At 41.6% G+C, this 60,948-nt stretch overlaps 4 protein-coding genes across 7 annotated transcripts; 3 read left to right on the forward strand and 1 right to left on the reverse strand.

Annotated features, from left to right (window-relative positions):
* Positions 1–4,684: 4,684 nt before the first annotated feature.
* Positions 4,685–20,894, forward strand: LOC115785090 (prostasin-like). Its single transcript, XM_030736549.1, has 6 exons — positions 4,685–4,733; positions 9,464–9,484; positions 10,118–10,280; positions 10,366–10,634; positions 11,409–11,557; positions 20,523–20,894. Exons 1-6 carry the CDS (start codon positions 4,685–4,687, stop codon positions 20,784–20,786), a joined length of 915 nt encoding a protein of 304 aa, XP_030592409.1. The 3' UTR covers positions 20,787–20,894.
* A 15,547-nt stretch (positions 20,895–36,441) lies between these two features.
* Positions 36,442–46,382, forward strand: LOC115784251 (tryptase-like). Its single transcript, XM_030735409.1, has 6 exons — positions 36,442–36,490; positions 41,657–41,677; positions 42,311–42,473; positions 42,559–42,827; positions 43,227–43,369; positions 46,110–46,382. Exons 1-6 carry the CDS (start codon positions 36,442–36,444, stop codon positions 46,380–46,382), a joined length of 918 nt encoding a protein of 305 aa, XP_030591269.1.
* Positions 46,383–49,969: 3,587 nt separating this feature from the next.
* On the forward strand, positions 49,970–55,357 carry jmjd8 (jumonji domain containing 8). Its single transcript, XM_030736542.1, has 10 exons — positions 49,970–49,995; positions 50,922–51,123; positions 52,315–52,410; positions 52,570–52,618; positions 52,716–52,812; positions 52,894–52,962; positions 53,622–53,741; positions 53,867–53,934; positions 54,263–54,397; positions 54,635–55,357. The coding sequence occupies exons 2-10, from the start codon at positions 51,023–51,025 to the stop codon at positions 54,713–54,715; spliced, it is 816 nt and encodes a 271-aa protein (XP_030592402.1). The 5' UTR covers positions 49,970–49,995; positions 50,922–51,022; the 3' UTR covers positions 54,716–55,357.
* A 78-nt stretch (positions 55,358–55,435) lies between these two features.
* LOC115785088 (STIP1 homology and U box-containing protein 1-like) lies at positions 55,436–60,410 on the reverse strand. Of its 4 annotated transcripts, none has more exons than XM_030736547.1 (9): positions 60,225–60,410; positions 59,777–59,814; positions 59,483–59,693; positions 58,566–58,764; positions 57,610–57,775; positions 57,418–57,505; positions 57,256–57,312; positions 57,035–57,151; positions 55,436–56,795 (listed from the first exon to the last, which is right to left on the reverse strand). In XM_030736547.1, exons 3-9 carry the CDS (start codon positions 59,600–59,602, stop codon positions 56,670–56,672), a joined length of 873 nt encoding a protein of 290 aa, XP_030592407.1. In that variant the 5' UTR covers positions 59,603–59,693; positions 59,777–59,814; positions 60,225–60,410; the 3' UTR covers positions 55,436–56,669. The 4 variants fall into 4 exon arrangements, with proteins under 4 accessions (XP_030592407.1, XP_030592406.1, XP_030592404.1 ...); XM_030736546.1 differs by having other exon boundaries at positions 59,477–59,693; XM_030736544.1 differs by having other exon boundaries at positions 60,270–60,395.
* Between the last annotated feature and the right edge of the window lie 538 nt (positions 60,411–60,948).

Genomic DNA, 60,948 nt, shown 5'->3' on the forward strand with positions numbered 1-60,948 from the left:
TAACATTGCGCAGATTTAGGTTCCAGGGGAGTGTGAGCTCTTTTCTCTTTGAAAAGAAAATCATACATGACAAAAATGGCTTAAAGTCGGGCATACAAGTCTTTTCAGAATCTCACTTTACCATACAGGTTAAATATTCTGCTCCTCCAATCATTTCATTCATACTGTGACCAATCAGAAATTAATTGTAAATACTCTTTTTCAATTGGTTGAGATCTGACACAACATAGCATGCCATTACTTTAGCAAGTCACTTGTATGTGTGGTGGATGTGCTACCTGCTAAAGTGAGTGAGTATAAGACACAGGAAGACGGAACACAGGGAAATCAGATGAACCTATAATTAACAAAAAAACCCAAAAACAACATTACAACAAACTGAGAAACTAGACTGTAAGAAAAACTAAGAAACACAGCCAGAAGATTCAACAAAACATCACTAAAAGAACTCAAAACGCAGGGCCACAGACCCAGTATCATGACAATAATATTCAGAAAGGTAGCTGAAGAAATTTAAATAACATGAATGTGTGCTGCTTAAGCCTTTAGGTTTCTGCGTGTTCGTTTATCAAACAGGGACGACACAAACAATGGAATAAGGAGTCCAATTATTAAATTTAATAAAGCCATTTTCATACAGTTTACAGATTAATCTGGTTCAGAACCGCACACCATTCCCAGTGTGTTACTGGATATGACATGAAGTACTGGCCCATTCTTTTTCAGCTTACAGTTTCATATAGTCACAGCTTATCTGGTTACACCATTATACAAAACAATATGTGGAAAACAGAGAACTTCAACAGGTGGGTATTCAGATGACCTCGAAGTCTCCATTTCTATCACTGTGTAGTCTCCACCAGGGGCTGCTGAGACAGAGTACTTGCGTCTGTTATGGATCATCTGATAGAGACATGCCCTGAACAAACTGTTCTTGGCTGAAACCAAACATTATTAGCTTGTATATTTTTATCAGTTATGTTTATTTTCCAGTCTAAGACAAATTTCTCAGGCAAGTAAATGTACATAAGGTATACATGTGGCATATATCACTCCTTCATAGCCTAGTGGTTGAGTATGTGCACCATATGAAAAGTCTACGGTCATTGATGCAGCTGTATGGGGTTCTGTTCCCTTTTCCTGCATGCCATCTCCTTCAGTTTCACCTGTTCTTCGTGCTCATTGACTTATGAAAAAAGACCAGTAGTGCACCAAAGACATTTTTCAAAAGAAATCTGTCCACTGGTCACAACAAAGATAGGTAGAAACAGGTGAGGTGAAGCAGGGTCTGAAATAATGAAATATGTTAGCGTAAACCCTTTGTAACATTTATTAGAAAGTAAATATTTGTATTTTTAGAAAACAGTTTTTAACATTACATTTTTGGATGTAATGCAGGCTTCCATAAATGCACTGGAAAACACAAGAGCACTAACGAGGGATGAGGCACTGGAACAAATTGAACATGGCCAAGTGGAGGAGAGGTAAGAGAATTAAAGTGACTGAAGCAATCCAAAAATAATCATGTATTTAAAAAAAAACAGAAAAAAAACTCAAGTAATTCATAACTTAATGCCTTTTTTGCAGTGAGAGAGAGGAGCTTCTCACACAACTATGAGCAGAAATAGAGACGTTCAAATCTCTAAAATCAAAGAAAAGCTGTGAAATAAAAGTGTTTACAAGTTTGAAGTTTGGCATTTTTATGGTTTTAACTTGTCAAACCATCACACACTTGCCTATTTTGACTTTTCATTATGCTCTAATTATTTAGCCAGTACGTTAGAAAAATCCCATCCAGTTTTGAAGTGTGTAGGTGTTGTAGTTTTGGAGCTGGATCAGTTCTAGTGTGGTCCAGATATATAAAAAGTGCTGAAATGGCCCTTTATTGAAGTTTCACAAATCAGATAAAGGTTTCACAAATCACAAACTTGGTTTCAGAATTAGGTCAGAATAATATAGTCCAGGTTTGAAGTGTCTGGATGTTGTAGTTTTTTAACTAGAGTACATTAAAGATGCTGAAGGTAGCAAAAAATTAAGTGTTTCCGAACTGGAAACCAACTTCAGCTTCGTGCAAACAACAGCTCAACTCCTTGGCACTCTAAGCAGCTGGCTGTGTGACCTTACCTGGCTGCTGCGACTCATCATGCAGGTCTGATCTAAATCTGGTCTGTTCTTGTTTGGACTCTTCTGCCACTCCTCCCATATCAGGTCTCCTCCAGTTTGCGGCTGCTGAGCTACTTTGACTCTGCTGCACCTACCCACTGCGCCACTGCCAACGGGTTATTTCCTTTGATGTCTTACTCGGTCATTCAAAAACTAAAACATTACGGCTTATTACATTCAGGAACATTAGGAATATTGATGTGGAGATCCTGTCTGTAAATATCACCAGCATTCCTGACCATTCATCCACCCCTGATGTTCTGGCTACTCAGTACAACACTTATTTAACTGACATCCTCAATGCTCTCGCCCCAGTAAAAACACGGTCTGGTTCCTTCACCCATCCTTCCCCCTGGTTTCCCCCTGAACTCCGGTCCAGGAAAGCTAAAGGGCGACAATTGGAGCGTCTCTACGAAAAACTGGTCTCACTATTCACCAAGACTTGTATTTATCTCACGTATTATTATATAAGCACTCAATCACTTATGCCAAATCTGTCTACTATTCTGGCTATTTTTTCCTCAAATGAAGGCAACACTAAGACCCAATTTTCACGATTAAATCGTATTCTTCAACTCCTTGACTTATTACCCTCCCACTTTTATTCAACTGCAACTTATCTTTTACCACCACAGTGTTCACCACCTCATTTTCTTGGTACGCTGCTCCTTGCGCAGGCTCTTGGAACCAGTGGTAATTTCATTGATGAAATAGTTTTCGTCAACAACCCTTTTCTTTCATGATGAAAATGAAACAATAACTAAATAAAAACTACCTAAAAGGATACAAATGATGACGAAATTAATTCACACTTTCGTCAAATGAGAATGAAAATGAGATGAAAATGCTTGGCAGGGACGACATCCAATCAGAACTGATTTTATTTTGTGACAGGGCGGGACAAGTTAAGAAAACATCCAATCAAACACACAGATGCATAAATTTGCTCTAAACCCAGGAAGACCAAACTAGCCTGTGATTGGTCGTTACTTCCGATAGAACTAAGTGATGTAAACAATGTCAGCAGGGAGAAAGAGAAGAGCCGATGTATGGACACATTTGTCCTTTGGTGCTGTGACAAACAAAACGATGTGTAAACCATGTGGGGCGACTATCTCGGGTAAAAACACGACAAATCTTAAACAGCATCTGCAAACCAGTCACCCAGATCTCCATGCAAAGGTCAGCATTTTAATGTCATGCAGGGTAAAGTGTTTTTCCCAGTTTGTGTTTAGAGAAAATCTCCACACCGCGGTGGATTAGCCTTTATAATCTTAGTCCTGAACACTGCCCTGTACCTTTCAGAGCGTCCTGCTGTAAAACGCTCGGATTATCTCAGTAAGGTGGTGTTAATGATCAGGTGTGTGGAAGCAGGTGAAACGCTAATGTTTATATTATTAATAATATTCCATAACTTTGAATAAATGTTTAAGTGTGTTTGTGTGTATAATGACTAATTCAAGGGAACTGAAGAAAAAGCATTTACATTTTACACCCTTTATATTTTAGACTAAATCGACTGTAGATTTAGTCGACTATATTCCTACGATAATTTGTCAACTAAAACTAGACTAAAACTATTCAGATGATTAAATTATGACTAAAACTAAATTATATTTTTGTCAAAAAGACTATGACTAAAACTAAATCAAAATTTGCTGCCAAATTAACGCTGCTTGGAAAGTCAGTACCTGTTGTCCTGCAAGTTCACTGGCGTGACATATCTTTATGGTCCTGTCTAAGGTGAGGTCTGTCTATCTCAGCAGTTTCTCCCAGAGCGTCTTCTCATTAGCCCCATAAACTATTTAATCTCTTATCATGGAATCTCTGAGATCTCCAAAGTTACAAAACTGAGCTTTAATCTTGAGGTCAGTGAGTAAATTATCAAATGCCTCACCCTGGTGCTGCGAGCGTGGGCGAAACACATACCTTTGCACATTTCATTTTTTTTCGATAAGCAGTGATCATCAAATTTCTTCAAGACAGGGGAGACAGGAACAAAGGGAACCAGAAAATTAAAATGTCAATAACAATAACCAATAACAGGAGCAGAAAAATAATGAACAAGGAATATAAACCAAATGTACTGAGTTTACTTCCGTGTCTCGTCCTGTTTAATTGTTCCCAGCTGTGTCCCCACCTGTTCCCAATCCTCTCTTTATCCTCTGTTTGTATTTTAGCCCTGAATTTTCCAGCTCATTGTTGAGTACTCATTTTTGGATCAGTGTCCATGTTCTTGCTCAGGTTCAGTGACTTTAATACTTTGTTCTGCTGGCTCCCATCCACCCTTGTTTGTTCATCATTCCAGCAATAAAGCTGTGATAAACACCTGAGTCCTGCACTGGGTCCACAAACCTTATATGACCCTATGGGACAGATGACTAACAGTCCTCTTATCAAATGATCTGAATAAAGGCTTTCATAAAAAAAATTTTTTTAAATGAGATGGCCACGCCCTCGTGTTTTATAAACTCCTTCCTGATGGTTGGAGTTCAGAGACACTCTGAAGGACAGTGTGAAGATGGAGCTGTTTCCGTGTGGAGTCCTGCTGTTGGCCTTAGCACTTACAGGTGAGTCTCACCTGAGAATTTATTTCATTTATTTCACAATTTAAATGATGATGAAAAGAAATGTGACATCAGACAAATGTTAAAATCTGGGATTAAATCTGTTAATTTCATCTTTTGTCCTCTTTTATCTGCGTGATCATGAAACTCCAGAGCAGCCAGTTAGTCTCAGTGTTTCAGTCAGAGAGCTGAGCTGAGCCCTTCTGCTGCTTTTTCTACCGAACATTTAACAACACAACAAATTTACTCAGTTTACTAAAATCAAATGAAAAGAAGAAAACATCTGTGAGCAGTTTGGTGTAGCTTTTAAAAACATAAATCTTAAATTAATCAGAACATTTTTATACTGCTTCATATTTTTCTTTAAATTCAGAGAGAAATGCTTCAGTTTTACTTCATGAAGAATGAAGGCCTGAGAGCATTTAAGCTGCTCAGAAGTATGAAATTTATCAAATTTGCTCCACTTTGACCAACAAATCCAGAATCCAAAGACACCTGAATAAGTCTGCATTAATAAAACAGCAATTCAGTTTTATTTAATTTATTTAGCACCAAATCACAACAAACAGTCGCCTCAAGGTGCTTTATTATATCCTAATCTCTATTTTGGCTTATTTTTGGAAATTAAGTTTAAAATAAAAGTCTAACAGAATATATGACTGTAGTTCTGCTCATACTTTTATACATTTTAGTTTTCAGTGTTTTTCTGCCCTCTGAGACCCTCCTACACCACAACAAGGTGATTTTTATCAGCTGTTATAATGAACCTTTTAATGATTAGCAGTCGTATGAATGTAAAGTGCCAGTTTTGGTGCTTAAACTCAGGTCAGTGACCACCAGCCTGCACAAGTGAAAGAAAAACACTGAAAATATTACGCCCCGTGATTTTGTTGGTATAAAAAGAATCAAAGAAAGAATATATCTAAAGTAGAAGAAAAGTGTGTAAAAATATAAAAGTGCAGAAATAGGAAAAAAAAAAAAGCAGATTTTGTTGTAAATATTAAAAACAGACTCCCATGTTAAAGGTTTGTGTGACTGTGCATCAGTTCCTAACAGAGCGCTCCACCATCCAAACACTCTCCTGTTAGTTAGTGTTGGTCACTTTATGTCCTTCATTATTTTATATTTTTACCTCTAAATGCAGAGTTTGCAGCCCGTGGGCGCCTCCTGATGCTTGTGTCATTTAGAAGAAGCACGCAGACTGATTGGCTCAAAAAAAGAGTGTGTTGCTCGTGTGACTGCAGCGCTTCAGAAACCCACAGAGAAAACCAACAAACAGACTCCACTCTGCTAAAACACTCACAGATATCATAAACAGGAAACTCCTCAAAGTCCAGTTCTAATCATGTGAGAGCAGTGAGGTCACCTTTCTGTGGTGACATCATCTGTACACTAAAAAAACAACAACATTTTTTGGTTGTATTGAATCCTCTCATGTCAGCAGTTTCCAAAAAACTCAGTTATGTGTAACTGTGTTAATTTACACCAACATGAAGAGATTTCCTGATCCCTCATTCAACTATATTTAGTCAGAAATTAAACTTTCAACTTAAACTTTAATGAACACATCAGCCATCAGCTGAAATCAGATCAAATGGTACACACACACAATCAACAATTTCTATTCACTCCTAAAACAGATTTGAGGAAGCATTTCTCAACATCTGTCAGTTTCAAAATAAAATGTTCTTAATGAAAGAATTCAGTTACATTAGATAACACCCATATGGGAATATTTTCAAATCAGGATGAACAGAATAACCAGGGTGGACACACATTTTACACTACACAGGAATTACTTTCAGATAAATAAGTAAACAAATTCTCTTTTTCCTCCTCACTGATAATTCTACTGAGACAGCCAATCATCTGAAACTAAAACCCTTCCAAAACCTTAACTATAAAACAGCTCAGCCATATGTGAAAATGTTTCTTTTTTGTTTATATATATATATATATATATATAATATATATATATATATATATATATATATATATATATATATATATATATATATATATATATATATATATATATATATATATATATATAGTGTTGACGAGCTTAACACAAGGTTTGTATTAAGATCGTCAACACAGTAATTGTGTAAAATGTTACACAGGTTGTGTGGTCCTTATATTGACACATTAATGTGTTATAAATTGACACCACTTCTGTTGATATTAAAACATCTCTTTTAAGAGTGTAACTCACTGTTCTTAGCTTTGCACAGCATGATGGAACCACCACAAATGTTACTGTGGGTACCAAGTGTTTGTCTTGGAGTGATGTGTTCTTTTCCCACCATGCATACCGCCCCTTGTTATGTCCAAATAACTCCGTTTTAGTTTCATCAGTCCACAGCACCTTATTCCAAAATGAAGCTGGCTTTAGCAGAACTCAGTGACTCTGTTTGTGGCATGTGTGCAGAAAAGGCTTCTCCTGCATTACTCTCCCCCAGCATTACTGCCCTAAACCATGATGTTGAACAATCTTTGTTTTCAGGTCATTTGAGAGTTGTTTTGAGGCTCCCATGTTGCCGCTCTTCAGAGAAGATGCAAAGAGGAGAAACGCTTGCAATTGGCCACCTTAACCCTTTGAGCTTACAAAACAAATTTTGTGTTCCAATAATTAGTGCTAAAGGTATTCAAATCAATAAAATGACAAGGGTGCCCAAACTTATGCACCTGCCTAATTTTGCTTAAATAATTATTGCACATTTTCTGTAAATCCTATAAAGTTCATTTCACTTCTCAAATATTACTGTGTTCATCTGCTATATGATAGATTTAACTGAAATTGCTGATCTGAACAACCAATGATTTATAAAGGACGCACACTGGACCTTGCTGTCTTATGGCCTATGTGTGGATATCAGTGAAGTGTGTCATTCCTGTATTTCTCTGCTTCAACACACCTGAGTCAAATATAGAAGTCATTAGCAGGACTCTGGAGAACTTGACTGCATACTGAGGAGGTCATTCAGCCATTTGATTCAAGTGTGTTGGATCAGGGACACATCTAAAACCTGCAGGACACCGGCTCTCGAGGCCTGGAGTTGAAGAGCCCTGGTTTAAGTCCTATCTGAGTGGCAGAAGTTTCTCTGTGAATATGGGCAAATACTCTTCTTCTGTAGCCCCTCTTTCCTGTGGTGTGCCACAAGGTTCTATTTTGGGCCCATTACTGATCTCTTTATATATTCTACCACTGGGGTCAATTTTTAGGAAGTATAACCTGTCCTTTCATTGTTTTGCTGATGACATTCAGATTTACTTTCCTATGAAATCGAATGCTCCCAATTCACTACAGATTTTCTTAAGCTGCCTTAATGACTTAAAGAATTGGTTAAGCATGAATTTTCTTCATCTTAATGAAAGCAAAACAGAGATTGTTATGTTCAGTTGTACTGAACAGTTCAAGGACTCTGCAGCCTCTCTTGGACATCTCGGGTTATGCATCCATAACTCTGTTAAAAATCTTGGTGTTATCATCGACAACTCTTTTAACTTTGATAGGCAGATTAGTTCTGTAGTGAAAGCTATTTTATTCCAGTTGAGATTGTTGGCTAAAGTGAAGCCTTATCTTTCTTATAATGACCTTGAAAGAGTCATATACACTTTTATCATGTCAAGGCTGGATTACTGTAATTCTTTGTATGTTGGCTTACCACAGTCATCTCTCCATCGGCTTCAACTGGTCCAAAATGCTGCTGCTTGACTTTTAACAGGGACGAGGAAGCGTGAGCACATTACTCCAGTTTTAGCCTCACTTCATGGGCTTCCTGTCAATTTTAGGATCAATTTTAAGATTTTATTGATAGTTTTTAAGATTTTAAACGGGCTGGCCCCTTTGTATTTGTGTGATCTCATTCATGTCCACACTCCTGTCAGATCACTGAGGTCAGCCAATCAGATGATCCTAAAAATTCCCAGGTCTAGACTCAAGAATAGAGGTGATCGAGCCTTTTCAGTCATTGTGCCGAGCCTCTGGAATGCTCTACCATTCCATATTAGAACTGCTTGGACTGTTTCTACATCCAAGTCACTGCTCAAGACCCACTTCTGCTCTCTGGCTTTCAGTTCAAGCTGATCTTGACATCTTGTATCAATTAAGCTATTATATTTTGTTTGGATCTTTGTTTGTTTGTTGTTTGTCTTTTATCTATGGCCTTTTATTATTTGGTTGCCTGTGAAGAACTTTGGTCAACTCAGGTTATTTAAATGTGCTATATAAATAAATTTGACATTGATATTGACATTGACATAAAGGAAAATTACGCAAATTATCAGGGGTGCCCAAACTTTTTCATACCACTGTAGCTTTATTCTTAATTTCACCTGAATTAATTAATATATGTTCAGGCAGGACTGCAGTAGAATTACAACATGATGTTGAGTTTATCTGTTTCCAAAATTTACAAGGGCTACTGAGGTTGTTTGAGGTAGCTCTTAAATAGTATTGTGATTTGGAATTTCTGGTCAAGGTTGTGCATTTATTTTTTAGAGTGCCATAAAAAGCCCAGGAAGCGTTCCTTTCCCTGATCAGATTAGAAAGTTCTACTCTGGACCATGGACGGTCCCTCCCAGAAACAATAACTGTATTTATAGGAGTGTGCTTATCACATATAGATGTAAATGAATTATAAAAAATTCTCCCATGAATACTGACATCATGCTAATAACAACAGGTCTGCTCAGTTCTAACCAATCATGTGTCTCTGTCTCTCCAACAGGAAGTGAAGCACAGCTTGATGGTGAGTGCTGCTGATTCATTCATTCATATAATGCAGCTGATTCAGCATTTTTTCCATGTTAATGATGCTTCTGTTTCTGTCAGAGAGGGTGACTGATACACACTCAGATCTGTTTCATTAATAATGTGCAGCATCATTTAGCTCCCATCAGCTAAGCTGCAGCTTTAACTCAGTACATGTAGTAAGCTGTGTTAGACCAACACTTTTATTATTAACTTTATTTAAACAGGAAGTCTCACTGACATGAAACCTCTTTTATAACGGAGACCTGAACAAGGAGCAGCCGCACAAACTCAAACCAGGAAAAAACAGGAAGTTCTTACTCGAGTCTGCTTTGAACGGTGGCGCCTTTGTCAGCATGTTTTTAGGCTGTTTACAATATGAAGAGCCTACAGACTGCTGTGTTTTTAATTAGATAGATATACAGTGAGGAAATTACCTAAAGGTGTTCCTGAAATTTGGGTTTATGGGAATGGGCAGAAGGATGAGGACAATTCTTGAGCTTGTTTAGTTTATGTTCTGACTGCAGCATCATCTGCTCTGAAGCTGCTGTCCTGCTTTTAATGAAGATAAACAGAAGCTCTGAAGAGCCCAGAGTCATGTTACTGTATGCATGTGTGTGTTTGCCTCCAGTTTGTGGCGTTGCTCCGCTCAACAACAGGATCGTAGGAGGTCAGACGGCTCCTGTAGGGGCGTGGCCCTGGCAGGCCAGTCTGCACTTGCTTAGCTTGCAGTTCTGTGGAGGCTCCCTGATCAACAACCAGTGGGTCCTGACTGCTGCCCAATGTTTCTCCAGGTGAGCTCTCATCCTGTCACGTGACCCTCCCTCTTCACCTCTGTGAACCAAAGCATTAACCATCACTACTTCTTGGTTTTCTCAGCACCAGCACATTAGGATTGACTGTTTACCTCGGACGCCACTCACAGCAAGACTTCAATATTAATGAGGTTTCCAGACCAGTGTCCAAAATAATCATACATCCAAACTATAACTCCAAAACTTTTGACAACGACATAGCACTGCTGCAGCTGTCCTCGACTGTTCAGTTCAACAACTACATCAGACCCGTGTGCCTGGCAGCTCAGGGCAGCAACTTCCCTGCTGGGACGACTGCCTGGCTCACCGGCTGGGGAAATATCCAGTTTGGCGGTGAGAATCAGAGCAGTGAATTATTAACTTCTTTGTTATGATCTGATTATAATTATACTCTGCTGATGATAATTTTAGCTCAATATATTCTGCTTTCCTTTCATTCCTGGCATATCCACCAAATACCAGCAGTGGACGTTCATATTAAACATGACTAAAGTTTCTAATGATGAGGTCTGTGTATGTACAGTAATGATACCTGTGAGCTCAGACTGCTCTAAACACTGTTTACACAGTTTATTCAAACTCTCTGATCTACATGATACAACTGAGAGCTGATATAACTAATATGGTCATCTCAGACCTGTTCCTGCCAAATCTCACTTTAACCTCTGTAGATGGAGCATTATCTTCATATTCTCAGGTGTAGCATCTTCTAGAGTCCAGACCTTTAGCAAACCTCAGCAGGAGTCTAACCAGACATTCTTCTTCATGTGAATTCCAGGCCAGTGAGTAATGATCAGTTTAAATCAGGGCTTCAGATAAAGTGTTTCTAGTTCTCTGACTTTGAGGACACTTTGGTAATTAATACATTCTTAAGAGGAACACTGAAGCAGCTAAAACAGCATCAAAGTGACTGAATCAGTGCACTCAGGCTAAGAGTTAGTTTATGGGTGCTTCAATCTACCAGAGCCTGTCCCACAGTAATAATAAAGATCAATATCCAGTCACACTGGAGAGAAACCCTGTGTGAGGTTTCTGTGGATATGAAGCAGTTTCTTCACAGCTGGTGGGTTCAGACCTAAATGCTGAGATCTCTGTTTTCTTTCCCAGTTACACTTCCATCCCCTAAGAATCTGCAGGAGGTGAGCCTTCCCATCGTGTCCGACAGTGACTGTAGTAAGTCCTACAAGGGCGTCACCACCATCACAAAAAACATGATCTGTGCCGGCCAGACTGAGGGAGGAAAGGGCTTCTGCCAGGTGAGTCTGAGTCCATCAGAGTCTGAAATCCTGATTTCAAACAGCAGACAGTGGAAACTTTGAAGGATCTGAAACATGAAACTTATGCATCTGGATGTGTTTACCCTTCTTCTTCATCATACTGATCCATTTGACTTGACTGAGTTTATGTGTCCAAATGTTTTCACTTCAAAAGTTCCACTCTTGACACTTGACAAAAGGGAAGTGTTCATGAGTGAGGGGAGATGGGGGTGGGAGACTGACAGCTGGAATACTTCTGTGATTTGATGAGAATCTTTTTAACAGTGTGTGGTCACGAGCTTTGGATAGTGACTGAAAGAACAAGGTCACAGATACAAGCGGTGGAAATGAGCTTCCTCCGCTGGGTGGCTGGCCTCTTCATTAGACAGGGTGAGGAGTGCAGTCATTTGGGTCGGGGGGCTCAGAGGAGAGCTGCTGCTCCTCCACATCGAAAGGAGACAGTTGAGGTGGTTCAGGCATCTGACTAGGATGCCTCCTGGGTGAGGTGCTACCGCCAGGAGGTACAGGGCAGACCCAGGACATGCTGGAGAGATAATATCTTTCGGCTTGCCTGGGGACACCTCTGTGTCCCCCCCGGATGAGCTGGAGGTGGTGGCTGGGGAGAGGGAGGTTTGGGCTTCTCTGTTTCGGCTGCTGCCCTCCATCGTGGATAAGTGGAAGAAAATAATGCATTTTTTTTTCCCCATGATTTTTCTGGTGAAACTTCCATGATGACACAATAGGCTAGGCTGCTGGGGAGTTCCCATGATGCACTGAGTAGTCTTTATAATCAGAGGGAGCAAAAGTACTGACATTCTGTACTTAAGTAGAAGTACAAGTACTTGTGTTAAAAATACGCTGGTAAAAGTTGAAGTACTGGTTCAAGTTCTTTACTGCAGTAAAAGTAAAAAAGTATTTGGTCTAAAATGTACTCAAAGTAAGAAAGTAAAAGTAGTTCTTTGGAGGACATTTCTACCTGATATTGTTTTGTAAAGCTAACTGAACCTCAATATATATTATTGTAATAATATAAAATAATACATGCGAACACAAATGTTATTCCAATCTAAATTTTAATGCTTATTAATGTAATCAGCTTGAATCTGTGATGTAGGACACAAACTGTGAAAGTGAATTTAAGCACAGCTCATCTCTGCTGCACTGATGTAACCTGTAACTCTGACCATGAACACAGCCTCTGTGCACCAACACAGAGCTTTACTGTAAATACAGTACAGCAAGCTCACCTGCCTATTACTCACTAAACTGCAGTATTTTCATACAATCTGTGAGTAACACAGCGTCAGCATACTTCAGTTTGTTTTCTGGTCCTTATTTTCAATTCTAACCTCTCTTCTTCCTCTTTCTCCATCTCTGAGTGAACTTCTCTCTCTTTGCTCTCCCTGAAATACAGCAGCTCTTCTTTTAGCTAGCAGCATGCGCGTAATTTCCGGGGGGGATAGGGGGGTTATGACCCCCCCCCCCCCCCCCCCCCCCCCAATAATCTGATCCAATCACCATAACCCCCCCCCCCCCCAATAAAGTCACATCATTTCGATTTTCAAAAAACATCTTACATGAATAACATGTTAATTTTCTTTATTCATTATCAGTTTGGGGTAAAATACTATCATGTTTAATCATTTGATAATGTAACCCCCCCTCTCCCCACGAAAACTTGGTATCACCCAAGCAGCTTTCTCTACCATGCAGCGGTGTTCACCGTTTGCTTGTGGAAGCAGCTGCTGGGGAGGGGGTGTAGTTCGAAAAATGAAAAGAGGACAAAAAGCGGACAACCAACAACTTTTCATTGTTGGTCAACATACTTTGTTACTGTACTTAAGTACATTTTTCACGTATCTGTACTTGAGTATTTATTTTTCTGACTAGTTTTTACTTTTATTCCCTACATTTTTACACAAGTATCTGTACTTTCTACTTCTTACATTTTCAAACAGACTTGTTACTTTAGGTTTAACACGTCTGAGAAAAGGGGGTAAAGGCACGGGGGAGCCGGCAGGCATTAACGACTCTACTTTACATGTGAACAGCAGCGCTGCAAGCCGAAGCAGCGGTAACAGACCCACGTGGCTTCTCTGTCATTGGATGAAAAAAATGCCATCACAATTCAGCACTCACATGTGATTGGCTGGTAGATCTGTCCCCCATTGGCCTTTATAAAGACAGGCCTGGGTAAGCCCCTCCCTAATAAATAATAACCCAGCAATAAAAATTATTTCTAATTATTATTTCTGTGATATACCTTGTATGTTATGTGGTATTGATGCCATGCTAATAACCTCAACTAAAGGGAATTCAATTAAGAGAAACAAACTGTGAGGCACAAGTTTGAATTTCTTTTTTTTTTATTTACAAAGCAATATGCACATTATATATATATAAAGAAAATAAAAACATTATGACATATAATGCTTTGCTACTTCTGGGCCATGTGGTGGTGGCTTTCTCTCAGAGCATGGTCCAGCATACAAACACTTATGGTGCACAGTGTTGTATTTAGGGTGAGCTTCTAGTCTGTCTGCAGTTTGGCTCAGAGGTCACTGAGCTCCTGGCTGGGGAAGCTTGGGGGTCTTAATCCAGCCCGACACGCCCTCTGAGACGCCATCCTCCTCATCCAACATGAGGTCAGTGGTGACACCGTCCCAGAAGGCAACCTCCTTCACTGCCAGGACACTCGCCCTCGCCTCCAGCAGCTGTTGACACAGAGCACACATTAAGTCATTATGAAACTATATGAAATATTGTGAAAAATCTTGAAACTACACTGAAAGTTTGAGTCTCTTGACTTTGAATGCACACATAGCAGATAAGAACCTGAATGCAAAAAAAAAATTAATCAGCCCATCTTTGTCATCAGAAACAATGGTTATGTGACAAAGTACCAACTCCTGCATCCTGTGAATAAAAGACAAATGAACAAGTACTTTGAAAAAATGTAACATTGATAAAAGTACTTCAGTGATTTTGGTCATTAACCCTTGAGGCACCTTTAAACTGATTATACACTTTTTATCTTTAGGTCCCAAAATGTTACAGCTGCTGAAACTATAAACATTCAATGTTAATTATTTTCACCTTCACTGCATCATCTTTTTATAGACATTGTGGGTTGTTCAAAAGAAGCCAGATTTTATATAAAGTTAAAAAAAACAATAAGTAATATTTCCCAAAAATAAAACTGCATTTACAAGCTAACTACACAAATACAGCAGACCAACAATACAATCCAACACGTCTTACCGGCTTCCTTCTTGCACGTCACCGGGCAGGATTTTTAATGGCTGCCGCCTTTTCCTGAACGTGAGGCTGACTGTAGCGGAAGCTGCGGCGGACCGTCTGTAGGTTTAACAAGAAGCTGGAAAACATTCTTTTACATTGTAAATAAAGAGCATAAACACAGTGCATACATAAACATATTCAGGCAAAAACACACAAACAAACAACACCAATAGATACTTACACACAATTATATCACGGTCCACGCATTAGGAACACTCACACTCGCGTTGTGAGGCGAACACAGTCTGTGGAAAATAAAGGTGAAAATAAATAAGAGTAAAAACATTTGAAGTTCTTCTCTCCTCCACACATTGAATACTGCTGCTTTGTTTCTGATTCTTACCTCTGCAGAGGATCATACCGGCTTTTACTGGATTCAGAGTTGTGCAGGAACTGCTTCCTATAAGATGAAACCAAATAAAAATAAGAAACCAAATCACAATACGTCTGTCAGCTTACTGTGACCATTCCTCCACTCTTAGTATTTTTGTTTTAGAAACGACCAAGTCTTACCGCAGTTTTCGGATTGTGCTGCCGTCTTTTCCTCTTGAGTAGGTGAGTCTTTGTTAGAGCATCGAGTCGCTACACAATAGACGCCATCTTGTCTTTCAGCTGTGCTGGTAGAAACTTGAGTAACTGAGGCGATAACCCACTCATTGCAGCCAGCAGTGTCTTCTCGTCTGCAGCGGGGCTGGTTGAAGCTGGCCGGTAGAGAGGCCCGCTTTCACGAGGAGCTTCTGGGGTGTTGAAAATATAGACGATGTCCTCCATTGTACCAGGAAAGCAGCGTAGACAAAGAACGCCATTCAGTTTGAACGGAAGAGAACGACCGCGCTGATTTCCTTTGGTCTTGGAGACCTTCAGCGTGATCCTGCACATGATCTGTATTGTCCAATCACAGGCGAGGAAGCTGCCACACAGAATTTAATTCATTTCATTTCAATTAAATTAAATTTTATTTATAAAGCGCCAAATCACAACAAACAGTCGCCTCAAGGCGCTTTGTATTGTGGGTAAAGACCCTACAATAATACAGAGAAAACCCAACAGTCAAAACGACCCCCTATGAGCTGGAAGACACACATCCACTGTCTTTCTTTTTTTTTTTTTTTTTACATTTTTCTCATGAAGGTTTTACTGATATCTCTTATATACATCCATGTATAGCAAAATAAAAGTTTATATGTTTATATGTTTTCTTATTCCATCTGCCTTGGTAGTCTTTAATGTCATTAATGCATGTGAACATTCACTGAACGTTTATAGCAGCGTTCATGGGATGTTGTCTGAATGTTCAATGCTAGCTGGGAAGCCACTGCACAGGAGAGGATGATGGTGTGACAGACTTTTAGTTACAGTGAATTAGACTGAAAACTGAGTTTGCTTTTCAATGCTTGTAGTGTCACCAACATCAAGATATAGCCTTTGTTTATCTCCCTCAGTCCACTAAAGTTCAGGGTTCACAAAAAACTCCATGACAGAAGCTCACAGACAGAAGCTCACAGACAGAAGCTCACAGCCTTATTGGAAAAAGGGACAAAAGCTGAAAACATCCAAAAGTATATTTCCAACTAGACAATACTAATTTATAAATTAGAATGACTTCTTCTGAGTTTAGTCTTGTTTGAATGTTTCGCTGTATAATTTATGTGTAGTCACATTGAAATGGAAAAAGGCTTAAAAGATGATCATGTAAATTTGATTACATATATCTCAAAATAAAAATATGTTGGTTACAACTGTTGGGAGGGGTAGACCACTGGTGAGTACTGGTGACCACTGGTGAGTACTTGATTTGTATTTGTATGACTCACAGAAACCTCCTTTACATATGAGAGCCTGCCCTAGACCTGAGGAGAGGGGGGGGGGGGGGGGGGGGGGGGGGGGCTGAGGGAGCACTGACACAGAGAGTCCACGGCACTTTCCCTACAGTCTACTGTTCTGGCCAAAGCCTCCTGCTGAGAGTCCTGAAGCTCAAGGCGCGCGGCAATATTACATACAAGAAACTGTCGAAAAAAACACTTTTCATGCAGTGTTAGTACGTAATTAACAGGTCAGCTTGTTGTACTGTATTTACAGTAAAGCTCTGTGTTGGTGCACAGAGGCTGTGTTCATGGTCAGAGTTACAGGTTACATCAGTGCAGCAGAGATGAGTTTGAATCAAAGCTGCTGATGCTGAGATTGATTCACTGAATCCAACATTTCTACAGCCTGTATGCTGTCAGTGTAGGGGATGGAGATCAGCTCAGAGAGCTGTGAAATACTGGGTTACATCTTTGTGAGTTCAGTTCATCCACACAGAGCAGTAAACCTCAGAGCAGCAGCAGCAGGTCAGCTGATCACAGCCTGCACACCAACATCATTTACTGCAGCTACAATAGAAAGCTGTGATTCTTCTCCCCATGCAGAGCCACTACAGCTGATCTTAGGGTTCCTCCACCTTCTGAATCCCACTGTAACCCCTGAGTATCCTCATGTTGGTGTTTGGTAGTGATGGGTCGGTCGCGAACGATCCGGGAAGTGAACGACGGGACCCGGCTCCTGATAGTGAGCCGTTTCTTTTTTCGTTTCGTTCGTTTCCTTTTTTTTTTTTTTTGTGTAAGCCGCACGTGATTGGTTAAGATGATTGGTAGCATATGATCGTCTTACACTGAGCGGGAGGGGAGGGTCCACACTGCGCAGTGAGTAAACAAACACCAGAGAGGGAGGGGCTCCAGCAAAATACGCTCGGAGAAAGTTGCGCGTTACATAGAGGCTACACGCGGGAACAGTGAGGAAAATGAGTGACGGAAAGTGTAGCAAAGACTGGACACATTTTAACCTTATACCTCCAAACATGTCGAACGAGACACCACGTACTTCAAAAGTGCCGGCGTTTGTGGACTTCTGGTCACAAATACCATAATACCACTACATGACTGTGAAGTGTAATTTCTGAGCTTTCAGGAACCGTTTGAATTTTTTCGATAGCACGAATGTCGCAGAGTTAAGGTGAAAAGCCAGCTGATCAAGTTTTGATCAGCTGACTGTGCGGTGAGACTATGTCTTAATCAGCTAGTAAGGTCAGGAAACCCGCGATTCAGCAGCGATCGCCTGGCGTTAAAGGATTATTCTGATAGAGAGAAGATTGCAAATTTAAAATTTAATATTGAGCACGCTGCACAAACAACCTACATAGGTATACTGTATTCAATTCAATTTCAATTCAATTTTATTTATATAGCGCCAAATCACAACAAACTGTCGCCTCAAGGCGCTTTGTATTGTGGGTAAAGACCCTACAATAATACAGAGAAAACCCAACATTCAAAACGACCCCCTATGAGCAGCACTTGGTGACAGTGGGAAGGAAAAACTCCCTTTAACAGGAAGAAACCTCCATCAGAACCAGGCTCAGGGAGGGGGGGTCATCTGCCGCGACCGGTTGGGCTGAGGGGAGAGAAAGACATGCTGTGGAAGAGAGCCAGAGATTAATATCAATTAATGATTAAATGCAGAGTGGAGTATAAACAAAGTAAATAAGGTGAATGAAAAGAAACAGTGCATTATGGGAACCCCCCAGCAGCCTAGGCCTATAGCAGCATAACTAAGGGAGGGTTCAGGGTCACCTGATCCAGCCCTAACTATAAGCTTGATCATAAAGGAAAGTTTTAAGCCTAATCTTAAAAATAGAGAGGGTGTCTGTCTCCTGAATCCAAGCTGGAAGCTGGTTCCACAGAAGAGGGGCCTGAAAACTGAAGGCTCTGCCTCCCATTCTACTCTTAAGTATCCTAGGAACCACAAGTAAGCCAGCAGTCTGAGAGCGAAGTGCTCTGTTGGGGTGATATGGTACTATGAGGTCTTTGAGATAAGATGGGGCCTGATTATTCAGACCTTGTATGTGAGGAGAAGAATTTTAAATTCTATTCTAGATTTAACTGGGAGCCAATGAAGAGAAGCCAATATGGGAGAAATCTGCTCTCTCTTTCTAGTCCCTGTCAGTACTCTAGCTGCAGCATTTTGGATCAGCTGAAGGCTTTTCAGGGAGCTTTTAGGACAGCCTGATAATAATGAATTACAATAGTCCACCCTAGAAGTAATAAATGCATGAATTAACTTTTCAGCATCACTCTGAGAAAGGATGTTTCTAATTTTAGAAATATTGCGCAAATGCAAAAAAGCGGTCCTACATATTTGTTTAATATGTGCATTGAAGGACATATCCTGGTCAAAAATGACTCCAAGATTTCTCACAGTGTTACTGGAGGCCAAAGTAATGCCATCCAGAGTAAGTATCTGGTTAGACACCATGTTTCTAAGATTTGTGGGGCCGAGTACAAGAATTTCAGTTTGATCTGAATTTAGAAGCAGGAAATTAGAGGTCATCCAGGCCTTAATATCTTTAAGACATTCCTGCAGTTTAACTAATTGATGTGTGTCATCTGGCTTCATTGATAGGTAAAGCTGAGTATCATCTGCATAACAATGAAAATTGATGCAGTGCTTTCTAATAATACTGCCTAAGGGAAGCATGTATAATGTAAATAGAATTGGTCCTAGCACAGAACCCTGTGGAACTCCATAATTAACCTTAGTGTGTGAAGAAGACTCCCCACTCGTACTGTATACGAATTGTTCATCCCTCAGTGTAATTAGAAGAACAAAACAGGGCAGGTCATCAGGCAGGAGAAACAGGATCACCTCCTCAAAGGCCCTTGTTTTTCTGATTTCCAATCTTTTGTTTTATAATTTGTATTTGGAGCACTCTATTATATGTTGAGTATATAAAGAAATGTTTGATATAGGCCTAATGTATGTTTTTACATTAGTAATTCATTTGACACTTTAAAAAAAAAATTTAAATCTAAGGAGCCATTTGGGAGCCGAAAGAGCCGGCTCTCTGAAAAGAGCCAGAATTCCCATCACTAGTGTTTAGGTGGAGGCACAGTCACCCTCTACTATGGAGGACACAGAATAGAGCTGTGTTTAAATTCCCTTTCACAGTTTGTGTCCTACATAACAGATTCAAGCTGAGAGCATTCATTAGGATTAAAATTTAGATTGGAATAACGTTTGTATTCTCATGTATTATTTTAAATTACAATAATATATAATGAGGTTCAGTTAGCTTTACACAAAAATAGCAGGTAGAAACGTCCTCCAAAGAGCTACTTTTACTTTCTTACTTTGAGTACATTTCAGAGCCTGTACTTTTTTACTTTTACTTAAGTAAAAATGTTGAATAAGTACTTTGACGTGTGTAATATAATAGATTCTAAAAGTGTAAAAAATGTGTTACTGTTAGAAGAAATGTGAAAAATGTAAGCCTTTTCTTAATTGTTGAAGGTGAAGAGTAAATACAAAGTTAAATAAATTCATAGTAAAAGTATTACAACGTATTTCTAATATGGTTAACCCAAAATCTCCTGAATCCCTTTTAGAAAAGTAAATGACCTACACGTTAAACCTAAAGTAACAAGTCTGTTGGAAAATGTAAGACGTAGGAAGTACAGATACTTGTGTAAAAATGTAGTGAGTAAAAGTAAAAAGTAGTCAGAAAAATAAATACTCAAGTAAAGTACAGATACCTGAAAAATCTACTTAAGTACAGTAACAAAGTATTTGTACTTAATGGATGTCTTTGTGTGTTCATGCTTGCTGTAACCATCATGTCTGATGTGTGCAGGGTGATGGTGGAGGCCCGATGGTGAGTAAAAACAGCTCTATTTGGGTCCAGGCTGGAATATCGATCTTCGGGGTACGCTGCGCTGAGCCCAAATTCCCAGGAGTCAGTACCCGAGTATCTCAGTATCAGTCCTGGATCAACAGCAAAATCAGCACCAACCAGCCGGGCTTCGTCACCTTTGGATCCTCCTCAGACACAAGAGCATCTCTCTTCATCTCCCTCTCAGTTCCTCTGCTGCTCTCCATCCTGCCCGTCCTCTCTTAGGAGATTTAATGAATCCCAGTGTGGTTTAGCTGAATGCGGCAGTTTCAGACTGCATCACTGGGAAAACTATCACACTTATTTTGAGATCAGAAATATAAAAATTCTCCACTTTGCTGTTTTATTAACTTCAGAGAAAACTGTTGAAGAAACTGGAATGTTGGGAATGTTTGGCTTTACTGATGTTTGTAAAGTCACAAAAATAGACATAAAAATGATAATGTTGATTTAATTATTTGAATTATTGCAAATAATTCAAATAATTGAATGAGGCATTGGTGGTGATTAGTCTTGGATATGTCAAAGATTAGCAACAAAATTGTTTTGAGTGGATTATTATTTGTTATGTAGTGCCAGATTTCAAATTTTACACCCTCTGAACACCTTTGTGTCAAAAATGCACACACACAAAATGTACACAAAATCTACAATAAAATCATACATCAATATTTCTTCTGCTCTTTTCATAAATCAATTAATGAACTTCAGCCCTGTTTAAAATTATTAAATATTCAATTGTTTTCAGGATTTTAACCCTTTAAATGCCAGTTTGAGTGTGTAAATTATCAACTACTTAAAAACAAAAACAAAAATTGAATTATTTTCCATATAATAAATAGTAGACTGATGGGGCATTGGTGGTGATTAGAGTCTTGGATATGTAAAAGATTAGTAACAAAACTGATTTGATTGCATCAGTATTTTTTAGGGATGGCACAATACCACTTTTTTATGTCCGATACCGATAGTTTACATTTGGATATCTCCCGATACCAATACAAAACCAAGGAAAAAACAACTGTTTTTAAATGCCTGGATCAATTTTACAAAAGTCAACAGTCTCTCACACAACAAAATCAAAATCTTTTAGTTGTCCCACGTACAAGACTAAGAACCAGGGAGGGGCAGAGCTTTTTCAGGCAGTGGCACCAAAGATCTGGAACTGTTTACTGCTCCAGCTCCATTTAGCTGACTCTGTGGAGTCTTTCAAAAAAACAGCTGAAAACTTTTCTGTTTAACCAGGCTTTCTGCTGACTTTATTTTTATTCTTTTTCTTTTAATATGATAATGTTATTATTTAACATGGTGCTTTATCTGTTTTTTGTTTTTTTTTTTGATATTGTGTTTTAATTATTGTACAGCACTTTGTGACTTGTACAGCACTAAATAAATAAACTTCACTTACTTACAACAATCACTCTATCACCTGAATCCTGTTGCTCCTGTATGTGAGAAGGTGATGCATTGGCTTATGGTATGTTGCAAATTTCATTAGGGCTGCAACTATTGATTATTTTAGCAATCGAGTATTCTATCAATTATTCCATCGAGTTACCCAAGTAACTGGTTGCAAAATAATTTTTTTCACATTAACAGTTCATCTGCATATTTTAACTTCTGTACTGCAGTTTTTCTCTGTGTGAAACAAACAGGGTGGATGGAGCAGCTACAAAGTTCTCTTTTCTTCACTTAGTGATCAGGTGGTTGATGAAGGACCTCCAGCTGTTTCCCAGTAAAGGTTTAATGGAGGTTACAGAGGGAAAAGCTTCCCTTATGAAAATTAACCATGGTTTCACTATGGTTTAACATAGTAAAACCATGGTTTGTCTTGTCTTCTTTGTCTTGTTGTGTCTTTGCTTATTGTTTATCTATTTATTCTTTGCTTGTATATTCCTGACTGTATATTCTTGTATATTTCCAACTGACAATATTTCCAACTATATCTCTGCTTGTGTGACTATAATGTAAAAAGTGCTACTGGAACTTTAATTTCCCTGAGGGAACCCTCCCAAAGGGATTAATAAAGTTTAATGTAATCTAATCCAATCTAATCTAATCTAATCTAATGGTTAATTTTAACCTTACCCCAGGGGCTTGTTTGGGATACGACTAATTCCCGGTACTTACACATTCACAAAACAATCTCTAAATCAGTTTTTACACAGCATATAATGTTAACCAGAACATAGATTAGACTTACAGCCATTGTCTTTGAAGGTGTCAATAAAGATTTAGGACACAGGAGGTAAAGTTTAAACACGGCTTGGCAGGTTTTCTCTATAAAAGGTTTTCCCCTACTAACTTATACTTCTGCTACCCACAATGCATTGCGACCTCAGAATTCACCTTCAAAATAAAATACAGCTAAACCAACACTGACTGTATAGAAGTTTTTAACTAGATTACCATCTTTTTTTAACACGAATTATTACAGATGAATTATGACATTTTTAACCTTTTGCTTTGGGCAGAACATTTACTGTGTTGGATGAAAGCATAGTAGTAACATGGATACGGTAGTGCATCTTTTTTAAACCATAGTAGTCCCATAGTTACTATGATGTGCTATATGTAAATCATAGTAATACCACAGCCACCATGAAGTGCTACGAATAATCGATAGTACTACTATGGGTAGGACCATAGCACTTGTAATCACCATGAGGCACGATGGTAAAACCACGGTTACTGCATAAAAACAATAGGAAACCATAGTGAATTTTCATAAGGGTTCTTTTGGATGCTAGAAAAACATTTCCTTTTGCTCCACCTGAGCTCATGTCTCTATAACGGCTCCGCCTCTTTGTGCTTGTGCAGACAGACTGTACGTAAAACCGCTGACTGCTGTTGTTGTGTTATTAGTGTTTATGTTGAAACACTGGGGGCTGCAAGAGCGTAATGTTGTAATGCTTTGTATTCACATGTCATGGCTGGGAGCTAGTGGACTCAAACAAACAGAGCTCCAAGGTTAGAATTTGACAGTGTTTATTCACACTGCTCAAAAAAATAAAGGGAACACTTGAACAACACAATATAACTCCAAGTAAATCAAACTTCTGTGAAATCAAACTGTCCACTTAGGAAGCAACACTGATGGACAATCAATTTCACATGCTGTTGTGCAAATGGAATAGACAACAGGTGGAAATTATTGGCAATTGGCAAGACACACTCAATAAAGGAGTGGTTCTGCAGGTGGGGACCACAGACCACTTCTCAGTATCTATGCTTTCCGGCTGATGTTTTGGTCACTTTTGAATGTTGGTGGTGCTTTCACACTCGTGGTAGCATGAGACGGACTCTACAACCCACACAAGTGGCTCAGGTAGTGCAGCTCATCCAGGATGGCACATCAATGCGAGCTGTGGCAAGAAGGTTTGCTGTGTCTGTCAGCATAGTGTCCAGAGGCTGGAGGCGCTACCAGGAGACAGGCCAGTACACCAGGAGACGTGGAGGAGGCCGTAGGAGGGCAACAACCCAGCAGCAGGACCGCTACCTCCGCCTTTGTGCAAGGAGGAACAGGAGGAGCACTGCCAGAGCCCTGCAAAATGACCTCCAGCAGGCCACAAATGTGCATGTGTCTGCACAAACGGTTAGAAACCGACTCCATGAGGATGGTGTGAGGGCCCGACGTCCACAGATGGGGGTTGTGCTCACAGCCCAACACCATGCAGGACGCTTGGCATTTGCCAGAGAACACCAGGATTGGCAAATTTGCCACTGGTGCCCTGTGCTCTTCACAGATGAAAGCAGGTTCACACTGAGCACATGTGACAGACGTGACAGAGTCTGGAGACGCCGTGGAGAGCGATCTGCTACCTGCACCATCCTTCAGCATGACCGGTTTGGCAGTGGGTCAGTAATGGTGTGGGGTGGCATTTCTTTGGAGGGCCGCACAGCCCTCCATGTGCTCGCCAGAGTTAGCATGACTGCCATTAGGTACCGAGATGAGATCCTCAGACCCCTTGTGAGACCATATGCTGGTGCGGTTGGCCCTGGGTTCCTCCTAATGCAGGACAATGCTAGACCTCATGTGGCTGGAGTGTGTCAGCAGTTCCTGCAAGATGAAGGCATTGAAGCTATGGACTGGCCCACCCGTTCCCCAGACCTGAATCCGACTGAGCACATCTGGGACATCATGTCTCGCTCCATCCACCAACGTCACGTTGCACCACAGACTGTCCAGGAGTTGGAGGATGCTTTAGTCCAGGTCTGGGAGGAGATCCCTCAGGAGACCATCCGCCACCTCATCAGGAGCATGCCCAGGCATTGTAGGGAGGTCATACAGGCACGTGGAGGCCACACACAATACTGAGCCTCATTTTGACTTGTTTTAAGGAAATTACATCAAAGTTGGATCAGCCTGTAGTGTGTTTTTCCACTTTAATTTTGTGTGTGACTCCAAATCAGGCCTCCATTGCTTAATAAATTTGATTTCCATTGATGATTTTTGTGTGATTTTGTTGTCAGCACATTTAGCTTTGTACAGAACAAAGTATTCAATGAGTATATTTCATTCATTCAGATCTAGGATGTGTTATTTGAATGTTCCCTTTATTTTTTTGACCAGTGTACAAAGTGCAGGGGACGAGGGGGAAACAACAGAAAAGCCTTCCTTTCTATTGGGGTCCAGTCCAGTTCACAAGAAACCCCGCTCTGACTCTCTCCCATGATGGTCCTCTGGTTCAAAGCTCACATCAACATATCTCATCTGAAACGTTCTTGACTCCTTTCGCCAGATACTGTTTATGGCAACAATCCAGCGAAGACTAACCACCACCAGCCAGCTTAAGTAGGAGACCAGATGAGCCAGAACAGGTGTGTCTCTTTACTCCCAGGTGAGTCAGATGATGAGGGTGACGATCTGGATCTAGCTCCACCCCTCAAACCTGAGGCCAGAGACATACACAGAAGAGGAGAGAGAGAGAGCAAGGAGGGTGGCGAGACCACGACATCACAAGCATTCTCCTAAATACATTTCTACTGCAGGTCTATATTTAGTCACTAATCAGGGATTAAAGTATAAAAAAATATTTTGACGGTGAAGGGGTCCTTCCGTTACCGGACGATCGCTAGTGCTAATGGCGGTGCACGCTAGCAGTATGTCTGGTTATACCGATCCGTTCTCGGAGCTGAAGTAGAGAAAAAATAACAGCTGAAATTCTCAGCACAGCGAGCACAACACACAAACACGGTAGAGAGGCGGAAAAACATGTCAGCGATGATCCGCTCAGTGTCAAAGGGAAAAAAAAAAAAAAAAAGGGAATCCGTCCGACGGAGCACTTTTTAGAATCTGAGGGTTTTTTTCTACCTCCTGATCCCCACTCCAGTCCAGTAGGTGGCGGTAATGCAGCTCTAACCTAGTTTGGTCAACTGCAAACCCACAAGAAGAAGACGATGGAGAACTGTAATGCAGCTAATGTGGGATCAGTTGTTTAATGGATCAGTTGCATTTTTTTATTCCTTCCCGATATCCGATCCAGTAATTTAGGTCAGGATCGGACCGATACGATACTGAATATCAGATTGGTGTATCCCTAGTATTTTTTTAATCTAGTGCCGCACTGACTTCCATTGAAACCACATGTTTTAATCTCACTGCCATTATACATAAACAATGCATTTTGAAGAAAAGTTGTGATATTTGACATTTTTACTGTATTCCACCAGATTAAACCATTTTTCCATTATAGGGCATGAAATTCTTGTATCTTTGCCACTTAAGCCAGCAGTCTGAGAGTGAAGTTTTAGTAGTTTTAAATATATATATATATATATATATTAGGGGTGGGACTCGATTAAAAAATTAATCAAATTAATTGGAAGCTTTGTAAGTAATTAATCGCATTTTAATCACATTTTAATATTTAACATGAGAACTATTAATTTAAGTTTGGTTGATGAATAAATCAATATACATAAGCTTAAACTTCAAAATTTTGTTTATTTTCCCACCAGTCTACTACACAGACCAACGAAGGGTGGAAGTGCTCCTGTGATAAGCAAACTCATGAAATTAAAGTTAAGCATCATAACTGGATAGTTTTATTCAACATTAATGTCTCACTTGTTATAGTTGGAAATTAATCATTCGCTCAGCTGTATTCCTTGATGTTGAAATGTGTTATGCTTGTTTTAACAGCTTATTTTGAATTAATGATTTAAAATTAAACCACAAAAAGGAGAAAAAGTTCGTTCTCCGTTTAACAGCTGCTTTTACACAGCTGGGCTTCACACTCTCGGTTGCTAGGCGACATGAGCTACACAGAGGTGACGGCAGGTGATGCTGATATGAAGGCTAGCCGCTCACTTCCGGCCTTTGCGGTCTTTGTGGGCTGCGGACCTTGAATTTGGACATTGTGCGTCGATATAATCTGTCGATGTGTTTGATGTGTTTGTCTGTACAGTTGGTTGATATTCTGAAACTACCATAAAAATTAGAGACTGTTCATTTCTTTGTGAGCAAACTTACAAATTCAGCAGGAGATCAGATAATTATTTCCGTGTAGTCTCCACTGTTCTAAGATTGGTTTATCCAGTTAAACTGCGCTTCCTGTTGCAGAGGCACATTTACTGTTAGAAATAAGGGGAAAAATCTAATGTTTGCTTTTTTCAGATTCAGTTCAGATGCCGTAAATCAGAATTTATTATTCTGTATTTTAGTTCTCGTGCACAGTAAAATCTGAATGTTAGCAGATCAGGTTTACACCCGTCTCTTCAGACTAAATGACTTTCTTGACTTTCGGGAAGCTCCTGTAGAAGAAACAACAGTCAGCAACCCCAGCAGGCCCAATGATGGCGACAAATCAGACAACTTATCAAAATCTGATGGTGGAGAGCACAAGTCCCAAAATGAAGACCCTCCAGCCAGAGAGGCATGCTGGGATTCAAAGAAATGCTACAGGTATGTTTACCCTGAGGAACAACTTTACTGCAGAGTTTCAGGATGGTTTTGAAGGCTTTTACAGAAATAAAGTGAACACAATGAAGAAGCAGCAACAACATCCTGCAGGGATGTTTGCAGACTGAAGCTCCCTCATCTCCTCTCTGCATGTATTTAAAGGAAAAATGAAGATCATTTGAAGGAGTACAGTCATCCAGGTGACCCTGACTATGTGGATCACCGACCTGAATGTCCTGATGGCACAAGATGCCAAAGGTCAGTCACCTCAGCACCGTCTTCCTTCTCAGCAAAGATCTGCAGAGCAGCCTTTCAGTCCTCTTGGTTTGATGTCTCTTTGTAGAGGACAGCTTTAACAATAGACTGTCATTGGACTAGAGTCCAGTGACACTGCAGTATTACTGACAGCACATTTACATCTACTCGAGTACTCACTGAAGAACAGCTTGAATGAGCTTGTCCTGGTAACACACAGACCGTTCCCCTCACACAGTGTAATTTTAGTAATTTTGGTGTGAAAACCCGGAGCTCCAATAGTGAACCTGAACATCCACTGCAAACTCAGTGTGCTCCAGGACCATCCTGGTTCAAACCCAGGATCCTGCTGCTGTTGGGCAGCAGTGCTAACCAGAAGTCTGGACACACTCCTCGTTATCTCATCAGCTGAAGCTTTGTCCACAGTGCTGATGGAGCTCCCACACTCCAACTCATCCCAGGTGCGGTTCGGCAGGAGGCCGGGTGTCTGCAGATGGTAGCTTTTTAAAAAACATCTCTTTGGCTGAAAAATGAAAGGTGGAAAGTTTTCATTTCACAATATTACAAGACTTCAGTTTCAGCTCATTTCAAGCCTCATCAGTTCACGAAGCTGCATCCACACAGGAAGAACAGAGAAAGTCGACATCAACTTCTCTCAGTTTTGTGGCAAAAGATTTAAGAGACTAACAATGAGTCCAAAGGACATCATTAATTGATGGGGTCGCAGATACATTAGCTGGTTATCTTGGTAACTACACAACAAACAAATCACTTCCTGTATGCACGCTCCTGAGGACGGGGCGTCAAACTCTTTTTTGGTTTATGTGTGTGTGGGAGCATTTCTCTCCTCTAAATGAGCTGAGCTGCCTTAACAAATACTTTAATACTCCAACAGGCTCTGATCTGTTTTTTTACACGTTCAGAGACAGATTTCATTTACATGTTGTAGCTGTGTATTGTCACCAGGGGGCAGTGTCGTATCTATGCGTACTCCTGTTCATGATTAAGCTGTTGTTGGTCCTTTAGCTCACAACAGACCAAAAAACATTGTTGTAGTGAAACTGAATGTTAAACAATTAGAACTTTGTGACTTTTGAGCAGGTTAGTTTAGTTTATAATGGACTAGTAGTCCTTTAATATCTTATTCAGTTATTACTTTTACATTTTACCATTTTAAACAATTTTAAACCACAAGGAAAATTATTAATTAGCCAAAGGAACTTTAAAAATAACAAAGAAAAACCTTCCTGACAGTTTGTAAGTAACAAAATGCTTTAAAGATTTAAATCAAGAGGAAATTTTAATTAAAAATGACTTTTACATTATAAAATATAAAAATAAAAAAATGTTAAATAAGTGTTAAGATTAACAGCTGTAATGTTCCATAATTTATGGCCTTTTGCAATATATTTTTTTATATAAAATTCTAATTATTTACATTTTAAAGTCAGAATACAGAATCATTAAAAAATAAGTTTTATAAACTTTTTATTTTATTTTTAATTTTGACTTTTACAATAAATGAATTAGGTTCAAACAGTAAAAGCTCATTATAATAATAAACATCCTACCTGCATAATTATTTGGACACTCTTTAGCCTCCATACTGAATTAAGCTTCAGCTGAAACTCTGCTCAGTTTTACTTATACAGTAAAATCCCAGCACTGATAAAACACACAAACAATAACTTTGCACAGATTCGACTCGTGAGCAGAAATATGAAACGTTTACACTGATGGTGAATTTAGACGTTAATGAACTTGAACTCCAGCTGGAGGTAACTGACCTCATGACCTCTTTAATCTGTATTTAATTAATTACTTTAACTTTTAACAACTTCGGATGCTTTTTCCAAGCCAGTAACACTTACATTACTTTCTATTCTATTTCCACTATGGGGTATAAACTCTCTTATTGCCAAATAAGAGAGACCCTCCTCGACTCTCGAGCTGCTTCTGACAGCCTGCTGACCGATTTCAAAGTTTCCACTCAAAAAAAAAGGATGTGATGTTTATGCTGTGAGTGCCTGTTTTCTACTGCCAGCATCAGCACCGACTCCACATAAGGACAGCAGGACGACGTGATGTTGGAGAGGCGTGTCAACCAAGACAGCCCTACAACATCCTGAGCCTTCAGGACCTCAGGGCGAATCTCATCCACCCCGGAGGCCCTGCTGCTGACAAACATAACTAAGTATGTCTGTGGTCTGAACCCCCAAGGTGCATCCATGACACTGACGCTGCAAAAAAAACACAACCACCCATTATTTAAAGACATCAGATGTTTTAAAAAAATGACCACAGCAGGAGGAAGGCTGCAGGTTCAAATCCTCACACTGAGTCAAACCTCACACCCAGGTACAGGATGTGACGTCCACAGCATAAAGTGAAGAAGAGTGTTGTGAGGATTCAGAGGTCAGTCTGTGGTCCGTGTGAAAATAAGTGTTCTGATTGGTCAGAATTAGCTCGTGAAAACTTAATGTCACCCTTTGTTAAACAAGAAAAACACATTTACTTTATTTAAATATTTATTTGTTAATTAATAGAAAATAAAGCCCAATGCTACACCAGCTTCTAACTTTGTTTGACAGAAGCTTAAAGTCCACCAAACACAAGAAACAAATGATTACCAAAATAAAAGAGGGAGCAACTAAACTGGGAAAATCTCACACAGACAGAAACCTGAAATAGGAGGAAAAACCAGCAGGAACCAACAAGCTCTAATAACTGCAACCAGGAGTTCAAGACTGAGAGGATCAACAGATAATCTGAGAAACAGAACATATTTAATAATAAGCACAACATCAAAAAACTGAAAACACAGCGTCAAAGACTCACAACTCTGTGACATCACTTCCATGAAGGTCATCTCTAAACTCTAAAATGATTTGCATCACCGCCGCTCTCACTGCCCATCAGCTTTCCATCAGCATCACTGCTCCAATTCACATCTGAGCTCATGAAGCAGCGTGAAGGTGGTCGATGTACACCATCATGATCCACACGTTTGATTCCTGACACAGAGCTCCCCGTTTACCTGGGCTTGGGACCGGCAGTAGGCTCTAGGTTTACACTGGATTGCTTGTCAAGCATCCAAATGTTTGTCCCATTCATGCTCTCTCACCAACTTCAACCGTGCACTGCAAAAATAAAATAAAGCATTCATTATGATATGAAATAACTTCAAAATATACACACAAAAAAATGTAAATTACATTATTGCTCTGAGTGGTCCCGTTCATCCTCTCAGCCCACACATTTGTCTGCAGGTGGTGTGGGACGCAGAGACCGCTGTGTCAAGTTCTGCTGGCGCAGGCAAAGCAGAGGACCCCAAAGCAGGACTCAGAGGCAGAGCTATACTTAAGCTTAATGTGGCCAATGTGAAACAGGTCATACTGAAGATTATCACGGAGGGAAATGATTGAGTGAGCCAGAGAAGCTGTGGTAGGGCACTCTTGAAGCCAGGGCATGGAAGAAATGAATCCACTGCAAACGTTTGCTGAGTTGAAGTCTTTTACACTTGTCCTCAGCATTTAGAATCCGCTGGATATAGATGAGAACTTGGCATGAAACATGAAGCACACAGCAGGGCAGTGACGACAACACTGACCATACAGAGACAAGGACTTTATTCACATGTCAATCTACAACACCGAGTAGTTAATTGTTATTTATAAATTAATAAGTTAATAAGTTGTAATTCATTATCAAGTGCACTCTGTAGTTCTTAGCCAATACCCACAGTTCACAGATCAGCAGCACATAAACATCAGCAAAAACAGTGTTTTGTGCTGGTTACTGGCAGTGTGATGTACCATGGGGGGGGGGGTGCTGGCTAACTATTACAATAGTGATCTGTTCTGGTAGCTAGCTGTTGAAATTCTCCGCAAGGCGCAGTGCCAGGCGATCAATCACTGTTCACAGATGTGAGTAGATTAATTAATTAAACTAGAATTAAAAGCATGTGTCAAATACAAACTAGTGCAAGCATCACAGTGACAGACTAAAAAGTACTAATTGTAAAAAATTAATCAAACTCACCTTGAACTTAAAAGCTCGGAGTCTTTCGACGAAAAGTTGTCACCAGTTATGAATCACAATCGCTTTTTGGCAGCCCAGAAAACTGATATTTTCAGTTGTAATGTCCCTTTAAAGCAATTTCATTTAGTTATTTATAAGTTGTTATATTATTGTTATAAGGGAGTATTTTAAGTATAACGTATCTCACATGGGGCTTATGCACTACAATCACTTTTTGGTGATTGTAGTGCATAAGCCTAGCTTAGCTAGGTGCTTTAAGCTAGCTAGGCGCAGCTGCTTTAAGGTGCTGCGCGCTCCTGCGGACAGCAATCAATTTCTTGCAGCCCAACAGTTTTTGGCACAACACCAGCATTTATACCTGTGCAGGTGTGTTGCATATGCTAATTACCTTTAGATTGTGTCCCGGTGTTTTACATGTGGTGCTCGGAAACATAAAATGCTGGGACTTCCTTCCCGGGTCCTACTCATTACTGTGGTCAGTTTTTTTTTTAAGGTGGAAACACATTTGTCCCTCTAGTTTTTTTTTTTTTGCTTCTCTGTACAACCTGGCGGGAAGTAGCTGGAAATGCACAGAAGGAAATGATGGTGTTTTGTGAAGTAATACTTAAAAATAACTAACAATATTAGGCCTAATAAAAATATCAGGCCAACATTAACAGAGTTATGGCATTTTTCTATAACGATATCAGGGCTGCAGCTCCATCTGGTGGCCAATGGCTGCCTAACATTTAGGACAAACATTTATAGAACCAGACATGAATTAAAATCTTGATTAAAGCCTCAAGCGGCGATAACCAATTACCTCGCACCTGGCACGCGTCGACCCGTGGCGTGGTCAAGCTGTGCCTCACTCAGAGGTTGGCGTGCTCGGGAGCGTCACAGGCTCACCTGGATGCTGTCAGCCCACCAGACTACTCGTTCCTTGCATTGTTCGTCCGCCGAACATCTCCTGCGTCTACTAGGTGGTGTCGGCAAATGCCCACTAATTACGTGTCATGATGCTGTATGTAATGCCTGCACCCATCAATGAAATTGTAATGGTCATAGGATGATGATCGGTGTGCTGCTGATTTCCTGTCGCCACTAGGTAGCATTATGAGTGTGATACAAAGCTGGTAGATGGGTGTGTCCAGACTCATTCACACTCTCTTGTGAATTTTTGGACAGATTGGACAATGTATATTTGAGATGTGACAATTTGATGTCCTGTGGTATATGATTGAAATCCCAAAATCAGAGGGTCGCTACAGCAACACCAGTTGAGATTCTATAAAACCATGGATAACTTTCGATGAGCTACTTGTCTAGATGATCTGGAGAGATTTTGGTCTCACTGGGTCAAATGCCCTAGGAGGAGTTTGTTAAAATAAGAGGGCCTGAGATGGCAAAAAATGCAGCAAAAATGACACCTTAAACTGAAGATGGCTGACTTCCTGTTGGGTTTCGGGTATTTGTCCAACAGACTTTTTTGCATGTCTTAGGATGTTACTTGAGCCTCCTCAATTTCAGATATGTAGATGAAATGTAGCTCTGGGGCTGATGTTTTGAAATTTTCTGGGGCTTGAAACTGAGAAAAGCCCAAATTCAGAGGGTTGCTACGGCTACTCTATAAAACCTTGGATAACCTTTGATGGGCTACTTGTCTAGATGATCTGGAGCAATTTTGGTCTCACTGGGTCAAATGCCCTAGGAGGAGTTCATTCAAATATGAGACCTGAAAATGGCAAAAAATGGTGCAAAAAAGATACCTTAAATTGAAAATGGCTGGCTTCCTGTTGGGTTTCAGGTATGGGTCCAAGAGACCTTTTTGCATGTCTTAGGATGTTACATGAGCCTCCACAATTTCAGATATGTAGATGAAATGTAGCTTTGACTTACAGCAATTTTTGTCTTCATGACAAAACATCATAATTTGAGATGCCGCCAGGGTCACGCCCTTTGGTGAAAACTCAGTTTTGAAAACAATGTAAGATCAACTCCTTAAGGCTTTCCAGGCGAAATCTGTGATGGTTCTGCTCAACCACCTTTGAGCTGTACCTCAAAGTGTAAAACATGACATTTCCTGTTTCCACTAGATGGCACTGCAACTGTCATTAAACATTGTCATATGTATGTGTTCAGGGGTGGAGCCTCATCCTACTCAAGAAGTTTGGCCCAGATTGGATAATGTAGGTGTGAATGAGAGCCAATCAAAATTTCCTGGTGAATGATCAAAATTCACCGTGGCATCACGGCAACGTCCCCCCCCGCCAAAAACTCATCAGTTTTGAAATTTAGATTCCCTTTGGTGCGTAGATCGGACAATCCATATATGAAGTTGATAACATCCAAAACCTAGGAGTAGTTATGCAAAGTCTGAGGGCTGAAACTGGTGGACTTCCGGTTGGGTTTAGGGCATCGCTCCAAGAGGATTTTTTTGTGTGTCTGAACATGTTACATATGTGCTGCGACTTTCATACATGTATGTGATACACAACGAGGGACTCGAATATAAGGTGGCGCTCTAGAGCCATTTTGGAAGTGTCATGCGTGAAATTATTAAAATACGTAAATTTCATGCACACCTGATGTGCCTACAAAATTTCATGAGTTTTTGAGCATGTTAAAGCCCTAAAAAAAGGCGATTCATTCATCAGAATAAGAAGAAGAAACAGAGCAATTACAATAGGGCCTTTGCACATTTCGTGTTCGGGCCCTATAGGCTAACTGATTACTACGTCTGGTACAGACTACAGACAATAGCAACAGTTAGTCGACTACATCATCTAAACATAGCTTATAAAAATCAACGGGAAGGCCATCTGCACCCGGAGATTTGTTTATGTTTAATTGATTACTGAAATAACTTCATCCTCTATAATTTGTCCTACAAGTGCAGAGAGTGTTATGGAACGGCTGTGTGGCAGGCAGGAAGAGGACCCCAACGCAGGATACACCAGCCGGAGGTAAAATAACAAACTCAGGTTTATTGGCTGGAGGGCAAACTAAAGGCCAGACTCAACAGGACCAGTGGCAAAAAAATACAGAACAAAAACAAACTTGACTAACTCTCCAAAAACAGGGTAAACAGACAGGAAGCACACAGCGAGGAAACAATGACAACACGTACAGAAAAACACAGGACTTAAATACACAAGAGGATAATGAGGGGAGTGGAAACAGCTGGGAACACAGGTGATGCTAATTACCTAAACGAGATCAGGGGAAGCAAAACAGAACACAACAGACAGGGACCGGATGACTAACACAATAAAACAGGAAGTCAGACGGGGGAACAAAGATGCAGACCTGACACAGGGAAACACAAGGAACTAGAAAACAAAACATAACCAAACCCCACAATCAGAACCCAAAACAGAACAGACAAAATAAAGCAAAAACAAAACACATGGGGTCCAAAGGAACCCGGACCATGACAGAGAGTTTTACCATCAAAGTGAGGGAGCACTTTAATTTACAGCATCATTATCAGGGGGTGATCCTGAGAACACAACTTTCCCTAATGATTCATTTCTTGTCATCTTCCTCATAAAATAGTTAACCAGTGGACTCATTAATAGCTGCAATTAAACTGTTGCCACGCCTCTTCTGACTTGAAGAAATTACATAATCAATATTACAATTTTCATTAAAATTCTATAAGTATCTCAGAGGGAGGTCCAGAGCACACTTTGATTAAAAGATTTCCTTCATGAGTTATTTTAAAGGGTGTAGCAGCAATTCTGTCTTTTTCTTCAGTTCCAGTATTAAAATCTCCACATATGATTATATCATAACTACGGTGGATATAATAATTGATTAAGAGCAAACCTCTCCATCAAATTCGACAGATGTGGGATCATTTCTGTACTTTATGAGAGAGTTTATGCTGTAAAGATGCAGATTAAAGTCGTTAACACCCACATCGTTTCTAATCTGCTGTTCCTCAAACTCATGTCTGGAGATTTTATGGCTAATTGGAATTTTTAAAATGTAAACTGAAACATTTTAAGCACAAAACAAATTTATGGTGTAATTAATGAAAAGAATAATGGGCGACCCATACAGTATGAGCATGTGAGTGATGATGAGACCCTCAAATTATCAGAAATGTTTATGATGAAATTAAACCATATAGTTGATCTGGGTGGGTTGGAGCAGCTGTGTGGTGGAGATGTTACGGGACTACAAAGAAATGCCCGATGACCCACTGTGAGGATGAAATGTTGCGACATTTGCTTTTATCGAACAGCAGAGATAAGCTGCAGAATGCTTTAAGTGGGCGTTGATGTTGATATTAATGTGAGAGCTGTGATGGTTTGTTTAAGATAAAAAATGGTAGATAATAAAAGATTATTTTGGTTGATCATGTGCATAATAAAGACCACATTTGGAAATCGAGAGAAAAAACTGTCATTGAGGAAAGAATAAGCGGCGACGCTGTTTTTAGAAACATTGTTGCTGATCTGAGGAGGAGGAAAACTATTGGACAGACAGTCCTCTCCTCTGAACCTTTTAAAGTGTTGTATTGATTGATATGTGTTGTGTATTTCCTGTGATGCAAGTATTTATATACTTGCCAAATGATCTGAATAAAGGCTTTCATAAAAATAAAAAAAATGCAGACGGTCACGCCTTCATGTTTCATAGACTCCTTCCTGCTGGTTGGAGTTCAGAGACACTCTTACAGACTCTGTGGAGATGGAGCTGTTTCCATGTGGAGTCCTGCTGTTGGTCTTAGCGCTTACAGGTGAGTCTCACCTGAGAATTCATCCCATGATCTGATTTATTTCTTTAAATGATGATGAAAAGAAATGTGACATCAGACGAACATTAAAATCTGGGATTAAATCTGTTAATTTCATCTTTTGTCCTCTTTTATCATGAAAATCCAGAGCAGCCAGTTTGACTCAGTGTTTCACTCAGAGACCTGAGCTGAGCCGTTCTGCTGCTTTTTCTACCGAACATTTAACACAACAAATTTACAATAAATAGATGAAGAAATGAAAACAGAATATAAACAGCCAAGAAAATACCTGTGACAGTTTGTTGTAGCTTCTATATGCTTAAATCTTAAAGATTTTTATACTGCCTCATGCTTTTTCTTTAAATTCAGTTTTACTTCATGAAGAATGAAAGCCTGAGAGCAATTAAGCTGTTCAAAAGTATGAAATATATCAAATTTGCTCCACTTTGACCAACAAAATTAAGAATCCAACTCCCGTGTTAAAACTTTACATCAGAAATGAACATGTTTACATCCTGATACAGAAACCTTTGGTCTGTGCAGCTCATTTCCTCCTTCAGGTTTTATAAAGGCCAAAGGTTATGGGTGTGGCTGCTGCAGCTGTTCACCTCAGTGAGCTGGTTTGTTAAACTCTGGGAATTTGTGTCCGTGTGACAGTTCATGAATCAGCTCCTAACACATCCTAACACGTTCCCTGCCGGGTTCAGAAGGTCGGGATTGTTTTGGACTTGGGGACTGAATGTGTTTTATATGACATGCATATTTTTTTTTTATCCCTGATTATTTTATATTTTTAACTTCAAACTGCAGAGTTTACCAGCCAATGTGTGGTTATGGTTTAGATAAACTCTGACAGAAAAATCAGAGGTTGGTGTGTTTGTGCTCCTCTACCCCACCTGCCTCCTTACATGGACAGTTTAATATGGTAACAACAGCCCTGTGTTGGTCCACAGAGGGCTTAATAAGAAGTAAAACATGCAACAGGTGCCCTCAGTCATGGGCACAATAGCAGCAGCTCAGACAGGACCAGTTCTAACCTCATTTAGAAAAAGCATGTAAAGTGATTGCATTAAAAAAAGAAGTGAGAGTTGCTCGTGTGACAGACAGACAGGCCCCACTCTCCTAAAACACTCGCATGTACAGTCAGGTGCAGTAAACCAAGGGAAATGCTTCAAAGTCCAGTTCTATGCATGTGAGGGCAGGGTGAGCTAACCTCTCTTTGCTATAACACATGAGGGCTGAGAGCAGCTTTAGTCTGCAGGAGGTGGCACTGTTTATTTATTTTAACTAACCTTTATTTAACCAGGAAGTTCCTTCAGATTAACATCTTTTTTTCAAGGGAGACCTGGCCAAGAAGACACACCATTACAATGTTACGAATTAAAATAAACTATAACACCAAAACACCTGAACAGAAAAAAAGTAGAGCCAAAATAATACAATAAAAGGTCCAGCTTATGAATTGTAGTTACACCTTTCAGTGACAGAAATCTTTAGGAGAGCTCTGATCTCAGTTTTAATGTGGTCTGAACATTGTTCTTAGACCAAGGTGCAAAATAAGAGAATGCTGTTCTGCCAGATTCGGAAACAAAATCTTGGATCCTCTGAAGAGAAGCCAAGTAGATGACTGTGAATCATAGCAGCTATTTGAAGGTATTAAGAATTTACACAGTTAAGAAGGAAGGTTACCCAAAATAGCTTTGTACATAAAAATATACCAGTGCAGATGTCTCTTTAAACTTGATGAAGACCAAGAAACCAAATTATAAAGTACACAGTGATGTGTACTGCACAACTAATTTGATATAAAGCATAAAGAACTATGATAAACTGAATCTAAACAACAAAATGAAGAGGAGGTACCATGCATATAGATAATGCCACCATAATCAAGAACACTGTAGCTTGTTCATGTTTCTTCTAACTGATAAATTAAAACGGGCTCTATTTCGATAATAAAAATATAACCTTTAGCTTTTTCGTGTTCAGTATGTACTCCAAGGAAAGTCTGTCATCCAACCAAATACCCAAATATTTGTAGAGGCATACTCTTTCAATAATACACAATCATACCTGCAGCTGCTGAAAGGCAATTTGTAGCTCCTCAACAGCTTGTTTCCAAGTATGGTGTCATCTGCATAAAGGCGCACTTAAGGTGTAGAGATATTCTTTCCTATATTATTAAGAAAAATAATAAATAAAACAGGATCTAAAATAGAGCTTTGAGGGACTTTTAAAATCTTCAGGAAATCTGACCTACATCCATCTGTACAAATGCAGTCCTGAACCACCCTACAGCCCCTTCACTCTGCAGCTCATGGTCAACAGAATCATATGCCTTTGATAAATCAACAAACAGAGCAGCACAATGCTGCTTCCTGTCCAAGGCATTAATAATATCATTTGTTACCCACACAGCTGCTCATACCATGACCCGACCTAAAACCAGACATACACGTAAGTTGCTTTACTGATTTTAGGGATAATATTAGTCCGGAGACTGTAACGTTGGGTTGTGTTCAGTGGTGGAGAGGAGGGAGCAGACATAATCAGCAGACAGTCAAAAACTCACAACCACACTGGTACTGGGAACTCCAGTGTTTGTCCTTCAGTAAACACACTCTTCACCAACCTCACAAGGCCTGGTTGAACAGCTGCGGTATCATCAAACATGAAATAAGCAGTGTTCATACAACCCGTAACATTACTGTGAGTTGGGGAGATAAAGATATCCGTCATAGTCCATACGTACTTCTTCACAACGTTTCTCCCACACTCTGTACAGAGGAGCGGTGGCGCATACTTGTGACATCACTAACAATAACTTAGGCTGTCTTAAAGAGATATCACACAATTACAATTGTTACAAGACTCAGATTAAAAATATAAGTAATACGCTCAGCAATAAAATCAGCTGCAAGCTTTCAAAGATAGGGATTAAAATGATCAGATCCAGATGAATTCTTTGGATTGATGGACTTTAAGCTTTATGGATTGCCATAATAGAAATACATTGATCCCTTATACCCCTATAAGGGATCAATGTATTTCTATTATGGCAAAAGACATAGAGATAAATTTAGAACACTGAGACTACTGCATTTGCTTTAAATACAAAGCTAGTTGACATAAAATGTTCATTAAAATGCCCAACAAGATTAGCTTTATTCTTAATTTCAGCTGAATTAATTAATATATGCTCAGGTAGAACTGCAGTAGAATTACAACATGATATTGAGGTTGGTTGAGGTAGCTCTTTAGTAGTATTGTGATTTGGATTTTCTGGTCAAGGTTGTGCATTTATTTCTGAGAGCTCTATAAAAAGTCCAGTCAGCAGGGACTTTATGGACGTAGCCTTGACCCAGGAAGCGTTCCTTTCCCTGATCAGATTAGAGAGTTCTACTCTGGACCCTGGATAACCATGTGTTCATCACATATAGACATAAAAGAATTATTAAAGTGCTCCAATGAATACGCAACATTTAGATTAGATTAGATTAGATTAGATTAGATTAGATTAGATTAGATTAGATTAGATCAGATTAGATTGGATTAGATTAGAATTATTGTCACTGCATATGTCACAAGTAACAACAAAATGCAGATTGCAACTAACCAGAAGTTCTTGAGCAGCGCCTCAGTGCAATAAAACTTCAGTAAGGAGACAGCTGTGGGGAAAAAGCTTTTTCCTGACCCTGGTGGTTTCTGTCCGGAGGCTCCTGTAGTGCCTTCCGGAGGTCAGGGGGGTGAACAGTCCTTTTGCTAGCTGGGAGGAAATCATGTATTACAATAAATCTGTCAATATCACTGTTATATAAATCATATAAAAATACTTTTACCTTTTAAAACATAACAAAGTCTAAACTTGGGTAATTTTAAATTTCTCACACAGGCAATAGCACACTGAGGTCATTATAAAACACCGCAGTGAATATTTGTGGGGTGCATTAGATCTAGTAATGTGGATTATTTATATTAGGCTTTGTAGAAACACTGATAAACTGTGTAAGATTTAGCGAATAACCTAGTTAACCAATCCCAGTTTAAGGGACATGAAGTTGAATGGATCAGTGCTGCACCTGCAGTGATGTGGACGCTGCAGCGGTCTGTCATGGTAAAAAAAGAGCTGAGTGTGAAAGAGAAGCTGTCGATCTACATCCCTACCCTCACCTAGGGTCATGAGCTTTGGGTAGTGACTGAAAGAATGAGATCGCATATATAAGCAGCAGAAATGAGCTTCCTCTGAATGATGGCTGGCCTCCTAGAAATAGGGTGAGGAGTGCAGTCATTTGGGAGGAGCTCAAAGTAGAGCTGCTGCTTCTCCACATCGAAAGGAGCCAGTTGAGGTGGCTCAGGCATCTGACTAGGATGCCTCCTGGGTGCCTTTTCGGTGAGGTGTTCCGGGCATGTCCTACCACAAGGAGGCCCCGGGGCAGACCCAGGACAACCTGGAGAGATTATATCTCTCGGCTGGCCTGGGAATACCTTGGGGTCCCCAGTATGAGCTGGAGGAGGTGGCTGGGGAGAGGGCGGTCTGGGCTTCTCTGCTTAGGTTGCTGCCCCTCTGACCCGGCCCCGGATAAGCAGAAGAAAATAGATGGATGGCTGGATAAAGTTGAATGTGTTTTTGTGAATTTACAGTAGTCCAGTTGCCAAGTCGTTGTACCTCTAAAGTTACATTAAGGTACTTTATTTTCTGAGACTGTAGTCTTTAAAGGTAAAACTAGCCAAACAGGGCAAAAACAATGCCCCACACAGGAAAACTGCCTCCTCCTGTGAACTTTGTTTTTGTCTCAGACTGAAGAGGAATATTTAGTATTACAGAAACTAATGCATTGTAGTACCTGACACCAAAGGACAGCATGTATACTGTGTTCATACCTGCCATTGATACCACCAAATGAGGTTCCAGAGCACGATGATACCGCCGTCATAATCAGGGTTTGGCTCAATATCAGACCCTCGTTTTCCTCTCTACACTACAGGCTGTCATCGTGTATCTTAGATTAACCTCCTTCAGCCATCAAGGCCTCATAAACAGAGCAAAATAAAGTCTTTTGTTTGGCTTCATGCCACAAACTCCAGCCTCACCTGGAAACTCTGACATCATGCTAATAACAACAGGTCTGCTCAGTTCTAACCAATCATGTGTCTCTGTCTCTCCAACAGGAAGTGAAGCACAGCTTGATGGTGAGTGCTGCTGATTCATTCATTCATATAATGCAGCTGATTCAGCATTTTTTCCATGTTAATGATGCTTCTGTTTCTGTCAGAGAGGGTGACTGATACACACTCAGATCTGTTTCATTAATAATGTGCAGCATCATTTAGCTCCCATCAGCTAAGCTGCAGCTTTAACTCGGTACATGTAGTAAGCTGTGTTAGACCAACACTTTTATTATTAACTTTATTTAAACAGGAAGTCTCACTGACATGAAACCTCTTTTATAACGGAGACCTGAACAAGGAGCAGCCGCACAAACTCAAACCAGGAAAAAACAGGAAGTTCTTACTCGAGTCTGCTTTGAACGGTGGCGCCTTTGTCAGCATGTTTTTAGGCTGTTTACAATATGAAGAGCCTACAGACTGCTGTGTTTTTAATTAGATAGATATACAGTGAGGAAATTACCTAAAGGTGTTCCTGAAATTTGGGTTTATGGGAATGGGCAGAAGGATGAGGACAGTTCTTGAGCTTGTTTAGTTTATGTTCTGACTGCAGCATCATCTGCTCTGAAGCTGCTGTCCTGCTTTTAATGAAGATAAACAGAAGCTCTGAAGAGCCCAGAGTCATGTTACTGTATGCATGTGTGTGTTTGCCTCCAGTTTGCGGCGTTGCTCCGCTCAACAACAGGATCGTAGGAGGTCAGACGGCTCCTGAAGGGGCGTGGCCCTGGCAGACCAGTCTGCACACTTATGGAAGACACTTCTGTGGAGGCTCCCTGATCAACGACCAGTGGGTCCTGACTGCTGCCCACTGTTTCCCGAGGTGAGCTCTCATCCTGTCACATGACCCACCCTCTTCACCTCTGTGAACCAAAGCATTAACCGTCACTACTTTCTGGTTTTCTCAGCACCAGCACATTAGGATTGACTGTTTACCTTGGACGCCACTCACAGCAAGACTTCAATATTAACGAGGTTTCCAGACCAGTGTCCAAAATAATCAAACATCCAAACTATAACTCATTCACTGATGACAACGACATAACACTGCTGCAGTTGTCCTCAACTGTTAATTTCACCGACTACATCAGACCCGTGTGCCTGGCGGCGCAGGGCAGCAACTTCCCTGCTAGGACAAACGTTTGGGTCACCGGCTGGGGAGATATCCAGAGCGGCGGTGAGAATTAGAGCAGTGACAGCTCAGAATTATTAACTTCTTTGTTATAACCTGATTATAACTATACTCAGCTCCAGAAAATAGTGTTTCTAGGTCTCTGACTGACTTTGAAGGACAGTTCTGTAATTGATACATTTTTAAGAGAAACTTCAAAGCAGCTAAAACAGCATCAAAGAGCAACTTTAACAAAGTGACTGAATCAGTGCACTCAGGCTGAGAGTTAGTTTATGGGTGCTTTAATCTACCAGTGCTTGTCCCACAGTAGTACTACAAAAGATCAATATCCAGTCACACTGGAGATAAACCCTGTGTGAACTTCCAGTACTGTGGATATGAAGCAGTTTCTTCACAGCTGGTGGATTCAGACCTAAATGCTGAGATCTCTGTTTTCTTTCCTAGCCCCCCTTCCACCCCCTCAGAATCTGCAGGAGGTGAAGATTCCCATCGTGTCCAACAGTGACTGTAACATCTCCTACAGTGGCACCATCACAAGCAACATGATCTGTGCCGGCCTGACTGGAGGAGGAAAGGACTCCTGCCAGGTGAGTCTGAGTCCATCAGTCTGGAATCCTGATTCAAAGCACCAATCAAAATGCTTCATGATCAAAACAGCAGACAGTAAAAACTTTGAAGGATCTACATGAAACATACATTTGTTTACACTTCTTCCTCATTATATTGATTCACTGAACTTGATTGAGTTTATGTGTCCAAATATTTTCACTATACTGAAAAAGCCATCCCTCGGAGGAAGCTTGTTTCTGCCGCTTGTATTTGCGATCTTATTCTTTCGGGCACTATCCAAAGTTCGTGACCATAGGTGAGGGTAGGGATGCAGATTGACCGGTAAATCAACAATTTCGCTTTCATGCTCAGCTCCTTCTTTACCACGACAGACCGCATCACTGCAGATGCAGCCCCAATCCATCTGTCAATCTCCCTTTCCCTTCTACCATCACCCGTGAACAAGACCCCGAGCTACCTAAACTCCTCCACATGGCTTTAGACCTAGAGGTGCTAATTCTCATGCCAGCCGCTTCACACTCAGCTACGAACCATTCCACTGTGAGCTGGAGGCCACTATCTGATGAAGCCAACGGGACCACATCATCCGCAAAGAGCAGAGACGAGATTCTGAGGCCACTAAGGCGGAAGCCTGCTGCGACTTGGCTATGCTTAGAAATCGTTGACAAAGGGCAGCCGTGGCAAAGTCCAAAACCCACAGGAAACGAGTCCCACTTATTGTTGGCAGCTCTCACTACTCCCACAACACCTCCCACAGGATACCCCAAGGAACGCGGTCAAATGCCTCCTTCCACCGCCTGACTATAGCCTCAGTTGAAGTCAGCAGTGCCCCACCCCCACTATAAACCACATGAGTAGAGCACTGCTTTCCCCTTCTGAGTCGCCTAACAGTTTGCCAGAATCGCTTCGAGGCTGCCCGAAAGTCTTTTCCATAGCCTCACCGAACTCCTCCCACACTCGAGTTTTTGCTTCGGCCACTGCCCGAGCTGCATTACGCTTGGCCTGCTGGTACCTGTCAGCTGCCTCCGGATTCCCACAGGCCAACAATAAGACTCGCTCTTCAGCTTGATGGCTCCCTTCACCTCTGGTGACCACCATCTGGTTTAGGGATTACCACCACAACAGGCACCAACCACCTTGCAGTCGCAGCTCTGAGCAGCAGCCTCAACAATGGAGGTGCAGTACATGGTACATTCGGACTCAGTGTCCTCAGCCTCCCTCAGATGCTGTTGAAGTTCTGCTGAGGTGGGAGTTGAAGATCCCATGGACTGGGGCCTCTGTCAGGCATTCCCAGCTCGCCCTCACTATACGTTTAGATGCACCAGGTCTGTCCAGCATCCTCCCCCGCCACCTGATCCAGCTCTCCACCAGGTGGTGATCAGTTGACAGCTAAGCTCCTCTCTTCAACTGAGTGTCCAGATTATACGGCCTCAGATCTGATAATATGATTACAAAATCAATCATCGACCTGCGACCTAGGGTGTCCTGGTGCCACATGTACTTATGTTCAAACATGGTGTTCGATATGGACAAACTGTGGTTTGTACAGAAGTCCAATAACAAAACACCATTCAGGTTCAGATCAGGCAGGCCGTTCTTCCCAATCACACCCCTCCAGGTCTCACTGTCATTATCCACGCCAGCATTGAAATCTCTCAGTAGGACAATGGAGTCTGTGGACGGAGCACCCTGACTCAATGACTCCAAGAAGGGTGGGTACTCTGAACTGTCATTTGGTGCATAAGCGCAAACAACAGGCAGGACCCGTTCCCTGACCCAAAGGTGCAGGGAAACAACCCTCTCGTCCACTGATGAAAACTCCTAACTTCATATCGGCATTAGCACTTTACATATGATTAGGCAGCATTAGCAATTTATAGCCAACACTGACCTGTGTAATCTTTTTCGAATAAAATTTTCATGGAAATACATCACTTTCTCTTGTATTTTGATTAAAGTGATGATTTAAGATTGGGGAGGCCCCGAGAGATTTTCTGGTTTTTAAGTAGACCGCAGCACTTTTGACTTTGGGAATGAATGCTCTATATAATCAGACCTGAGGAGTCGCCCTCTGGTGGACATCAGAAACAATGTCTGTTTTCTAACCCACTTGGCAAAAACTCATTAAAAAGATGAGGAAACTGATTTTTGGCAGGCGGCTAACCCACGCTGAGATTTGGTTTTAAAAGTTAAAGCTTGTTGAAAAGACGTCCCTTTGGGTCTAAATTTGGTTCTAAGGTGAAGGAACATCTTTTCTCCTCCTCCTCAGTACTTTGACTGTCCACAAGTTTGTATGTATGCTCACCTCCTAACACAATGTGAGACCACAGCAGGATTTACATTTAAATATATATATATATATATATATATATATATATATATATATATATATATATATATATAGATAGATAGATAGATAGATAGATAGATAGATAGATAGATAGATAGATAGATAGATAGATAGATAGATAGATACATAGATAGAAATGAACACACACAGTTGGGTAATACCTATCAGACTACCAGGAGCTGTTGTGTGGCTGTCTGATGAACCAAATCCAACCGTTGGCAGTTTTGTGCCTTTTAGAAACCTGAGTAACAGGAAATCTCTCTGCGGTTAAACATAGAGGCATAAAAAGAAGATCAAAGTCTCTGTGAAAGTTAATGACTGACCAACAGGTTTAGCCCAGAATAAAACATCCATGGATGTCTTTGTGTGTTCATGCTTGCTGTAACCATCATGTCTGTCGTGTGCAGGGCGACTCTGGAGGCCCGATGGTGAGTAAAAACAGCTCTATTTGGGTCCAGGCTGGAGTCGTGAGCTTTGGGGAAGGCTGCGCTCAGCCCAATTTTCCAGGAGTCTATGCCCGAGTATCGGAGTACCAGTCCTGGATCAGCAGCCAAATCCCGACCAACCAGCCGGGCTTCGTCACCTTTGTAGCCTCCTCCTCCAGTTCAGCCACAAGAGCGTCTCTCTTCATCTCGCTCTCAGTTCCTCTGCTGCTCTCCATCCTGCCCGCCCTCTCTTAGGAGGTTTAATGAATCTCAGTGTGGTTTAGCTGAATGCAGCAGCTTCAGACAGCATCACTGGGAAAACTGTATCATACTTATTTTCATCTTAAAAAATGTAAAACTTCTCCACTTTGCTGTTTTATTAACTGTACAGAGAACTGTTGAAGGACAGCTGGAATGTTTGGCTTTATTGATGTTTTTAAAGTCACAAAAATAGAACACATTGATTTTAAATTGATTAGCTCAAATATTAACTGACCAATTGTTCTTGCAATAAATGAAAGAACCATTAAAAAGGTTGAATAATTGAATTAAAAACAACACCGTATGATAGAAAACATTAAAATTACCAGGTATCAAAGCAGTAAATGTACACAAACATTAACATTTGTTTTCCTGAATATGTTCGGCTGCAGCATTGGTACAAAAAGTTGAATTTAGCTTTAAGCTTCAAATGATCATTTTACAATTTAAAGACAGAATACAGAAAAATATCAATTATAAAACCCTTCATTTAAAAATGTATGATTTTATTAAAAATGTCAGATTTTTTAATCTTTCTCTTTAAAATGTGATATTTAACTGAACAGAACTCCACCTGAAACTCATTTAATTCAGTTTCATGTTATTTATTTGGTGCCAAATCCCAGCAGGTTCTCTCAGGAACCTTCAGGTCAAAGAGAACCTCAGAACAATGGCTGCTGTCACTGTGAAGTTTATGAACACAAATACAAAACATTTGCACTGATGATAAAATTCAGAAGTTCTGGAACCTGAACCTGAACCTGGAGTTTGGACGAAGAAACTAAAGCTAGATTTATTGACTTTATTTCCTCTTTTTAAAACCTTCATTAATTCCTTTGACTTTTAATGCCTTAAAATGTTTGAACTAGGTGCCGCTACCTGAACTGCTGTTTAACACAGAGGAGGAATATTTACAGTTATTATCATTCTCATTCTTTTAAAATGATCAGGGGCTTATGAGAAACACTTTTGATTTCCTTCTGTTTGTTTGGCATCTTAACATCTGCACAACAGTCTGGTTTTATATCTGTCCTCTATGTTAAATAAATCATATTTTCTTAACGTGTAGGATTCTGTGTGCAGTTTTTTATTACCTGTGTGTGAACAGAAGACTTGAAGTGCTCGGGTTGAACTCCACAGGATGTGACACTCACGCTGCAGTGCTTCTCTTTGGCACTCGACTAACTTCTGTTAGCTGGGAAATGGAGTCTGCTGATCAGAAACATCTACATGCAACCTGCTCCCAGCAACAAGCACAACTCCACATAAAAGCTCATCCACATATAAAGTGAATACACGACAGTGACAGTAACCAGGAAGCTGGTGATATTATGCATATGTGATATATATCGCAGACATAGACAGTATAAATGATGGACACGGTGATGTCACCCATTGAGTATTTTCACTGTTGCCATTTCCTCCGCCTCCTCGAGTGTTTTGGATTTGGCTCCTCTCTCCTGCATCTATGACCGTGACAGACTACAACTGTCGTGCTGCTGTGGTAAGTAAGACAGGATCCTAATGCAGGACTCACAAGGCAAGAACTAAATTAGACTTTATTGACAAGCATAATGCATAAGGCAGGGCTGGACAGGTGCCAGCAGTACAATGCTAAACTCACTTGAAACTTCATTATAAACATGAAAACAAGGCACACAACAGGAAAGTCAATGATGACAAGGATGCGATGAGGAACAAAGGAAAACACACAATATATACACAGAGGAATAATGAGGGAAGTGGAAACATCTGGGGAGAAGAGGTGAACAGAACACACTAGTGAGACACAGGAAGCAAAACTAAACACAAAGCACAAGGAACTGTCCAAATAAAGCAGGACGTGACCCGACATGACACAACGCAGACTTGACATGGGGAGCCTGGCACAGAGAGGGAATCTAAACACATTATTAAACAGAAACCTAAAAACACGCAGGCTTGACATGACACGGGGAAGCAGGTCCACAGAGGAAATAACAATCAAACATCAAGACTATTGAGACAAAAATCAAAACAAGTGGTACAGAAACCTTTGTTTGCAGTTACAGAGGTCACATGTTTCCTGTAGTTCTTGACCAAGTTTGCACACACTGCAGCAGGATTTTGGCCCACTCCTCCATACAGATCTTCTCCAGATCTTTCAGGTTTCAGGGCTGTCGGTGGGCAACAAAGAGTTTCAGCTCCCTCCAGAGATTTTCTATTGGGTTCAGGTCTGGAGACTGGCTCGGACACTCCAGGACCTTGAAATGCTTCTCACGGAGCCGCTCCTTATTTGCTCTGGCTGTGTTTTGGGTCATTGTCATGCTGGAAGACCCAGCTAAAGCTCTTACTGAGGGAAGGAGGTTGTTGGCCAAAATCTCGCGATACATGACTCCATCCATCCTCCCTTCCTGTCCCCTTTGCAGAAATGCACCCCAAAGTATGATATTTCTGCCCCCATGCTTCACAGTTGGGACGGTGTTCTTGGGGTTGTACTCATCTTTCTTCTTCCTCCAAACACAGCGAGTGGAGTTGATACCAAAAAGCTCTATTTTGGTCTCATCTGGCCACAGGACCTTCTCCCATGCCTCCTCTGGATCATTAAGATGGTCATTGGCGAGCTTCAAACACGCCTGCACATATGCTGGAGGACCTTGCGTGCCCTGCAGGATTTTAATCCATGACAGCATAGTGTGTTACTAACGGTCATCTTTGAGACTGTGGTCCCAGCTCTCTTCAGGTCATTGACCAGGTCCCCTCGTGCAGTTCTGGGCTGATTCCTGACCTTTCTCAGAATCATTCTTACCCTACAAGGTGAGTTCAAACAGGTGCAATTAATACAGGTAATTAGTGCAGAATAGGAGGGCTTCCTAGAGAAAAACTAACAGGTCTGTGAGATCCAGAATTCTTGCTGGTTGGTAGGTGATCAAATACTTATTTCATTTATTTCTGGATTTTTTTAGCTTGTGTCTGTCACAGTTGAAGTGTACCTACAATAAAAATTTCAGACCTCTCCATTCTTTGTAAGTGGGAAAACTTGCGATATCAGCAGCGTATCAAATACTTATTTTCCCACTGTAGCTGAGTACAAACTAAGACAGCGATCCTCAAATCCAGGCCTCGAGGTCCGGTGTCCTGCAGCTTTTAGATGTGTCCCTGATCCAACACACCTGAATCAAATGGCTGAATTACCTCCTCAGTATGCAGTCAAGCTCTCCAGAGTCCTGATAATGACTTCTATATGTGATTCAGGTGTGTTGAAGCCATAGGCGTAGGAACCGGGGGGGTGTCCTCACCAATATTGGAGACAGGCACATTTGTCCCACCTCAGAGTATTTACGGACCTGTCAGGTTTCCAATATGTGTCCCCCCCAATAGTAAACTCATTCCTACGCCCTTGGTTGAAGCAGAGACACATCTAAAAGGTGCAGGACACCGGACCTCGAGGCCTGGATTTGAGGATCCCTGAACTAAAACTTCTGGGCCGTGAAGACAGGGTCCTGGCAGCAAGTGCCGAAAGCTCTTGGGACTCCCGGATAACATAAATTCGGGAGTTTTGCAGTACAAGGCACAAACTCGGGCCGCAGGAGAGAGTCAACTCCTCGCAGTGGTTACCACTGTTGAGGTGGGTCTTTGCATCATCAGGTTTGCTCAGGCTGCCTAGATTAAATCACCAGCTGCAAGTGGTGTGATACCTGAGACTCACAAGGAAGTTAAAAAACACCCGTGGGCCTGCACATGTCTAAAGTGTTTGGCCAAAATTTTAAATATGTGTATATAACTATATTTAGTACATGGATGTAATCATTTTCTGCTCTAAATGTTGCTTTCAGAGTAGAATTCATTTATAGGTGTGAATGTTGTAAATGGAGAAGGACGTTAGGAGAAGAGAGCCACTGCAGGCGGTCAGGTCATGGTTAAAAGCTAACTTTGAAAAGTGTAAAAGGCTTAAAATTGGACCATCTGCAGAAATTGAAATAAAAAGATAATTCGTGTGAGTGGGACAAAGCCCCTGTCAAATTAGTTGAGCTAACAAAATAATACTACGTGACTTTAATTAGAGGTAAAGTTGATAAAAGTTGATAGCTTAAAAGAAATGAGTAGGAATAAATTAGACAGCTGGATGAATAATTATCCAACCCGCCTGCCACAGCAGTTATATGACATTATCAGACAGACAGTCCTCTCACCTGGAACCTTTTTAAGATAAGTCATGTATTGATTGATATGTATTGATCGATATGTATTGTGTACTTCCTGTGATGTAAGTAAGGGGTTGTTAACTTCACGAGCTGATAACTGTGACTAAGCTACCATTGTGGAAGGGCTATCAAACCAAAATATCATCTACAAACATGTATCTTTTCAAAAAAATTTTTTATTACAAATAAAATTAAAATGTAATCGATTAATTTTAAAAGTTGGGGGTGGGGGGGGGGGGGGGGGGGGGGGTGGGTGCACAGAAGAGGGATAGGAGCTCAAATGTTCCATGTACCATGAACGCAGCACCGGACAGATTAATGTGGTGCTTTCTGATTGGTTATCTTCCAGGAAGTCCTGGAAGAGTCAGCGCGTACTTGGAGAGCTATTGAAGAGAAACAGGCTGATGTTTTACTCTGAGCTCAGTCCAACTGCACAGCGGACATTTGTGAATGGAGAACAGGGCTGTGCGGCTGCTGTTTATCTGCCTCCTCACCGCAGTGACGGCGCAGCAGGAGGAGGTGCGGGAGGTGCGGGAGGATGGAGGAGGGTGGTGAGTCACACACCTGGGTCAAACTTCGCCTTCGTGAGGTTTGAAACGTCTCCGATCAGACTGACTGAAGCTCACAGCAAACCTGCTCATTTAACATGAGGAGGGAGTTCACTGAAGTGAGCCGCAGTTTCTGCTGCTTTATGGTCACGCATGCTGACGTCATCAGAGAAACGTGCGTTCAGAGAAACGCCTCATGTAGCAGTTTGTTGCTGTTAGCAGCTGATTCCTCTGTCAGATATTTGATTCTTCTTATTATTTAATAAAGTATGTTGCAGAAAAAAATCCGCCTGATATTTTCCAAAGCTCAGTTTTAACTGCCTGCAGCCCCTCAGCAGAGGTCAAAGGTGGAGATTTAATTTAAAAACGTCATTTTACCCTTTAAAGGTGAACTCTGCATGCAGATGAGTGAATATTTTAACCCTCTAGAAGCTGCAAACAAATTCATGATGCAGCACTTTCCTGCAGTTCCTCTGCCGTCCAGCAGAGGCGCCACAGTGAGTCACTGCCCATAGACTCCCATGTTTACAGCCTGATACAGAAACTGCTTTGGTCTCTGTGGGTAATTTACCCCTTCATAACAGCTGTACGAGGGGAGGATGTTTCTATAACTCACCTCTTTAAATAAAGTTTGTATTATTAGGGGCGTGGCCTCTCTGACTGACAGGTGGATGGTGACACAGGCGGCTGTAGCTTCTAGCTGTCTGCTCGGCTTCACTTCAGCTAACTGGATTTCCTGAACTGGACCTCTGGACCGTGTTTTGCTCATTGAAGGACAGGCTTTTTTGTTTCTATTTTTTTACCTCCATATAATTAATTGCATTTTTATTAATAGCTCCTCCTGCAGGAAGTCACCTGCAGCTGAAGTCTGAGACTGTGGAGCTGCCCACTGGGCTCAGTCCTCAGTGCTTTCATAATATGAATATTTGTTATAGCATAAGCTGGAGTTTCAGCAGCTAAGTCAGAAAATGTCAGATTCACTAAAAACCCCATTAGAATTTGAATAATCTGCTGCATCAACGTCCAACTTTAAGCTGATGTTTTGAACTGCTTTGGAAGCTCCTCAGCTCAAACCGAGGAGCAGATGTTTGTGTGTGTGTGTGTGTCATCAATGATGTGGGAATGTGAGAAATGTGTAAAGCTCCTCCACAGGTGAGCTCCGCCCTCACCTGTGCGCCCCCCCTCTGTGCTCAGGTTCTCCCCCTCAGACCTCCGGTTACAGGATGAAGGTCGCTGCAACATCGACGTGCTGGACGGCTCGTCGCTCTCATACGAGCGCTTCATGGAGAGGTTCGTAACGCCAGCATGAATAATTTCACAGTGAGCAGCAGCTTCAGGTGCTCAGAGTGCTGGAGGTGTCTGAATGTCCTCCACAGGCACAAACACCACCTCAGACTCTGACATCACAGTTTCCTGTTTCCTGATCACATGTTTTTCCTGCGCCTGCAGATACGCGTTCAGCAGACCGGTCATCATCAGAGGCCTCACCGACAACACCGTACGTATTAAAACATTAAATCAGAAATAATGTGTAAGCATCACTGAACTGAAGCATGTATGCAGGCTGGTACTCACAGCTGTCTGTTTGGTTTTAGAAATTCAGGCTCCTGTGCTCCAAGTCGAGCTTGCTGACAGAGTACGGCTCCCGCAGAGTGAGGCTCAGCACGGCCAACACCTACTCCTATAGGAAAGGTACGCCCCTCACCTGTCCTGCCCTCACAGACCCACCTGTTTCATTCCCGCTGCTGACCCTCTGTGGTCCATCTGTTCCAGTGGACGTCCCCTTCCAGGAGTACGTGGACGTGTTTCTGAGGCCTCAGTCTGCCGACGCCCTCGGCAGCGGTGAGTCTGATGCCGGGGTCGGTCCTTCAGCCGCGGTGACGTTAGACCGTGGAAACACACCGAGCAGAAGAGGAAGCTCTGAGGGCACTGATTTAGTTTTATTTAATTTAATTTTGTTAAATGTAATTTAGTGTGTGTGGCTTAAAAAATTATCATGAATTTTATTATTTTTGTTTTTCATTTGTTTTTTAATCTCTTCTCAATTTTATATATATATTTTTCTTTTAGTTTTTTTTTCAATTTTTAAAAATGTAATTAGTACAAACATTTTTTCATTTTATTTATGTATTTTTTAAGTCTCTGCTGGTCACTTTGCTTTTTATTATTCTTATTTTATTAAAATGTTTAATTATTTTAGATTTTTGTTTTTTTTAAATTGCTCATTTTTATTATACATTTTTTCCTCTATTTACTTTTTTTTTAGTTTGAATTTTCTGTCAGTGGCTTTTTTTAGTTTTGTTTCTATTTTAGCTTTTATACATTTTATTTATTTAATGATTCTGACTCGTGCACGCCATCTGTTGCTCTTTATTGATGTTTTTAATTATTTTAAATATTTCAGTTATGTTTCATTTCTTTGTTTCCTTCTTTTGGGAGTTGTTGCTGTGATTTTTATGCGATTTGTGTGATTTTAATGGATCTGTGTGACCTTCCTGCAGACACGCTGTATTTTTTTGGGGACAATAACTTCACTGAGTGGCGGCGCCTCTTCGAGCAGTACGAGCCGCCGCCGTACGTCCTGCCGCGCACCAGCGGAGCGTACAGCTTCGGCATCGCAGGTCAGAGGGCAGCGGCTCAGAGGCAGCAGTCTCTGTTTATTCCAGCTAAACAATAATTTAACAGCTTCTATGAAACAATCTGAGAAGCCTCAAAACTGAAGCTCACTCTTCTCCTTCTTCTTCAGGTGCTGGAACAGGAGTCCCCTTCCACTGGCACGGTCCCGGTTACTCCGAGGTCATCTATGGAAGGAAGGTAGACTGTTTCTGTTAGCTGACTTATTAACTCTGGGTACTCAGACTGAAGTGGAGAGGCTCCGAGTCGGGTTAAAGGGGAGCTCTGTGGACATGTGGCGCCCTCTGCTGGATCTCAGCTGAAGCACAGCAGTAACTGGATGGATGATGTGTTGTTGCAGTGTGAACAGATGCTCCGTGTGCAGGGCAGACTGAGCGTGTCGGAGGGCTCAGAATAAACCGCCTCACGCTGTGAAACTTCAGGCTTTACGAGAGAAACTGAAACTAAATCAAAGGTTTCCTGACAGACGGCTGCGTTCCTGCTAACCTCTGACCTGTCCCTCACACAGCGCTGGTTCCTCTTCCCGCCCGACCAGGAGCCTCACTTCCACCCGAACCGCACCACCCTGTCCTGGATCACAGAAACCTACCCCTACCTGCCGGAGGGCGAGGCTCCGCTGGAGTGCACCATCAGACCTGGAGAGGTAACACCACCCGCCCCACAGCAGAGAGCAAAGACACCACCTGGAGCAGGGTCAGTTAGCTAAACGCAGCAGCAGAAACTCGTGTTCATGGATAAAAACCAAAGTTTTCCCCTCCTCGTGGTTCTGAAGGGAGATTCCAGCTTTAAGTTTGAATTTTCTTTCAGTCATGACTCCGATCGTTACAGGTAAATCTGAATGAATGTAAAAGCAGCATTAACTGTCGTGTTTCTCCATCAGGTGCTGTATTTCCCTGACCGCTGGTGGCACGCCACCCTCAACCTGGACACCAGCGTTTTCATCTCCACCTTCCTGGGCTGAGCTCCGGCTCCCGGAGACTTTTCCTTCTGTTGCAGGATGACACAAAGAAAAACACTCATAGAGGGACTCAACCACAAATAACTTTTATTTCAGGGCAACAGACTTGAATATATTTCTTATCTGGAGGGATGCATGTGTAATTTCACAGACCAGCAGGGAATATTAGACTGGAACCATGAATTCCAGTTATAGCGCTGATCATCATGCAGTGTTTCACTCTGCAGAGGCTGCATTCAGCTCTACGATCAGGACAGTTTTTAACGTTAAAGTAGATAAAAACATCGTTTTTTAAAGGGAAGCGCCTCATTTCTGTGTGACGGACTCGGGAAAATTTTCCTCCTAAATCCTAAGGATGGGACAGGTTAGCGCTCCACCCTCATGCCCAAATATGGTCACGACTGGAAACAAAGTCAACATGGATGCAGCCAGAACGCCAATACAGAGGCTTCAAAATACAGAGAACAGTGGGTGGAGTCAGTGGCTACATCCATCTTTTATTTACAGTTTTAGAGCTGCTGCCTGATTTTTAATGTGTTCATTTTATTTATTCATGTAGAATCTTTTTGACACTTGATCCCTGCAGGTCTCTGTTCATCTGAAGTATTTTTGAAGTAACAGAATTAATAAATATAACAAAGTTAAGCTGAAGAGTGAAGTTTGTTTCTGGACCGTCACTGAGAGACGAGCAGAGAAAAAGAGGCTGAACTGGAAAAAAACATGAAGATTTTTTATTTTTATTGAACATTTTCAAACATGAGCAGGTTGATAATTCCGGGTTTATCTGCAGGTACTGGACCTGTAACATCTGCTCGAGCAGAAACTATGACACACAAACGCAGTGAAGCTGAAACAGGCCGAGTACGAAATATTAAGCAACATGTAAAATCACATCTGAGGCGTCCTGACTGGAGTCTGGAAAACTGAACACGGAAAAAGTTCAAAATCAGAATCTGAACAAACGTGCAGATAAAAAAAAAAAAAAAAAAATCGATGTTTCCATCTGCAGGCACGTTTTCAGTCAGCAAACATTTAAACCTGAAGGGGCCGGAGCGACGACGCAGGTTCAACATCCAGGAAAATCACCAGGCTTTAGAGCGGGGATGGGGGGGGGGCAAACCTGCATGGGGTCACTGTCCACGTCGAGTCCAGTTTCACCTGAAGTGAGCTGGAGCGGTAAAACCACTCTGAGAGGGCGTCCTCTGACAGGTGGACCACATCAGCTCCTTGGATCGAAGCTCTCCTACACTGTGGGAAAGTCCAAACTCAAGGCAAAAGCAGGAATGGTGACACCTTTTCCAGAGATCTGATTGGCCAGTAAGCGATGATTTCATACTCGATCTCTTTACTCAAACATGAACCTCGGCTCCTGTAACGATTGTTTTGCGGTGCGATTGTAGTCGTGTGATTCTCGGGGTTTTTGTTTCCAGCCTGAGTTTTAAAGCAGACGCACTCGATTTTACTCAGTAAACTGAAAACATCTGCTTCCTGTTTAAACTGAACACATTCAGCTCATTTCTCAGACTCGAGAGCAGCTGTGCACAAGTCACAGTTTAAAATAATCTCATACTGGCCCCGGGGCAGCCCCTCAGCTCATCCTTTCCCAGCTGTCTTAGCTCCTCCCCCTTTAGGCCATGGTTTTTGTGATTGGCTGGCCCTGGCCGAGATGACCATATTAGGGACATTCTCTATGACATCATACAGACCCAAGAGTGGAAAAAATAAGATGCAGTGAGAGTTTAGAGCAGTCTGAGTGTTTGGCTCGTTACTGCACACACACTGAGCTCATTATTAGAAACTCTGCTGTAGAATATGAACATCCACGGCTGGAACAGGAAACACGTGACAGGAAATACGGAGACGCTGACACAACAGCCGTCACAGAGTCTCCACCTTACAACACAACCCCCCCCCCCCCGTGACTTATTTTAAATAAAGCTGAACTGAACACGCTGGCTCAGTAGTCCTCCACCCATCCATTCTCCAAAATAAAAGCGTCAATGACTTCCTTCATGGCCAGGTTTGGGATGAGCTGATCTTGGGTCAGTGGCGTGCGGGTCACCGGGTCAAAATGGCCGACTCTCTGTAAGAACAGAGCAAATGTGTTTTCAGAGCTGGCGCACAAAATGATACAGAAGCATCAGATTTCATTTCTGCTGCAGCTCAGTGAGTCTGAGCTGAGGTGGGCGTAGGTGGGCGTGTGGAGGCGTCCCTCCGTGCTAACCTCTGACCTCAGAAACACTGTTTTCATTCGGCGCTCTTTGAATGTTCAAATTACGACCTGAAGAGTTTTTCACGCCCAGTCGGTCGGGGCAGCTTTACCTGCAGGTGCTCCTCGATGTCTTTGCGGTCGTAGGTGATGCCGCTGGGCGTGATGCACGGTTCCCTCATCAGCTCAAAGCTGATCTTTCCACACAGGAAGTCTGGAATCTCACGCTTCTGTCAGACAACACAAAAACAGTCTCACTGCTTCTAAACCTGCTCTGTGTCCGTGTAAGGACCGAGGAAAACTCTGGCTGGAGTTCAGTTTGGAGAACACTCACCTTCCTCTTTTCATCCACCTGGCAGAACAGCTCCTCCAGGTCCGACAGGTATTTGTCCTGAGGAAAGACAAATGGGCTGAATGAGTCCCTGAGATGTTCTCCTCTCAGGACAATGCTGACATCACTGGAGAACTTCCAGATACTTTCACAATAAAAGCCTACGTGTTTGGTGTGGATCTCGTTGAGACGCTGTTGGACTCTGCTGTCGTCCGACTTGTCCTCTTGCTTCTGCCTGCAGCGCTCCAGCTCCCTGAGGATCAGACCACAGACACACGTTACTCCAGGAGCTGAGAACAGTTAGGAAATCTGCTCTGGAGTGAGCGAATGCCTCGACGGCTCCCGCTCGAGCCCTGCCTCTTTTTCTCCCCGAGGATGAGTCTGGTGAGGTAGGCTTGCAGCTCGCTCTCCTGGTTGATCCTCCTCTCCTCCATGCTGTTCCAGCGCTTCTTCTTCGCGATGCGCAGAGCGCTGGGAATGTCGTCTCCGAAGTTCAGCCGCTGCTCTTTTGCCAGATTATAAGCTGTTTACGGAAATAAAGAGTGTCTCAGTTTTTGGCCTCTTTATTCAGTCACACAGGAGGAAAAATGAACGATGATGCTCATTTACTGAAAGCTGGACCACTTTTTATTATTACTTTTATTATTAGGCTGTTCCTGTCCGCCTAAAGACCTCCAACTGTCCATCTGTGCGTCCATCTTCCCCTCAGCTAACTGGAGTCCCTGAACTGGACCTCTGCACCGTGTTTGTGCTGTTGGAGCCTTTTGGAGTGTTTTTAATGCAACTATCTGACCAATAATATGGCTGCTGTGGCTTCATTGGACTAACAGAGCATCCAAGAAGGCGGAGCTCCAGTTTTGGTGACATTATAGGATTTTATTAAGATATTACTGAGCACTAATCAGCAGGTATGAGTCTAAGTTACCAACATGGTGGCAGCCATGCCTCAAAATGCAGAGTTTAGAACCAAATGGGAGCTATAGCCATCTTTTATATACAGTCTGTTTTTTAATGCTATTTTTTGTTGTAAGTGTGATACAGCGGGGGTGCTCAAACGCTGCAGAGCAAAAATCTTAGAGGAACACTTTTATAATCTTACAGATTTCACTGGTTGGAGCTCAAACACGCCTGTTATCAAGTATCTGATTCCTGCAGCTGTTTCTGTTACTTTTCCAGCCTTTTGTTGTCCCGTCATCAAATTCAAAATGACATCCAAAATGGTCTCTGACTATATAAATGCACAGTTTTATGATTTCGCGTTGACACCCTTTGCATATATCCTGAGCTGATACAGGACCGTTTTAAATATGTACCTTTCTGCAGGTTGCCGATGGCCTCGTCATAGTTTTCCATCTCCAGGTGACACTGACCCATGAAGAAGTGAGCTTTGACCGACTGGCTGTCGAGCTCCAGAGCCTGTCTGCAGTCCGCCAGAGCTTTGTCGTACTGCTGCAGCTTCACGTAGCACAGCGCTCTGTTGGTGTAGTACGCTGGGACGGAGGGGCTGTGGCCCTGCAGGGAAAGGACACAACAATACACTGAGGAGGCAGCACTAATCACACTTTTCCTAACAGCTGTAAACAGAGTTCAGCGCTCCCTGAGGGCGGGAAAAGTGTTTTTAGGCCACAGGAATGAAAGTGTCAGCTCCCACCAAAATATTTCATCAGTCAGAAAAATCCAGTCAGTCACAAAAACGCAGCCAAGATATCGTCTGCAGTCTGTGTTTCCATCTCTGCGAATCATTCTCTCACATGCATCACCGTGCCCGGTGCCGATGTGGCTGAGATTATCTGATTGGCTGCAGGGGTCACATGAGTCAGAAATCCTCTGAAGTCTTTCCAGGTGTTCGAGTCCTCCTGGCTGAGTACCGCCCTGTTTCTGTGAGCGTCTCCCAGCATGCTTCACTCCTGATGTTTGACTGACAGTGAGCAGCTTCTACCAGGTCTAAGAAATAAATGTCTTTATCCAGCAAGTAGGAAGCACCCACAGAAGCTAGATAACACTTTAAGGCCACTTCCCTCCTGTTCTCACCTCCTCACACTAGTTTACTCGTCTTCGATCTGAATATTAATGAATAATGAGACAAAGCCTCGTGAGTTTTCAGACTTCCTGGGATATAATCTTTCATTCTCATGGCCCTGAATGGAAAGAGCTGATCTGGGAGGAGAAGAAAACAAAACTAAACAGTTTAATAAGAAAAGTGGACAGGCTGCCATCACCAGACCCTTACTATGGCTTTGCTGTAGCAGGCTGCAGCCTCCAGGTACTTGCGGTTCAGGAAGAGCCGGTTTCCCTGCTCCTTCAGCTCCTGAGCCGACACCGAGGCATCCTTCTCCGGACTTTCGGACATTTGGTCCCCCGAGCTGGCTGCACCGCCAGCGGCTGCTGCCTCGCTTTGCTTCCCTATCCTGACGCTCAGATCCAGCAGGAGGAGCAGGGAGCTGGAAGAGCAAGATCCAGAGGAGAGTCAGGGTGGGAGGAGCAGACTTCATACCTGTGGAGGGGGCGGCGGGGTTCCCCTTACCTGAGATGGAGCTGGATCCTAATGAACAGCAACCTGTCCTGATTGGATGATGAGATCAGACATTTATTTAACAATAATGATATTATTGATAAGCTGCAACAACACTGCATCTTTAACTTAACTACAGTACAAAGGTAAACATGAAGACTTATAACGCTGTCATATTGTTTTGTGCGCACAGTTTAGTTCTTGTTGTGCATCAGACACTGAGAACCTGAGTGACCCGTTTGGCTCCGAGCTCTCACCGCCCCGCAGCAGGAAAGGCTAACGTGAGCTAACCTTAGCATGCTAACGCGCTCCTTCCCAGATTCTTCACATTTTTGTCTCCATCGGCGCCGTTTAACTAACACTGAGCCTGCAAAGCTAATCAGCGCGACACAAAGCGCTTTATCAGCCTGCGCAGTTCACCGTAACAGATGCGACACACACCGCTAGCTAATACCCGTACCTGCCCGCTACCGCTGCACACCTGAGGCCGCCGTCTGAATCCCACCTGCTCGGCCTCGGCTCGGACTTCCTCTGTTACAGACAAACGAGCAGCTGGATATAAAATCACACGAAGGTGAAACCACAGGTAGACGCCGTCCCGATGCGCTGCAGCCGACAGATGTTTAGAGTTGGATCGTGACGTAAAACGCGTCATCACGCGCGGAAGTGGGTTTTAGGACAGAACTCCCCTTAAATTATTCAGGTTTTTAATATTTCTCCACTCTCAAAGGAATATAAGTACCATAATGGTACATAACAAACATAATTATTACAAACTCAGTTTTTCTTTAGTTTATTCGGTTCATCCTGGCAGAACACTTAAAAAATATAACTCGGTATAAGAAATTCAACAATAAAGTGTAAACACTTATTTCCATTGTGGTCCCAGTTCATTATATAAATATATAAATATATAAACCAATATACGTTAAAAAGTTCACATTACCGCCACTGTGTACTGGGGGCGGGAACACCGCCAAACTTCCCCGAGAATCAGCCGGTTTTTAAGATTTCTGCATCATGAAAGTAATTCACTGATACATGTCAGTGCATTCATTAATGCAAAGGAAAAATAAAATGCTTATAACTAATTCGGCAGAGTTAAATCTATATTAAAGATGCAGGTTAAAAAGAAAAGACAAATAGTTCAGAACCAGCCCGTAAAGATTCCTGAGGGGCCGAAT

The sequence above is a fragment of the Archocentrus centrarchus genome, chromosome 8, assembly GCF_007364275.1.
Source record: "Archocentrus centrarchus isolate MPI-CPG fArcCen1 chromosome 8, fArcCen1, whole genome shotgun sequence".
In the NCBI taxonomy this organism is placed as follows: Eukaryota; Metazoa; Chordata; class Actinopteri; order Cichliformes; family Cichlidae; genus Archocentrus; species Archocentrus centrarchus.

Coding starts and splice junctions, on each gene's coding strand:
- LOC115785090 (XM_030736549.1), top strand. CDS start 4,685: ATGGAGCTGTTTCCGTGTGGAGTCCTGCTGTTGGCCTTAGCACTTACA. Junction 9,485..10,117: donor AAGTGAAGCACAGCTTGATG/GTGAGTGCTGCT, acceptor GTTTGCCTCCAG/TTTGTGGCGTTGCTCCGCTC. Junction 11,558..20,522: donor GAGGAAAGGGCTTCTGCCAG/GTGAGTCTGAGT, acceptor TGATGTGTGCAG/GGTGATGGTGGAGGCCCGAT.
- LOC115784251 (XM_030735409.1), top strand. CDS start 36,442: ATGGAGCTGTTTCCATGTGGAGTCCTGCTGTTGGTCTTAGCGCTTACA. Junction 36,491..41,656: donor GTTGGTCTTAGCGCTTACAG/GTGAGTCTCACC, acceptor TCTCTCCAACAG/GAAGTGAAGCACAGCTTGAT. Junction 42,474..42,558: donor GCTGCCCACTGTTTCCCGAG/GTGAGCTCTCAT, acceptor TGGTTTTCTCAG/CACCAGCACATTAGGATTGA.
- jmjd8 (XM_030736542.1), top strand. CDS start 51,023: ATGGAGAACAGGGCTGTGCGGCTGCTGTTTATCTGCCTCCTCACCGCA. Junction 52,411..52,569: donor TACGAGCGCTTCATGGAGAG/GTTCGTAACGCC, acceptor CTGCGCCTGCAG/ATACGCGTTCAGCAGACCGG. Junction 52,619..52,715: donor GAGGCCTCACCGACAACACC/GTACGTATTAAA, acceptor GTTTGGTTTTAG/AAATTCAGGCTCCTGTGCTC.
- LOC115785088 (XM_030736546.1), bottom strand. CDS start 59,602: ATGTCCGAAAGTCCGGAGAAGGATGCCTCGGTGTCGGCTCAGGAGCTG. Junction 58,765..59,476: donor ACAGCAAAGCCATAGTAAGG/GTCTGGTGATGG, acceptor CTTTCCCTGCAG/GGCCACAGCCCCTCCGTCCC. Junction 56,796..57,034: donor ACATCGAGGAGCACCTGCAG/GTAAAGCTGCCC, acceptor CTGTTCTTACAG/AGAGTCGGCCATTTTGACCC.